General features: G+C 28.1%; 2 protein-coding genes across 4 annotated transcripts; both read right to left on the reverse strand.

The window, feature by feature from the left end:
• Positions 1-2,785: 2,785 nt before the first annotated feature.
• On the reverse strand, positions 2,786-20,174 carry Lamtor3 (Late endosomal/lysosomal adaptor, MAPK and MTOR activator 3). 3 transcript variants are annotated; one of them, XM_043044484.3, is made up of 8 exons: positions 19,611-20,174; positions 18,040-18,078; positions 16,188-16,222; positions 13,498-13,556; positions 11,360-11,493; positions 9,710-9,773; positions 4,546-4,625; positions 2,786-2,889 (listed from the first exon to the last, which is right to left on the reverse strand). In XM_043044484.3, exons 1-7 carry the CDS (start codon positions 19,722-19,724, stop codon positions 4,555-4,557), a joined length of 516 nt encoding a protein of 171 aa, XP_042900418.1. In that variant the 5' UTR covers positions 19,725-20,174; the 3' UTR covers positions 2,786-2,889; positions 4,546-4,554. The 3 variants fall into 3 exon arrangements, with proteins under 3 accessions (XP_042900418.1, XP_087022348.1, XP_087022349.1); XM_087166222.1 differs by having other exon boundaries at positions 20,005-20,165; XM_087166223.1 differs by lacking the exon at positions 19,611-20,174 and adding an exon at positions 18,832-18,875.
• Positions 20,175-23,913: 3,739 nt separating this feature from the next.
• On the reverse strand, positions 23,914-52,139 carry LOC107436464 (lysosome-associated membrane glycoprotein 5). Its single transcript, XM_016048200.4, has 10 exons — positions 51,880-52,139; positions 50,326-50,516; positions 48,262-48,450; positions 45,409-45,472; positions 41,607-41,719; positions 35,286-35,405; positions 32,574-32,655; positions 30,587-30,769; positions 27,775-27,980; positions 23,914-25,189 (listed from the first exon to the last, which is right to left on the reverse strand). The coding sequence occupies exons 1-9, from the start codon at positions 51,944-51,946 to the stop codon at positions 27,811-27,813; spliced, it is 1,179 nt and encodes a 392-aa protein (XP_015903686.3). The 5' UTR covers positions 51,947-52,139; the 3' UTR covers positions 23,914-25,189; positions 27,775-27,810.
• Positions 52,140-71,153: the final 19,014 nt, after the last annotated feature.

The raw sequence follows: 71,153 nt of genomic DNA on the forward strand, positions 1-71,153 counted from the left end.
AATCTTTTTTTTTATTGTTATAAATTTGTTACTACCTAATAAAATTTCAAGATTTAAATACTCAATGATTAAATTTTTAATAACAAAATTATTTCCACCTATTGTGTTAATGGTAGGCATCTTTATTTTAGCTGTAATTTGCATACAAAAAAAAATTTAAAAAACATGGTCAACCTATGCCATTGTAATGAAAACAATTGTCTCAACCAGTTCGATTTTATTTACCATATTTCACAAATATATTAAATCCGTATGTTATTGATACTCAATAGGTACTGGTAATCAAAAGCTGGCATATGACTGCAAAGGATTAAATAATTTGTTTACATTTCCCCCTTCCTACACACACCAATAAGTCTTACATAATTAGCCTTACACACCTTTGAGGACTGAAACAATGAGTTCCTCTGTAAGTAAAATGATTCCCCTATAACTAAAGAAACAATTCTGATTTTGTTTTGGAATTTTATTTAAATATCAAATCAATTTACATTCCCCCTCTTCCCACATACTAATAAGCCTTACATAGTTAGCTTAGCACACTTTTTAGGACTTGAAACAATTAATTTTGCTGTAAGTAAATTGATTCCTTTGTAACTAAAGAAAAATTTCTGATTTTTTTTTTTTTTTTTAATTTTATTATTATATTAAATAAGACAAAATGAAATGGCTCAGCAAGAAAAACTTTTAAACTTTATGTGTGATTAGTCATTCTTAAATGCCCAATTTACATCTGGAGTAAAAAATAATAATAAAAAACTAAGACAATGATTTTAGTGTTCACATGAAATTCATGTTTCCTATTTAGTTGCATAGTTAACATCCATTTTTTATTCATCGATTTTGCTTCTTTTGTGAAACGGAGTATTAAATATCATTTTTATTTATTTTTTAGATTGTTCTTAGAATCATTACTTTCCCACTTGAAAAGGGGTATCTAAACAAGAAAACTCCTTTTTAACAATAGAGTACAAGATGCTCATAATAAGTTTCCTCTGCACTTTTAAGTAATATTTTATCACTAACAATCTAATTTCTTGACCTATTTAAAATACGTACAGAACCCGTTATCCGGAATTCAGAAAACCGGAAAACCAAAAAACCGGAACGAAATTCGATACATTTTCCCGCAATTAAAAAAAAATTACATCTGGAGTAAAAAATAATAATAAAAAACTAAGACAATGATTTTAGTGTTCACATGAAATTCATGTTTCCTATTTAGTTGCATAGTTAACATCCATTTTTTATTCATCGATTTTGCTTCTTTTGTGAAACGGAGTATTAAATATCATTTTTATTTATTTTTTAGATTGTTCTTAGAATCATTACTTTCCCACTTGAAAAGGGGTATCTAAACAAGAAAACTCCTTTTTAACAATAGAGTACAAGATGCTCATAATAAGTTTCCTCTGCACTTTTAAGTAATATTTTATCACTAACAATCTAATTTCTTGACCTATTTAAAATACGTACAGAACCCGTTATCCGGAATTCAGAAAACCGGAAAACCAAAAAACCAGAACGAAATTCGATACATTTTCTCGCCATTTTAAAAACAAAAATTTTTTTTTCCTCATAAGATTTTACGATTTTTCTTTCTTTTTTGAAAGATGTTTACTTTACCATCATTTCAGAAATAATCATTCAGGTATTACCTCATCGCTTTTTCTTATTTTTAAGATTATTTCCAAATATTTTTTTTTTAGTTGGGTTTAACACTAAAAAAACGGCTTTTGTAGCGATTCAGAAAACCGGAAAAATCAGTTATCCGGAATAGCGATAGTCCCGATCGTTCCGGATAATCGGTTGTCTACTGTAATATTTTTTTTTTAAAAAAAATAATTAAAATTAAGCAGTAATGAGTTTCAAGCACTAAAAGAATATTTTGAAGCACTAGATACATTAACAAAATGCAAAATAGTTTTCAAAGACTTTACATGATCATGATAAAATAACAAGTTTAGAGAGATTAACAAAGATAGAGAGATTTTTCAGTTCGATTTCAGAGGGTGGAAAATGAAACCTGAAATTGAATATATCTTGTAAAATGCAGCAGATTTGCACATGAGAGTGCTGGGTTCGGTGAGATCACCAAACCCAGCTTAGTATACGCGCACGCTGACCCGCAAGTATTTCATCAAACATGTAAAATGATTGGCGCTTTCATACACTACGACATTGACGGCTTTCATACGATACGCCAACGGTAATCCGAAATGCATTGTGTTTGAATGAATTGTGAAAACGTTTTATAGAACAATGAGAAAACCACACTTTTGCATAGTATGAGCCTAAAATTGAAATGCTAAAGAAAAAATCTCAATTTCGAAAAGGGAAAATTAAGCTCTTTTTAAAAACACCCAATAAAAAAAAGCACATTTAAGGGCTTTTAAAAAAAGAAAATCAAAAATAAGCACCTTTAAGCACTTTTAAAAAACGCTACGCACCATGTACTAATATACTTAATAATATAATTTATTTAACAAAATTCTGATTTAGTGCTACTCTTTTTGTTGTTGTTTACTTTCAATTATTTACAATAATTTATACTTAGTTCACTAAACCTAAGCCTGCAAAAAGAAATAATGATATTTCCTTCTCAACTAAAGAAAATTTATTCAATCTAAAACTAAACACATAAGCAAATGATCTTAAATTTGTGAACTAAATGAAGCTAGAGAGTATGAAAAAAATAAAAGCGTGTGTAATAAGAAAATATAGTTTAAAATATTCAGTGCAGTTTAAAGATAATTGTATTTATTAAGAAACATGAGAAACAAAACACGAAAAGAATTAACGTTTATTGTTAGAAATTTACATAAATTAACATAAAGTATTTACACATATCTTTCCTCTTTTTTCTTGATACAGCAATTGATTCTAAATCTATCAAAGATGAAAAATAAATTTGTAACATAAAATTCACAAAATATATCCAATGTAACATAACTTTTAATATAACGTATAATTACAAATTTAAAAAACTAAATTCCACTGAGAAAGTTTTCAATTAAAACTATGAAAAATTTTAACTCACACTCTTACAAATATTTTAAATTAAAAATATCAAATAAAAAATTTAATGACTAATTCAAGACAAGGATAAACTAAATCGCGGACTTGATAATGGAATAACTTCATGAGCTTTAAAAATTATTAAGGTGGAAAAAGTCAACATTTTTCAAGTAAACAAAAATTAACCCACTTAAAACTAAACAAACAAATTTTTTAATAGAAAACTCGAAGTTGCCAACAAAAGTATGGAAAATAAAATAAAGGTGATAAATATAACAAGAAAAACAGTGATAGTCGAAGAAAATAATAGTGGTTGAGAAAAGAAAATGAGGACAGGATACATTTATAAGTGATACGGAGAATCCAGAAGGATCTTGTCGTTTAGAGAATGAATGGAAATGCTATCTGCCCTGATTTGCCTCTCTCAACCACCATCATTTTCCACATGCATCATTGTTTTTCTCTTTTTGCTTTTCACCTTCAATTTTTGTTCGCAGCATTACATTATCTTTTTTTAAAATTTCTTTTGGTTTCTTCATTTTCATCTGTTGAGTCATGAGAATAAGCGCCTTGTTATATAGAACATTTTTTAAACAACTAGTACATTTTGACAAAAAATAGACTGAAAATGTCATTTAAAAAAACTGTAGCTTGGAGAGAGAAACCAAACCAACTGCCAACCAATTGGAGAGAAACCAATTGTCAATTTATAATGAGCAGCATGACAATATTTAAAATCTGTTAAACTCGTGCAACAACAAAAAAAAAATTGTTCCCCAGTATATGTGTTACTATTAACATTCAAGCAAATAATTTATAAAATGGGCTCATTGTTATGAATTACACTGTATATATCATGGAAATTTTTATTCTCATCATCAAAAGTTTGGCTATTTAAAAAAAGGATGAAAAAATTTAATTAAAATATATTTAAACTTAAAAACAGTAAAATATTTAAGAAAAATCAACAAAATAAAGGCAACAAAAACTGAAGAGTGATTTCGAAATAATAAGAATAGAATCTTACCAGCAAAAAAAAAAATACACTGATTATCGATTTTACACTGGCAACCTTTTGAATGAAAAATATATGTTATTTCCTACTTCATTTCTTGAAAATTACAAAATTACAGTAGCTGTCATTTTCTTTTTTTGTTATACACAGTATAAAAATTTTTCTTTTCAAAAGAATAACTCAGTGGAAGAAGGTACTAAGCAACATTTTAGTAATAGAAAATATAGAAATATGTATATAGAAAAAGAAAAAAGCTATAGAAAAAAAAAACAGCAGAAAATAAAAAAATAGCAAAAGCTGTTTATGATACATCATTTTACATAAAAAGAGTTTCGTTTTAAAAAAAATTGGAAAATAAAAAATAATGCAGTACAGATACAGCTAATCACGACATGTTGCAGAAACAAAAGTTTTAAGCATTTTTAGAATAACCTTTGACACCTTCTTTCACTAACATCTTAAATTTTCTATAATATTTTTAAACATAAAGTAAGAAGGAAAAAATATCTTACAATGCATAATTATTGTTCTACTACAACATTTACTTCCTCTCCAAGGACACTAAGTTCAGATTCCAAATTCAATAAAAATCCTAAAAATATTTTTAAAAGAACAATATCAGACATCACCAAAGTTATGAATTACAGATAATTAAATATTTGTATCATAAAACTTAAGATTTCAAAAATAATTATAAATATATCTAAACTAATCCTAACAATGTATTTCTGATTCAATAGTTCTGAAGATATTTCAGCATAGAATTGTTGACAAATTTCCCTACAACTTTCCATAACAATATTAAAATAAGTAAGGATGTAAGTTTTCTGGAGAAAAGAGAAACTAAAAGTATTAGAGTAATAGTTGTAGTACTTAACATCTAGATTGTTTCCCAGATGAGTAAAACTGTGACATACGAAACTTATTAACAGGTATATATATATATTTATATATATAACTGTTTCTTATCTGAAAAAATTTAAATAGGAAAGATAACAAGCTAGGAATAAAATTAGGTTTGCTAGAAATTTTTTTTAATACAAAAATCCTCTTTTTTTCATTTATAACATTAAACAGACTACAGTATGTTTTATAGCATAAAGAATAATTATGAGATATTATTAAAGTTTTATGAAAAATTGCTTCAAATTTAACTATCAAACAAGGAAATAAACTCATCTCTACATGAAAATATTTAGAGAAACAGTAAAAAAAGCAAAACGTCAGAGCAGTAGTAAAAAAAGGTCATAACTTCATAAAACTATAAACTTATATATAAACTTAGAAAATTAAGTGCCATTAGAAAAAATCATTCATCAACTCAATAGTTTTTAAAAGCAGTGGTGCAAACAATGTAATGGTAAGAACTAAAGTTCATAGAAATTACAGAAAATTTTTAGTAGATACAGGGCTGCCATTGGATGAAAACAAGAATAATAGTAGCTTTAGTTGCATCATATATGAAAAAAAGTCTCCTAAATAGTCTCCAAGATATATAAAATAGGTGCCAACATCATATCCTCCTCTAACATAATTTTAATTATTTGTGCTATAAAAGTATAAAATTCAAATATTATGCAGTTAGATACTCATATTTTATTTAAAAAATGTACGTTTATTTGTGGATTTACCAACAATATATAGAATGCTGAAGGAACTGCTGTAGAAAACTTCCAAAATTTTTGAACATTTTAAAAATATCTATTTTTAGTTTTATTCTTTATGAGGCATAAGGCTCTCAGATATCATATAAGAAACAATAGTTGTAATTTAAAAAAATATTGAAAAAAAAGCTAGAGACTAAAAATTTTAGGCGTTATAAAAAATGAAGTAGAAATGACCTTTACTTTCACATATGAATTTTTTTAACCTTACTATAAAATAAAAATTTAGTATAAAATAAACAAAATCTGCATTCTAAAAGTACTTAAATAATTTTCAACAATAATATGAAAGGAAAATTATTATATAGGTACAAATAAATTAAAATTAAGAATTTTATGATTGAAAGTGGGGAAAAACACACAATGTTGTATAAAATGTAAAATTTATTTTTTTTTTTAACATTTTCTTGGGGTTTTTAGTATAGATATCAATTAAATTTGTTTTCCTTTTATGAACAAGTTTATCAATTCTAACCGATTCAATTTCATGTTCTCTCTCTGTTACTCATAATTTTTCAGCAGCTTCATGAGTTAAACATGAATTGGCAAGCAGACACAGAAGCTGACGTACTAATAAGAATTAATATTCTATCGTGTTCTGCTCCTCACACCCCCATTCAAAATGAATGAAATGAAAAACAAGTGCAGTTGCAATACTTGACCTTGAGTCATTATTTCGCTTTGTTGGCTGTCACTATGTATTTTAAAAGAGGAATAGCAGAAATGAGAGGATTTAAAAAAAAAAAAAAAAATATATATATATATATATATATATATATATATATATATATATATATATATATATATATATATATATATATATATATATATATATATTGTGTAATTAAAGAAAAAAAAATTTTTTTTGCTACTTCGTTCAAATTAAAAGAGGGGGGGAAACGTAATCCTCAGAGATATTACATGAGCAGGAGGACCATTCACGCAGTGTGAATTCCATTAGTCTGATTGGTTAAACATGTCTGTCTTGCTTTTGACATCAGTGAGGAAGAATAAAGTTTGGATAAAACGAAAACGCACGGGGAAAAAAAAGAAGGGGAAAGAGGGAAACTCAAGTTATTCTTAATTTTAGTCGCTAATTGGCTTAAAAAAGTCGCCAATTTTACGTAACTCATTGCAAATTAGTTGTTTTTACTCATATTTCTACTATAATAGACGCCCTAGTTGCTATTGCTTGAAAATAGTCGCTTTAGTAGCCTTTTTAGTCGCCAATGGCAGCCCTGTAGATAGTATCCTTAATAATTTAACTTTGATAAGGTCAAAGAAAATATCTAATATGAAATATTAAAATATGCATTTAAAGATGTCAAAAAAAAATATGACAATTTTTCTGCTAACAAATTGACCCATAAACTATGGGCTTAATTAAAATTCTGCAAAAGACAAAACTTTGAGTTAAAACTTTAAATCCAAATTGAAATAATTGTACAAAAGAGAGACACTTCAATAGTTTAAATATATAAATAAATTTATGAACTATAGTTAAATAGCTGTAAACATAACACCGGATAACTAAAAAGTGTGATGTAACAAAAGTAAAAAAAGCGACAAAATAATGAAAACTATAATTTTTTAAACATTTACAGCACAAATATTAAATCAGAAATTAGCTTACATAAACTGTGTTATTAACTTGATTTCAAATATTGTGATTCAAATACTGTTTGTCCAAGATATGTACTCTGACCGCCACTAAGTCTATGGCAGTCTGGTGCTAAGGAAACAAGAAGAGGGTACTTTAGGGAGGGTACCTTTGATGAAAGAGGTCTCTTCTCCCGCCGAAACCAGTCCTAAAGAGTGATCCCGCACCCCTACTTGAAATTATCATACCCCGTTACCATAGTCACCGCCACAGCTCCAGACGAATGTCTGTCAGAGTACCTATCTTAGACAAACAGCATACTAATATTGTATACAAACATTGGGATTCATATGCACGAAATACGTGAATTACACATGATCAATAACATTGTCAAAGAGAATTCACTCTATCTTGCAATAATAATCACCAAGAAAGGTGGAAATTCATGATATAAGTTAAATGAATCAGTGCATTGCAGAAATATATTATTAATATAAGACACTACATTTTTACAGTGTTTAAAAATTTGTATATTTGAGTATAAAAATACAACAAATTTCTACTATTGATTATAATAAAGAAACACACTTTTTGAAGTTTTTGAATTAAACATCAATATTTCTCTAGATATTTTAATGAGCAATAGTTGTGTTGAGCAGCATTTTATTACAATCAAATCAACTGAGAGAGATAAATGGGAGTCTCAAAGTAACAGGGGTGCCACTCTAAAAAAATTTCAAGACTGAACTCATTTTTTGACCAAATAATACTGTCTAGCGTTGTTTACCAAACTTTTAGAAATTTATAGCAAACTGACACCAAAATTTACCTTTCCTTGATATTAGCCTACATATTAAATCAATCATTTGATTATTTTTTCTAATTTTTTATTTTATGTTTTTTTAACCAAACAAAACGAAAATAACAGCCAACCTTGTATATTTTTTTAACAACTATTACTGAACAACCTGAAACCATTCGTTTCCCTGTTTTTCACTTCACCATTTCTTATTTTTTGCTCTAGCACTATAATTTCTTTCTTTTTTAAAAAAAATAATCTTGATTTAACTTTGACCAGCATGACGATAGGTTATGGTGGAGGAAGTAAACTAGAGCAGACTTAGATTCATTAATAGTACAAAATTTAATTATACAAGTAGATAAAGTTCAGACAATCCCATTTGTCAAGACTTTAAAGAATGAGATTTAGTGAAGCAGACAAAAAGAAGATAAATTAAAGTCCTGACATCAATACCATATCATATGTTTTCATTAAGATACAATATTTTTTTATTTCGACAAAAAAAAATTACAAAATTTCTAATGAAAAAAAAAAAGAAAAATTTTTTTAATTGATAGAATTTATTAGTCTATTGATTTTTCTCAAGACTGATTTGACTGAAGAGTGGCACCCATGAAGTAATAAATTGTATCATTGTTAAAATATTATAAGTACTATCTAAACTGAATCTTAGAGCTTATTAGTGAAATTTTCTGTTTATTTTTTTAGTAAGTTTAGTTTATTTCTCGAATTAATGTTGTTCTTTAATAATTGAGACTTGATGAACAGAGATACTGTTAAGCTCTTATTCATATTTTGGATTCTTTAAAAAAAACTTATAAAATGCTTTTTACCAAAAAAAAATAACAAATCCCAAAAGTACAACCTTCCTACTATTTCTTGGTAATCTAAACAGTTATTTTCTAGAAAAAAAATTTGGTTAACAAGATACGAGTTTACATTAAATATTAAAATGCACTTATTGTAATGGGTTATGCTTATAACCTTATGTATCAAGTAATTTAATATTCTTAAACACTATTTTTAAAAAAAAAAATTTCATAAAATAACACATTTACATGATATTAATATTCTATTTATAAACAAAGATTAAAAAAAGAGGCAAACAAAAAAAATTCTTAAAATAGACTCAACAAAATAATAAAGATTTAAAACACATTATTATAATAATGGGTATAAACAATAAATAATTTGATGAAAAAAATTAAACATGAATTGCATTAATTTCATGCAGATAAACACAGCTAAACCTTTTTTTTTTAAAAAAAAAACTTTGACAAGCGGTTTGTTTATCCAAAAACACTTTTACCATAATTAAAAACACTTGCAAAGCAAGATAAACTCCTTTTAGCAGAAAGCAATTATTCAATTAAAATTGACTTATTTAGAAACCAATTAACACTAAAAAAAAATCTGTTTAAAACAATGCAAAGAATGTCTGCATCCTTAAGCAAAGACTTGAACTTCACTTTCTTTTTGCAACACTTTAAACTTAACATCTACATTAAAATGATATTTATATCATTTTAATTATAAATTTTTTAAAATTATCTAAATTTTCATTTTCAATGGAACTCAAAATAAATTATTTACATATTTCATATTTTTACCTGTATTTGCTTTGGAGCTTGCAATCAGACTAATCAACAAGGGAGGTTTGTTAAAATGAATTACCTGTAAATAAAATTTTACACATTTAAGATATTTACCAACATGTATTTTTCATTTATATCTATAAAAAATAGTAATTAAATAAGTCTTTTCTTAATTAATTAAAAGCCTTATAATTAAGAAATTTATATTTATTATATCTTTAAAAAACAAATGCTGATATTTAGAACTATATTAATAGAAAGAACAATTAACATAAAGCTATACTGATAACTTTAGATCATTATCAATGATTTTTGTTTTCTTATTTTTAATTTTCTTTGGAGATTGGCATGATTTCTAAGAGTTGCAATAAACGCAGAAAATAATTTTCGTGCTAATGTTGTTGTTTCTAATGCCATGTCCCAATACCAGCAAGCCTGCTTGGTAAAACCAAACGAATTTAAGGCAAAGTGTGCTTTTCTTGTTTTTCAGTGGTGCCATCAGTTCAGTGGTTCAGTCAGCCATACATGTCATAGCCCGGTTTAGAGGGTAGACGCATTCATTCATCCATAGATTGCGATTTTGACCTGAATCAGAAATTAATCAATATGGCAATTTTGGCCTGAACCAGAGATTAATCAATCTCCAATTCAGCACCCCAGAGGTATTAATTTGTTATGGGAACTTGGAGACTTTTGCGACCCGACAGATTTAACATGCACCACTGTCACCATTTACTACACAGGGAGTCTTCACCTCTCACAACCTCTTGGACATGGCCCGTTGCCATACCAACCAAGCTGTCCTGACCATGTGTACTGTAATATAAATATTATTTTCACACATTTCATGCTACATTATTGCATAGTACAGTCAAACATCTTTTGAAAAACTACTTTAAAACAACAGCAACCTCCAAATAATAGCCATATGTTTATGAAATGAAATGCCCTCTATAGGATTTGGAACAACAGCCACCTGTTGCTCGCCTGAAATTTAGTCAGCGATATCATAGTCAAGTTTTTACATCCTAAACAAATAAAAATTTCAGCTGACTTAACTGAACATAATTTAAAATGTTGCTGATTTAGTAAATGCTTTCGAAAATGTAGAGTTTTTCATTACAAAATTGTAATTAGATATTTGCTCTTAATAATAATAATGAAGAACTACAACACCAAGTTACTGATACCAGAAAATTTGCTTAAAAAATAAAAAAGCAATAGGAAAAACTTATATCCTTAAATGTCAATTGTAAGATAATAAATTGTGGGTAAGTTAACTGTATTTATTTCTTTTTGCTTGAAGAATAGATTTTTTGGTTTGATAGTAATTTATTCATTTGAATTTTTTTTTAACTATCAGTTTGTTTATGGTTCAAAAAACTTAAAATGAATAAATCAACTACCTCTTAACAATGGTTTCAATATCACAGACCCTGCAAAGGTCAGCTGTGTGGAGCAATAAAATTATTCCCCACCTCTAAACAAAAGGCTTAAGTAAAAACAAAATGTTTTTATACATTTTTTCTTCTTTAATCATTTTCACACTTTCTTCTTTTTAAAACAGAAATTTCACAGAGATATTTTAAGAAAAAAAAGCATTAAAAAAAGAAATCAAATTTGAATTATTAATAAAACATATTCATGTGCAAGAGATGTCATTACCTGATAACTATTGAACATACACATTATACGTTTATTTTTTCCATTACCCAGCTTTCCGGCTTGTTCGACAGCTAAACTTACAGATGCTAAGAAGCTGGGTTTAGATACAGCTTCAGGAGTGTCAGGATTGCTAACTAAATGACAAACGAAAAATATACATTTTAAATATTAATAAATTTTCAAAATTATGAAAAATAATGTTTCTTAAAATAAAACTAACAAAACTGAACCATTTCTTTCATCATGAAAGAAATTGATCTTTAAATTGTTCATTTTTTGTTCTTTAATAAACTATTACCAGAATGTAACTTCGCTTATAAAAGATGTATAAAACTATGAAATGCTATGAATACTATGAAAATTATTTAATTACAATATAATAGTCATTGGTTTCATGAAGTTTTCATATCTTAAGCACTTAAACACTTCATACAAATGAACCAAAAAAAAACACAACTTGCTTTAATTTTAATAACAAAATTTTTAACAATAATTATAATCACTTTTTAGACTAAGAGCTGAAATGCTTGGATATGAGAATCACAATCAATTGTACTTCTATAGAGAAACAAGATAAAATTTCAACATTGTATTATGCAATATGTCTAACGCTTAGCGAAGAAAAAATTCTCTCAGTGGATCTGTTAATTATTTCCACAATTTTAAATTTTTAGAAAAAATTTACCTTAATTTTATGACAGGAATAAATGGTCACAAAAAATTTTGAGAGTAGAGTATATTATATTATATTATGAGAGAAAATATATTATATTATATTATTGAGAGCAGAGTTATATTTTATATAATGTTATACTAGATTAAAAAAAAAAAGATTTCAAAAGTAAAATTAATGGCCTATTAAAATACATGCTGTAAATTAAAATATTGATGAAAATTTTAATAATTTTTTAAACTTTATCAAGAGATTATGTATAGTTAATTTAAATAAGAAAATAATTTCTACATAAAAGGATGTTATCAAATTTATATGAGAAATATATTAGTCAAATGTACTTCTACAAATAAGGAGAACTTAAATTATGTCATTTTTGACAAACAAAAAATTACCATGCAGTACAAGATATTAGATGTAGTACAACATACAAGATGCTTTATCAAGAAGCTATATTATATATTCTTAGTTAAGAAAAAATAAATCAACAAAAATAAAAGTATAATTTATATATTGAAGAAAAACAAAGGCCCCAATTTAATATTGCAAACTATTAATATTTTTAATAAACAGTGTAATATTAATAGGTTCTAAATTTTTTTTTATTTTTTTAGATTAAGTTATGTGAATATGGACATATTTATAGAGGTGCAGTAGAATATGATTTTGAAAGCAAGAATACTCGGAAATTTTTTGAAAGAGTTTTAGGGTGTAAAACTAACTTTAAAAAAAGGACATGTCAATAAAAATGATTTTGTTAATTCACAAACTGGCTTTTTCATTTTACAAATCTCAATTCTCTTGAATTATTTTTTTGACATCACATTTTGCTTTACTGTGCAAAGAATAGAGGACTTCGAAACTTGAAATTACTAAGGTGGTTAGAAAAGTGTACAGGAATCATGATGGAATAAAAAAATAATATTTGACCAATATTTATTAACTATTAAACTTGTTGGAAAAAATACCATGAGCCATTCCACAGTTCACACAAATGCAAATAAAAAGTTGGAATTTGGTATATTAATTGTAAATTTTAAAGGCCTTGATTTCACGTGAATTTTAGGAATACAGCTGTTATATATATTTAATTTACAAATAAATTTTGGACAATAATATTTAGTAAAAACATTTTGTATTTTTGATTTTTTCCTGTCAGTTTTTAAATTTTTCTGAAAAGTGGCTACCCTGGTGAGGTTCTTCAACTCAAGGGGATAGGGGTGAGGGGGTAGTTCGGATATTTCATGTTATTAATTTGCCAAAATTTATAAGATAAAGAAGGTTAACTAATAAAAAAAAACATGATGAGAAACTAGTTAACCATAATGTCAATGTAATTCATCCAGCAAAATAAAAGCTTGTGCTGAATATCTAATTGAAAACTTTAAAGGACAGTTTTTAAAAGCATTTACAAAGATTAAAATATTTTCCTTATTTACAATTACAATTATTATTAAAGCTATACCTTTAATGACAGGAATTCCATCTCGATCTGTAATCACAACAGCATACAAACCTTCAACTCTAAAAAAAAAATTTAAAAACATTACACTATGGAAAAATATACATATGAATTTTTATTTACATAGATGCATGTTAAATTAGTATTTAAAATAAGAGGGAAATATTTAATATTATTTAGCTTGAAAGATTTAGAAAAGTACACTAAAATATGCATTTTTCATACATAAAGCAAAATACGATAGTCATTTTTATTCAAATAGTTGGTGGAAATAACTTCAATTTAAAAAATAGGCTTTAGAGCATAATATTTTAGAATTATTAAGCTGTGTTTCAAGATTTATATTTAAGGTTTATTACTATTCTGTTTTTCTCTCATTATTATAAAATTACAAATTAATCTAGAAGTTAGCCTATATACATCTGCCCACTGTTTTGCCAAAATAATTTAAAAAGTAGTGAAGCAATAATTGAGTTAAACAAAAAAAAATTCATATGATTGGTATTTATAAGCATCTAAATATAATTATAAGGACTTTTATAATTTAAAATTTTTTAATAAGGTGGTCAAATACTGTGGTAGTAAAAATCTCTTTACACCAAATTTAATTAACTAAGAATAAAATAAATTTAAGCACAAACTTTGTCAGAATTCAAAATATTCAAAATTAATCTTTTCATAAACCAGGCAAATAAATTGTTATTCTTATATTAGTTAAGTTAAAAAAAACACAAAAAAGAATAAATAATTCAATATAGAAAAAGAAAACAGCTTTTTTATTTAGTTAAACCAGGGATGGGCAAACTTTTTTTGGTCGACGGCCAAACATTGAGACAAAAGTTTGGTGGGCCAAGTAAAAACTTCTAAAATAAAAATTCTAACTTCTAAAATAAAGTCCATTCATCATTGACTCTGCACCATGCAAAGTTGCAAAACGCAAAGTTGATTCATGGCACTCTAAATCAACTTTGCTTTTTTTAGTTACCATTTTGGGGTTTAAAAATTTTACATACTAGTGGGCTGTGCCCCCTGCTCGCTAACGCTCGCCAACCCCCGAAAATTGCTACGCAATGTTATATGGTTTGATTCGCAAACCAAGCTCGCTTCGCTCGCTACTAGCTTAGGTGCATTGCAAATGCACAAAATTCTAAGAATTCAAAACAATCATTCAAATCCATATAACAACTTTTTTTTAAAAAAAAAATTACATCTTTTTAGTAAATACTAAGTCATTAAAATAAATTTGAATTCAAATAAATGACACGTAATTCGTTAAACCTATTAGAAATGTGCTATAGTATAAAATCTTAAGATAAAATTTCTAAAACTGATATCTCTCTAAAAAGGTTAAAATTTTGGCTATAATTAAGTATATTAAAAATTTAAATAAGAGAAATTGGAATGGGAAAACCCTGCATAAACAAAACATTGAATTTCGGAAGAAATCTCGCTTGGTGAGAATGCTCTCTCTTGTCAAAAAATACAAAATAAACTGACCTGAAATAAAACTCCAAGGACTTCGAATCAAATAATTAAGGAAACTACTGTCACGTTTAATATAAAAGGAAGGTTTATTAACTAAAATTACAGCATCGCAGTTCCAAAAAACAAATCTCACACTCACTAAAAAAAAAAACAATTTACCTTCTAATTAGTCACCATAGCAACCACAAAACTCTTCTCGTTACCATCTATAAACTGATATATAATAAATAAATTATTTAACAAAAAATACGATGCGCATAAGCACATAATATTTTACACTCTGGTTATTTTAGTTTCCGTTTTTAGAAGCGCTATATGTTGAGCCACCCAATCTAGATTTGGCATGTGACATTTTTAGCGGCAATTATTGGTTGATATTCTAGCGTTGCCATTCGGAGAGTTGTAATGAGGCTTTTTTTAATCGCCGTGTAAGAGAAATATATATATAGATAACTCAAAATAGCGGTAGCCATTTTATACATTTAATAATTTCATCATTATTTACAATGATGTAAAATGTGTACAATCTTTCCTTACACAGTAAATAATGTTAGAACTCGCGCCGGCAGAAAAATCCGCTCGTTGGAGCTAAAAAATGTGCAGTCTGCCACATGTGAAGTACAATTCACCTATATTAGATTCCATATGTCTGCTCCTCGAGAAAGACCAACACTCGTTGGAGCCAATCTACGGATGCTCTATAAAGAACTTCTGCTTTCAACATTTTACCAATTGAAGCTGCCTGTGCAAACTATTTCGATCAATTTATGTTTTGTAGAGCAAAAATAGAGAAAGTAAAAAGGTCATCAGTACTTAGTTAAAAAAAGGAACAAAAATAGTTTTAAACAAAGTAGACAAGAAAATGTATGTATAATGCATATTGTTTATATTTGGGTCGGTAAGTTAAAATTCTATCCGTGTGTTGGATAAAACCTTCCGGCGGGCCACAGTTGTCCTGCGGGTCGTAGTTTGCCCATCCCTGAGTTAAACTTTAAAGAAAACAGCAATTAAAAAAATTTTAAATAGTGATTTTTTAATAGCTTACTAAATAAGGAAAAAAAATTTCCTTTTTGTTTTATTTATTGAAGAAAATATAAAAGGTGGATAAGGAAATCTGTAATAATTAGTATAATAAATTTATAATTACACAAATATTTAAAATGCACACACACATTTTTCAAATTTGGGTATTTAATAAAAGTAAATACCTTCTAATAATGTCTTCGAGAAAAGCCTTAGCAGTCTAGAAAAATAAAAGATACACAATTCATTAAAAGAATATAATCAATGTAAAGTGCAGAAGGAAAAAAAACAGACCACCCTAAATAACTTTTGATTTAATGAAAGAATCTTCATGTTTTAAGACTCATTCTTAATGGTTCAAGAGGGTGATCTCAAATATTTTAAGAAAATAAGTGTAATTTAAGCTATGAAATCAGACACAAAAATGTACTTTCTCTGAATAAACAACCTTTTTTTTTCAATAGTTTTGGATTTCCGACTCCCAAAAAATAGGGGGTAGTTGCAATCTGGGAAAAATGGTCCCAATAGTTTGGTTAGGAGAGCATTCCAAAGTCTGGACACCTTAATGTTAATTTTACTTTTTGTGTATTTCACTACATCTCAAGAACTTTTTAAGTGAATTAAAAAATTTTTACACACAATTATAAAATTCGTTTATGCAAAGATAATCCCTTGCAAAAAATAACTTTTAGTAAATATTTATTATTATTTTATCGAAAAAATTTTGAATTGCCAAAGATAAAATTTTTTGCATCATTTTAAAGAATGTAATTTTATTTAGCAAAATACAAAATTCGAGCAAAATCAGTTGAATAGTTCCTGAAAGGTCTAGTTTTAAGTATCTGATTTTTTGATTGATTAATCAATGTACAGCACAGAACCCGTTATCCGGAAATCAGTAAACCGGAAAACCAAAAAACCGGAACAAAATTCGATAAATTTTTCTGGCATTTTTTAAAAAAAAAATTTTTTTTTTCCTCATAAGATTTTAGGATTTTTCTTTCTTTATTGCAAGATGTTTACCTTACCATCATTTTGGAAATAATCATTAGTGTATTACTTTGTTTTTTCAAGATTATTTCCAAATATTTCTTTTTTTAGTTGGGTTTAACAATAAAAAAACGGCTTTTTGTAGCAATTCAGAAAACCGGAAAAATCAGTTATCCGGAATAGCGATGGTCCGCTACGGATAATCGGTTCGCTACTGTACATTGATTCATACCACAGGGGAGAGTTTGGTAAAAACCCAGAGAAGCCGAAAATAGAAACACAAAAATGTTTTGTGCATTTTAAGAAAACGTGAGTACGAATTCCAATGTGTAACTTTTTAAGTCATATGAACACGAATCATTATAGTAGTTTTTAAATGATTTGAATTTGAAACGCAATACCTGATATAAAATCGTGAAAATACCAAACACGATACCCGATCCAAAATCAGGAATCACGATGTGTGATTTTTAATCAGGTGAATGTAATTTTAAATCACATTTGCATTAGTAGAAAAGCATAAAAAGGATTTTTTTCTTCATGAATTCGAAAAAGACAAATTAATTTTGAAGAGGCAGATTTTTATTTTAGTAATAGTAAAACATTTTCCGCAATAGTAAACAAATTTTCCATGAACAATGTTCTTGTATATTACACAGGTCTGCATATCAGTATACCTGTTTGCACCAATTGAAATTACCAATGCACAAAAAAAAAACTGCCAGTTCTTGTACTGGGAATATTTTTAAAAAGTATAGAGAAAAGCTTGCTAGGGGAGTCTACAAGTTTTATCCTTCAAATTTGCCAGATTCTGCGATTTTTTTTTTTTTTTTTTTTCCCTTTCAAAGTTCTGACGTGTTTCTGTGTAACTGAGATCACTAACTAAAACTTGGAGATTATTTTGATGCAGGTAACCAAAACAGCAATCCCTCCCCCTTCCATAAATAAAAAATCAGCTTACAAATATGTAAAAAAACAGTGAAAAAATACTAAAAACTATGTATTATTAAAAATGTTTTTAACAAAACTATAGAAAATTAAACTTACATTGGCACCATCTCCACTTCCTATATCTGCATTAGTCATCTAATAAAAATGAAAGAAAAAAGGAGAAAAATACTCATAATTCAAAATTTTATAATTTTTAACGTTGTATTTACATTGTTAGTATGTACATTATATAAGAAAATAAAACCCAATTTCTAAAGCACTTCTTTAAATTGCAATATCACCTTACAAGCAATAACAATTTATTTTCATTTTAGTAACAGTTAACAAATAAAATAAAAAATATTTTATTACTTTACAAGAGCTGCTATCCGAATTTGACTTGATAAGATTCAAAATCAGATCTGTTCTATGAATTATTACGTGAACACAGAAACTTTAGATGGCCACATTAGGAATAATAATTAAAAAGATTAATAGTATATGAAGAAGTTTAAAGAACACAGATAAATTATTAATCTTCAAAAAGAAAATATAATCAGTAGCTTAGTAAGTCCCTAAAATTAATTGTATAGAAGAAAAAAAATACATACAATTTTAAAGGTGATAATCAATTGTAGAAAATAAAATCTCTGATCGCAAGTCATTAAAGAATAAAAACATTTTCAGGTTACTAAATTTAATAAAATAATAATTTTAGTAAACAAAAAAAATTCTAGTAAGATAAGTTTAAATGCTTTTTGTCAAAGCCCCGTAAAAAAATTTTTAATTTCAAAACTCGATATATTGTAACTACTGTAACACAAAACAGTAAAGATTGAAAAATTTCTTCAACTTGTAATACAATATAATCACAATAAAATTTGAATTTTTTCAATTAAATACACTTACCATAAAAATACTTTGCAAGAGATGGTATTGTTAAATGTATAAAAAGGAACTAGGAGAAGAAAGGGAAGAAAAAAATATCTTTTGATACAATAAATAAGATAATAAATAAAGATAATAAATAAAGATAATAAATAAACTTAGAGGTTTATTTATTATTAATAAGATAATAAATAAACTTAGAGGGTTACAAAAAAAAAAACAATTTCTTATTTTTTGTTAGAAAACAATATTGACTAAATAAAGGAGATTAACAAGAAAATATATTTAAATAACTTATTAACACCAACACTACGACAAAATTAAACACTACTTAAATTTACAAGAACAGCATGAGCTTTTTCTAAAAAAGAAACTGTAAATTTTAAAAAAAAATAGTATTTATAAACAGAAATACATAATGTTTAATATTATATTCCGCATTCAAAAGACAGATGTGTATTAAGAAAAATATATATTTCAAATTTGCAGCTAATTTTTAGATTTATTTTAGCGCTGACTGCAACCTATTGAATCACTTCCTGGCCGTTTAACATTTTATAATACATAAAATAATAAAATTCGAATATTAAAGAATTTTCAACAAATAAGATAAATAATATTTAAACTGAATAAAATTTAATGCTCTACCTTTAACCTGTAAAAAAGCATGCAAAAGGAGTGTAATCAAGCAAACATGCAAGTTATCAAAAGATAAGAATAAAATTCTAATTCACGAAATTGCACCACCAACTTTTTAAAAATAAGCAAGCATGCATAGGAGGTATGAACTTATTTGCTACCTTATTTACATTTGATCTGGAATTTTTTGAGACATAATCTGATGACAAATGATTATCAGAATGTGCTGCGTTCCAATGTGAAACTGCAGCAGCTCTAGCAGCGTTCCGAGCCATTAGTTTTATGAATTCTTTTGACAGTAACAATACTTAAGTGTCATTACAAACATTTAATCATCGCAGTACAATAACTCTTATAAACGCTGGTGAAGAAGAATAAATTTTTCTAAAAATAAAAGAGTTATCAACAAAACCAGAACTTGCTATTCGTTTCTTTACTGATTATGACTAAGGGTTGCGACAGAGAAAGTTTTTGCCTTAAAAATTACATCAACTAAAAAAAGTTAAAGCAGCAAAGACGATATAACAAACACTAAAAATTTTTAAATGAATTTACCGCTATGTAAACTGGAACTACTGTACTTTTTTAAATAAAATCAAACAGTATAAAAATTAAAAACCTCTGCAAGTTCTGATATTATTAACTGTCAAATTGAAATTTTAAGTTGGTCTGAAAATAAACAAATTTGGGAAGTCAAGTGATTTTTTATATGTTATAATGTCTTTGTATTTTTCGCATGTAACCTCTATGTCCACGATTATAACTGCCTATGTTTGCACTATTCAAAGCCGCTGAACTTACTCTTAAGGACCATTCTCCTTTAATGTGGTTCACGCACTTCCAATAGACGTCAAGAAAAAAAATAGTGCGTCGAGTCCCTCCGCACGGAAGAAGTGAAACTTCGTAATGTGGAAATGGAAATAGGAAGGGGTAGAAATTGATTTTTAGTGAAATCATATTGTTTCTTTAAGACAAACTTTGTTGACGTTGCTTGCAATTCACAATTGATCGCATCTTTTAATTATCATTTTCGAGTGGAGAAATATCCAAATCTATAACATTTACAATGGGATTATGATAACTAAAGTAAGATACGAATTGCTTGAGTTCTATTTTTTCAATATTTCTTGCAAAAACTGCATCAATGGTAGTTCCCCCTGTTGGATCATTCCTACAATTTATCATTTCCAGCTTCAGGTAACGAGAAATTCACATTAAAATCTCCTGCAACGATCACAGGCGCTCGTTGCCATGGTAGCGTTAAACGCTTAACGCAACCTTGTTGGAAGTCGCATTAGAAGTTTCACTTCAAAAGGAAAAATTTATTTTTTCAGTGCGACATTCGGTAGTGCGTAACTACGTTCAGTGAAAATGACCCTTTTTCTAAGATAATATATTCCTGATTCGCACATTCAATTATTTTGCAATCATGTTTCTGTCTGTCACACGAATGAGCCGCTGTAGCCTAATGATTAGAGAATCGGACTCCGGACAGGAGGGGCTGGGGTTCGTTCTATGACCCCACTAAGACCCACCGAGTATATGCGATATAAATGCTCGCAAAATTTGTGGGTCCGGCAGGGGACTAATCTTTAAGACGTGGCTTCCCGTAGAACACCGAAATCAGGCATCACTGGCTAGTGTGTGGGTGGCTGACCCCTTTGCAGCCTGAAAAGTGACCGAGGATGTGCGGTATCAGTCATCGTTAAACTGTTCTACAGACCCTCTGAATTATCCCAAGTGCTCGACTCTAATGCTTCTAGTGCTGGTGCTGGACTTCACGTGCAGGTCGTCGGGCTACTGAAGCAGGGGAATAATCTCCTCTGCAGTGGAACAAAATTGTGATAGCATGTCCTCGGATCATCTTCAGGAATGTTTCCCAGACCGTCGTTAATAGCCCATTGGGTAGCTCTAGTGTGACGTAAAACAACAGCAACAAATCTGGGGAATCGAGTCCTGTGGTCAATCGTTGAGCAGTACCATGGGTACATGGATCTGGAGAAAATTACCTTCTCCTTCAGATCAATGTTGAAATCCTGGAAGTGGCCTCACAAAATTGTGATGGCATGTCTTCGGTTCATCCTTAGGATTGTTTCCCAGACCGTCTCCAGTAGCCATTCAGCAGCTCTAGTGTGACGTAAATAAAGTACCTACTTACGTACCTGTCTGCCCACCTCCTCGGACCACCGTTTGGGAACTCTAGAGTGACGCAGAATACTTATACTACAGTTACTTTCCTACTCATGTGCAACATACAGAATAAACTTTAAACGCTAAAGGCTCAAAGGAAAAAAACACGATTATAAAAAAAAATCTTTTTTTTTTAGATATAATAATTTAAAATATTATTTCAGGGAAGAAAATGAAAATTGGAAAGGTTTTAAAACGAAATTTAAAACTTTTCATAGTTTTAAAAAAAATTTACTTTTATCAAGAAAAGAGCATTTAAACATTTTTCTACCACTGAAAGAAACTATAACTAAAAAAATATAATAATAATTTGAAAATTTGCTATTGAAATTTCAGTATTTTTGTTTTAAATCCAAGTGCTAAATTCTTGATGGTTTAAAAACGAGAGAAAAAAATTGCTATCAATAAATTAAATGTTCTTCTTATCATTCTAGAGTAATTGAGAATTGAAAAATAATTGTAGGATGGGAGTTTTTACATCCTAACACAAGATACTCACAAACAAAATATAAATGCTCATCTCTCATCTTAATGTATTTTTAACAGTTGTATAATTTTCTCAATATAATTTTATTGTGAAAGATGAAAATTCATGATGAAATTAAAACTTATTAAGACACTTCTCTTCCATAATCAGAAAAACACCCTGCATGTTAAGTAACTTTTGAAACTTTATGATTTTTAAACTAGATATTTTCACAAGTCTGCAAAAACAAACGATTGTATTGTGGATTCCTATTTATCTACATGAATAAATACATCAGATTCATAGAAGAAAAAAGTACCTTATAAATTAAGACACATGAAAAAGTTAGTTGATTAAAACTTTTAAGGCTTAATCTTTAAAAACGTTCTTCCAGTTTGTAAATTTTTGATTGGTAAATATATAGCAGTTAGAAATAGTTATAGTCCCTTGCAAATAATTTGAACATTTCTGAGTAATGAATGAAACATAATAAAGTTAAAGAACTATCTAAAAACTGAGAGTATACAGAAACTTGTAAAAATAAAAAAGAACATATAAATTAAATTTTTTAATTTTTATTTCGTTATTTACTGCTTATTTTTCAAAATAAACTTTACCAAAATACAAATAGTTCCTTAATTTTATTAAGTTTTTTTGTGCTACCACAAATAGGTGATAAATGTCATTTTTGACTTTATACAAATGTTAATAAAAGCAGTCTTTGTACTATAACATAATTTTTTTTTTTCTTTAACTTTTCTGTTTACAAAACTTTTTTTAAAAATTACTTGAGAAATATGTCTGAGAAATGCATGAATTTAAATCTAAAACTGTTATTTCTAAAACAAGAAGTAGATTATAATTTGACATTATCTTGATTCAAGTTCTTTAACTCCTTCAAAATTATTAAAATATGAATAAATATTTTTTTCAAAAAATAATTTTAACAAAAGTACAAGAAGAATTAAGTAAAGCAAAACTTTCAAATTTAAATTACATGAGTATGCTTGTAAGGATATATTTGACAAATTTATGATACTGTTTAACTTGAATATAGTTATTACCCCCTATTCAACAAATAATTTAACAATAACTGCAAAAGAATTTTTGTTTAAGAAAACTCTATTTAATAGAATAAAAATTCATTATTAATCCAATAATTTATAAGAAAAAATATATATATATTATACATTTAAAGTCTGTATATATATATATATATATATATATATATATATATATATATATATATATATATATATATATATATATATATATATATATATATATATATATATAGTAATATTTAACCAGTAATTATTTATTTCGATAGTGGGCTGATTTAATTTATAAGAATTATTTTCATCCGAATCTAATATATTGCATATTTAAAGAGATTCATTGTGAATATATTATTAAATGTTTCTTGTCTGCCCATGTTTCTAAACTTTGTTACAGACACAATAGTTAAAAAGTATTCAATTTTGACGATAAATAAAACAAAATTTGACAACTTGCATTAAATCTTTCGATACATTAGTCTTAAAGAAATTAAACAATTTCAAAAAATGGTTAAAACTTTAATTGTTTAAATAATTCAAGTTCAATTTTAAAAGGTGTTATTATAACTTTTTATTCTTTTTCACCATTGAATTAAAAAAATATTTATATTAAGAGCATTTTACAACTTTCATTTGGAAATTCATTTTTTTAAGATGCATAATTGTTTTATTCAAGAAAAAAGTTAATAACATTATTCATGTAATAAAAAAAGTATTTTGCGAACATTTCAGTAATGAGAACAGTAAATATGCAATAAAAGTATTTTTATTAAAAATACATCATAATCCAATTTTTCAGTGCTAATTCTAATACAAAGAAAAATAGGACACACAACTATGTTAAAGCTATTTCAATGAATAGAAAGAATTTTCAAAACATGCATCATATTGCATAGTGTTTTCCAAAGGCATAAACAAGGCAGATTTGCAACTACTTTAAGTTTCGATGACAATTGTCTTGATAAGTACACATATATTATGAATAGTTCATAACATCTATAAATATGTTATAGCTAACTCCGGTCTCTCTTTCACTTCTTATGTAACTATGCGTAACTCGCAAGAACAAAACGCATGTTTAATAAAAAAAAAATTCAATGGATATGTATACATCTAAAAAATTAACAACTTTTACAACTGCTGGAAATTATTCTTAAAATAAATAAATAAATAAATATAAGTATAAATAATATAACTATCATAAAAAAACAAGTTTTTATTTAGTTTCTTAACATAATGTAAAGGAAAAAATTAGATATAGTTGAATTTTAAAAAAAAATTGAACAAAATTTAAATTTTAACACGAATCAGACATGAAATTTTTTTACAATTAACACAGATACATCAATATTTTTTATGTCAAGAAGACTTCTAACTTATTAGAACAAGTATCACAAAAGTTTTTAATTTTTATGTATCAGTTAATAACTTGTCTTATGACTAACACTCATTTGTAAAATCCTACATAGTTAACAGATATGAAAAAATGTTTCCTCGAATCTACAAAAGAATCCACAGTGGTTATGAAAATTTAATGAGATACCAGAATTTTAGATTACATGTAACCAGGATATTTAATCTTTAGAACAATTAGACTATATATATATAATTTAGTCCAATAAAATTTAACAAAACAATCATTATGATAAGAATGTGCAATACAATAATAACAATTAGACCTGTTAACATCTGGAAAAATCTACTCTACGAAAGAATTAAGTATACTTTTCCTTTTGAGAGGCTTTCTCAAAAACTTTTTATCTCGCCTGCTTACATATGAAATTTAAATGCTGCAAATAACAAAAGCTAAGTATCTTGATTCCAATCACGCAGGCTTTAATTAATCCCTTCTTGTTTTGGTAAACCTATAATATTCACATAATCTTGAAATCAAAATTATCAAATCACGTAAAATCGTGTAGTCCTCAAATTCTGAACCTAAAAAGTTTACTAATAAGATGCTTAACATCGCTGCATACTTGCATACATTTGCAATACTGCTGGATAAATATACACAACAGTTAATCTGAAAATAAAATATTATTCTTATTTAAAGTAAAAGTAATTAATTCAAAACATCTAAACACATGCATATCATATAAGAATAAAAACCTTATGCTAAGTTAAAATAGAAGAAAACTTTAAATATTTTAAGTGCTTAAAACATGATGCTCTTTGTTGAGATTAATGATGAAAATTTATCATTGATTTTTATAAATTGTTTCAGTTCTGTTCAAAGATAAATCACATTATATTGAAATACATACATACTTACATACAATTTCTTACTGCATTTGCTAAATGTTAAAATAGTGAATTTCATACTTTTTTTAAAAAATCCAGAATCTAAAACTTATTGAGATTTTTCTTTCACAAAATAATTCAAGAGTGTTGAAAATTTTAATAACACATCCAGTACAAAATAAGACTACAATTTAAAGTCAAAAATATTTTATACACTTAGTGGCCAATCCCTCAGACACAAACTCTAACAACTAAAAAATCTCAATTAATTCCTGTCTTTATTAAATTAAACGAATAAAAGGGAAACGAAAATTTTGAAGTGATGAAGCTCTGTAAATGTTGACTACTCTGGACCCACTTGAAAATAATTATTTAATGAATGTATAATATTTGTATCAAGTATAATATTTGTGGTACTGATGCATGTGTAGCAAAAACATCATCTGCTTGCCTATGATGAAAACGATGACACTTCCACTAGCGAAGCAATTAATAAGAAATAATTTTTTTTTTGTTTTTGAGTAAAAATTTGGGCAATGTTCAGTTGGTCTTAATAATCAGCAAGAATTCAAGAGATTTTTGGTTCAAGTTCAGAGGGTGGGAAATGGAGCATGAAATCGCATATCTTTTGCAAAATGTGGTAGAGTTTCACACATGAGTATAGGATCTTTCCTACCAAACCCAGCTCAGTGTCAGAGCTAAAGAGAGAATAGAAGGGCTAGGTCACTCCTTTGAAGAAACTTTCGCCACTCCGAGCATTCAATTTCAGTAAGTGACCTCATGGCGGTACTGCATCAACTTCACTTTAAAAACAAAGTGCTTCGCATATAACTAGCATTCTTTATTGTAACTTTTTTCAAGACATTCATTGTTTTCCATAATATATATTTATACATTAGTTTACTTTGGGGGGATTTTCTTCTCCTCTGAATTGCAAAATTTTACCATAATAGTCAAATATCAGCTTGCGCGATTACGATCGGAAAGAATTATAATAAAACAGAAAATGAGAAAATGCAAATTTCCATTTGTTACCTCAGAGAATATAAAAGGGACATCAAAGGAATTATAAAATGTATTAGAAGAATTATACTGCTGTGAATAAAAAAGTATTATGTTTAATCAGTCATTTAAGAACTTTCATTAGAATTTAGCCATTTAAATCAATACTGTCTCGTAACTTCAAACAGAAAAGAAAACAAAATGTATAAAGTCAAAGAAAATAAAATTCTGAACTTCAAAAATAAAAGATATTAATGCTTAAAAATGCTTCCAATTTAAAAATCTATTTTTTAATTATGATGCTTTAATTTTAAATATTTAAAAGCAATTGAAATATTTCCATTAATAAATGTCCAGAGATTATTTTTTTCAGTAATTAACAATTATATTTGTTGATTCTTAGTGATAATGTCTAAGAAATTTTTTTTATTATATATAAGAAAATATTTCAAAATTAGGCATCCCAATTTATAAGCTATTGTTGACAAACAATATGTAACTATAAAAGTGTATTTATATGCTTTCTTTTATTTAACAGTAAAAGTTAAAAAGTAAGATTAGAAAACAATATTAAAAAGATAGCGACAACCATTAAGATGTTCTTCTAACTTTAAAATGTTATTTCTTAATACTGTTAGGAATACCAAGAAAATGCCTGGGTACTATATTTCTGAACAGAAATAATTTGTTATCAGTGTAGAGTTTGTCAGTTATTATCAAAAAAATGTGAAAAATTCAACTCATTTTTTACAGAAAGTATAACAGTTAGGTTTTCATATCCTTTAGTGATTTTTGAGATTTGTCTACGGGGTGACGTCATGAGGTTGGGTTGAGCTTAGAGTAAGGAACAAACCAACCCTTCTCTTTTGCCCTGGCTCAGTGTATGAGCACACAGATCCACCTGTAATTCATCCAAACTACAAAATGATTATCACTTTCATACAATGTGGGTTATGGTATACCGACATGGAAAGATTCACTGAATTGTGAAATGTTTGAACGGAAAATTATGCTAACGACGCTTTTTCCATAAATCTGGAGAGCAATCGGCATGGCAAAGAAATAATCTCAATTTCGAAAAGATAAAATTAAGCACTTTTAAGAAACACTCAATAAAAAAACCACCTTTAAGGGCTTTCAAAAGAACAAAAATCAAAAATAAGCATCTTTAAAAAACACAAAAAACACTCTGAAAGGAGTTTGCATGCTCAAGTAGTAAATTTCTGTGTGCAAGTAGTAAATTTTAAACTTCACTATTTCAGGAATTATTCATTTCATGATTATTAAAAGTAATTTAAGGGTAATTTTAGAAAAAACAACAAAATCTTCCCTCTTATGAGTTCTCATAAGAGAAGAGATTCTTACCTCCTAGGAGATTTTAGGGATAAAGGATGAGTTTCTTTATTCCATTGTGTTATAATCCACTTTTGCAGCGTTGTAAGCTCGATGAAATGAGAAACCCAGGAGGACTAGTAAAGTAATGAGAGCAAGAGTGCAACCTACTGCAAGGGGTACTGTTTCATCTTGCACGTAAGGTGTTTCATCAATAACAACTTTATTGCATCTTTGAGCTAAGAATATCAGAATAGCATTTATTAAGAAGCAACAAAATAAGCTTTAAAATATATACAAAATAAGCTTTAAAATATATAAAGCAATAAAATAAGTATAAAGCAATAAAATAAGTATAAAGAGATAAGTTCAATCAAAAATACATTCAGTGTCAAGCTAACTCTTATGTTGGTTGATATTAGAATATTAATATTTCACAGCATAAAACAATTTTTAACCAATTTTATTAATTTACATCGTTTTTAAATTAATAAATAATTTTGTTACAAGATACTAACAATATGATAAAAATTAACATTTATTGTAGTTAATATAATCAAGATAATTATCTAAGATTTGTTATAAAACTTAATATTCACGATATTTGGTGAATTAATTTTTTAAATATCATTAGCGCAATATCTCAATAATATGAATAATTCATGATACAATTATACTAATAACACCCAGCTCAGCAATTTTAAATACATATATTCACACTTAAGCACTAAGTTAACCAACTAATTTAGATATCAGAGTCAGAAAAACTAAATTGTACAAAACAACACACTTTAATAAATAAGAATGTAACAAATTTAAATTGTTTTAAAAACTAATATAAAAAAACAGAAGGGCATTAAGATCCAGTGAACCCTAGTGCAAAAGAATAATTAAGACAAAAAAATAATTATCTAGCAGACAAAATTAATTACAAAGACATAGTTGTTTTGCTAGATAATTAAAAATTTTCCAATAAAGTTATTTTAATTTTCAAAGATTGCTACTCAAACAGCGTTAACTTTTTTATTAAACTAAATGAAAATTTATTAAGTAATGAAATATATGAGTTTATAAATGTAATATAAATTACAGGAACAAAAAATTACATAACTTTGTTTCGTAAAAGTAATTGAGTCTAAAAGGGGTTAAAATTATATCTAAATAATATTCAAAAGCCACTGCTGTTGAAATTGTATTTATTCTTTAACAATGTACAAAAAAGAAATTTTCTTAGTTATGCTTTTTATTATTTACTAGCTGAATACCCCTTCCTATGAAATGGGGGGGGGGAATAATAATCTATAGATCTGCACTGAACAATAGTAAGAAATCTTTCACAAAACTGAAAGACACATACCAATACAATTAAAATGCTAAAATAATTCCAAATTTCTTATTCAATATAACATCTTACTGTGTCCTTTCTGATTGCTTTTCATTATCAATTGTGCAACAACACATATTTAGTAGTTCATCTCATCAAAACAATAATTAACTTTATTCAGTATCTTCTGGCAATTCATGATAGTCAAAATTAACTACAATCAAGCAATTTTCTTAGCAACTCATTTTATTCAAGAAACAATAAAAAAAATCTCCACAATATCTATATTAAAACTGCACAGCATTGACACAATTTTAACTGGTACTAACAATGCTAAGATAATATATTGTGTCTATATTAGTATATTTGGTGCCTATTCAAACTGCACCAATTATCATAATAGTGGCTATTACCAAAATTAATTACAGCATCATTGGCACCAATATTAGTATAGTGATTTTTTATATTTCTCCTAAGAGAATTAGTACAATTTCTCCATTAATTTTACTTTTTATAGGGTGCATAGCCAAATTTGTGAACAAAAAATACACACTTTTTAAGCACACAAAATAATTCTTCAATCACTTTGAAAAAATAATATAATTAGGATATGCGCACGAATGAAAATTTTCTCTCGAAAGTTCTTCATATATACATTAACAAAAGGCAAAATAATTTTCAAAGACTACATATTCATGATAAAATAATTAGTTTCTGGCAAACAACACTTTTCTTAAATATATAAAACACCATAAAAACAATTTATACACAATTTTAAATTCATTCAATATTGAGTGGCTCATTCTATTTTTTAAATCAAAAATTACTTTATTTAATTATGCATAAACAAATTCAATTTAAAAATTCAATTCAATTAAAATTACAATTAATTTAGTTATTATTTAGAAAGGTTATGGAGAGTATTTTTTAAATTTGAATAAGTTATTAATAAAAGCATATTCAACAAAACATTAACAAGATTAATATTATTGATCAAACCGAATTTATAAAGATATATAAAGAATTAAGCACACTAAGACAACTTGAATAAATTCATATTACAAACATAAATTAGTGAATGGCCCCTAATAAATTTTTTTAAAGTTTATTACTTGTTAAGGTTATTACTTGTTTAAGTTTTCTACTTTTGTGTTTGTCTCAGTAGCTCATTAATTCGAACCAAAGTTTGAAACAGTTTTTTTCAATCTCCTATTCTTCTCCAAATTTGCATTAAAAAAAGCTGGTATCGCACATAAATGAGAGCTTAGATGGAAAAAAAGAGGGTGCTGGTAAGGGCGGAACAAATGTCCCCTTAACGATATTTTGTGTAAGTAACGATATTTAATTATAGATTAGTGGAACTTTGAGAAAATTTTGTCGAACATAAATTATTGATTCGCGGAAATCCGCTAAACAATGGTCTTGAAATTCACTGAATTCCCAAAATTCACAGAAGAATCATGAGCCGGATTATATTATTTTAAAAAGAGGGGTTTCCAGCAACTAAAATTAGATAAATACCAGGAGAGAACTGTCCATCTTCAACTCCATATGGTTGAAGATAAATATCCTTCAACCTAGCGGTAACTACATGCTTTTCATGGACATACATTTTCACCACCTCTTCACCAGGGCAATAGAATGATTTTGATAGAGGAGTTTCGAACAAACTGAGAGGTTGGCTCCTAGCAGTCTTTTTACCAGCTAAAATTCAATACATGTTTTAATAAATACAAGATTAACAATAACTTTCAAAGCATAAAAATTACGAACACAAATCTTAAAGATTAGGTAATGCTAAATTAACTTACCACCACTAACGTAACGAATTATATGCAATTAAAACTAAAAATACCTACACATAAATATACAAAAAAAAATACATATTTGGAAAAGTTGTATTTGCTGCTCAAGCTGAAGTATCAGAGGGATAGACATAAGTGTTTTTAAACATTTATTTAATTTCACAAGAATTTACTAATGATCACTATTTACTCCGTTCAGTGGTATCAACTGAAACATAAAATACAAGAGTAAATAAGAAGTAAAAACAGTACCTAAGCAATTTTAAGGAATTTTTCTGTCTTTTTTTTCTTCACAAAAATTATAACAATGCAGTTCTGGTATGTAGTTTGATATCCCTGTTTTTAGCTTTTTTTTTAAACTAGCTTTTTTAAAAACTAGCTTTATTTTCATAATACGCTAAAAAGAATTCAACATTCAAATCTGTTTTTGTTAATTTAAATAAAAATAAAATATATGATTTTTTTTTCTTCTTTTTGCCAGCTTAAATAAAAGTATGATTAAAGACAAATGCATAAAGGATTTCACATTTTTCATGCTATGAAATTATGGTTATACTTTAAAGGAAAATTGGAAGAAAATAATTAGAAAATAAAACATGTAATTTACAATAAAGTGCAGTTTTTACTTTAAAAATATTATTCATTTGTGTCAAGACTTAAAAATGTATATTAGGGTTCATAAATTCTTATTGAAATAAATAAATGATAGTAAAAAAATCATTTGTTTTTAATGGAAACAAAGAAAACAACCCAAACAATATTTTATATTATAAATTTTTTTATACTGTTTAATTTTTTTCATAAATAGAAAGTTGTTTTAAATAAATAAATAAACAATAAAATAAATTATATACCTTTTCAAATTCAAGTAACAACTTATTCCACAAGTTTCAAGCTAGATGAACAAATAAATAAATAATAATAATAAAATCAAAAATCTTAATAAAATCATAAAATAATAAAAATCAAATAATAATAATCAGAATTTCAAAAGTATTTTTATAATGGAGTAAAAGAAAAATCCCCAACCCAGCAATCTATGACATCTAAGGCTTAATTTAAAAATAAGGCTGTAATCCTACACTACAATCTTATTAATAATACTATTACATTTTAATACAAAAAATAGAAAGCAACACTAAACAATTAAAATCACAAATCAAATTTAAGATTATAAGTATTGAGCGATTTTAAATAAATTAAAACATTATTAATCAAATGAGATATGACTATAAAAAATTTACTATTTTATGCTCAGATAAAGTTGCCCTTTTTCTGTATTTATAAAACAAGTAGTTTTAATAAAATCTTCATGACATTAATTTATTTAAAAAATTACATTATTTATTAACTGACAGAAAGCTTTTTAATGGGTTATCTATAACAATTTTCAGTAACATCCAGGTTTGTTTTGTTACCTTTTTTAAGTTTGGAAAAGAATAAATATGCTCCAGAAATATTGTTCATATAGAAAGAATTAACCTTTATATTTAAAGAAAAAATATTGTTCATAAGATCTCTGACATCTGATGTTATTCCAATGATATTGTCTTAAGAATAACTTTTTAGTATGTAACTGATATAGAATAATTTTTTTTAAATAAATGCAGCAAATTTTCAATGCTTGTACTAACTAAAAATTTTAAAAATTTATTCAGAAAAGTGAATGCTTCTAAAATCTTTACTTATAGGCAAAAACTTACCATTGGTAGCTCTATCAAACAAATGATCTGATGTATCATACGTTAATTCCATGGAAGTTACAATCCAAGTGTCCTCACCAGTCTAAAAATATTCTTTTTTTGTTTATATATTCAAAGAAAAAAGATCAAAACATAAAACAAGTGTATAACCTTAAGCGTATTCATGTTATGAAAAAAAATATTCATGCTATTAAGAATAACACTGATGTAATTTTTAAAAAAAATTAAGTCTATTTGGATTGTAGTCCTCAATACCTTTTCTATGATTGATATTAATTTAATATTTAAGCTAAAAGGACAGAATTCACAAAAGCTTAATAAAACTATTTTAACTAGAAAAAAAATAACAGCCTTGCACATATTTATTTATCAAAACAAACAGAAATGCAATACAAGAATGAGTAGCCTTTTCACCAAAGCATTTAAACAGTTTCTTATACACACTTTAAATAAATATAAATATTTAAATATTAATTTACTAACATATAACTAAACATTATTTAGATTTACAGGATAGACTAAATATAATAAATATGCAATTTAAATTACAACAGTAATTTTACACCTTACAATACTTAAAAAATTTGGCGATTTGTAAAATTAAAATTGGATATAAATCGTATCTTATTTATCCCAGTAATTTTTCTCACTAATCAACACCTTGAGGTAATAAGATACTAAGCTTACATAAAAAGGAAAAGAAATCACCACTCATGATTTCAATAAAGAAAAAAGTTACTTAATCAAAGTTTTAAATTAAATTACGGTACATGAATTATCCTTTGTACTTGAAGATTGTTTTATACAATTATAAGCTCAAAGTTTATAGTTAGCAATCAGCTCTCGTGTTTGAAGCTAATACATTGAGTGGCTCCACTCTGTAATTTGCACTTGAGTGCAAACAATGAAATAATAAACTGAACTAGGGGTCTACCACCCCTGCTTTCTACATTACTTGAGCAGCAAACTTATAAGTAAGTTATTGAAAGCAGTAATACGCACAATGGTCACAGTAAACATTAATATTTTTCTCAGGTAAAAAAGTACTTGAAAATATAAAAAACTTCACTTCCATTTACTATAAGATCATTTTATTAAATTTCTTTCAAAAAATGAATTAAGATTAAGAAAGCATCACTTACAAATAAATTATGCAAATACTTGCCCTTTAAAACTTACATATGGTAGGCATCAGAAATTAAACACAATTAGTAAAATAAATACCTTTATTATGTTGATTAATAAATAAAAATGTAATAGTTTTGTATTAGCCATTAATTTTTATTTATTTTTAAAAAAAATTCTGTGCTGATTTATGAATGACTGGTTGTTAAGAAAAATTAATGTTGTACAAAATAAATTTAAAATGACATCTAAATATAATTTGAAGAAATTTTTTTTTAATATCTCACATAAGATTGTTTATAGTAAACCATAAATTTTTCATATTTAACATAATTTTTCAAACTAACATTTATAATAAAATTACAAACCAATGAAAAATATCACACCTTTATAATAACTAATTCAAGAAAAAACTTACTTCTTACAAAAATAGCTATACTGTAATTTTAAAATCACGTGAATATAAATCGCGACATTGGATTTCAAAAAGGCGAAAATATAAATTTCGATATTGGGTTTTAAAAATATGCAAATACAAATTACAACATTGGACTTCTTACTCCCATGAATACGAATCCAGATATTGGGTTTTAAAAACGTGCAAATACAAATCGCAATATTAGATTTTTAAATAGTGTGAATAGGAATCTTGATTTTTTTTTAATTGTTATATAAATAGATACTAAAAGGGGTTTCTCTAGGCTTGATCGTATTTTTGATTGATTGTAATAAAGTTTAGATCTTATGTTTTCAGAAAGCCATCTTTGGTGATGTAACATTCTCATGCATTCAACTTACTTCAGTGACGTCATGAGTTTGACCAGTCTTTTTTCGCTTGCTGTTGGTTGATCAAGCACGGCTCATGATATCATCCCTTATCTTTAGTATGAGAATACCTAAGCTTCTGTTGAAGATGGTTATGTTATATTCTTACTTTTCGTTGTTTTGTTACTCGGTCCGTAAGAAAGCAATATGTCTGTTTATTTAAAGTTTAATGTTTTTAAAATTGTTTTTTCTCATAGAAACTTTGTTTCTGTTATAATGAAAGTTAAAAATTAGTTACACTAACATTCTTGTGAGTATTTCGGTAGTCATAAATCAAATAAATATTAAATTTGATGTGAGTTATTAAAATCGTATGAATAAGAGGCGTGATATTAACAGATTCTGGTGCAGTTCCAAAGATATAAAATGACGAAAATGTACCAAACCATAAGAATCAAATTGGAGGAAGAAACACATGTATGTATACATCTTCTTAACAGGATTTAACTAAAGTTTAAAAAGTTAGTTGAATTATAAGTTTTAAATTCACAGAAGTCCGTGAACTAATGGTCTTGAGATTCACGGTAAAATTACTTGTCCTGCATCTAGTTTTTGGACCCAGGAGAATTGTAGAGAAACCCGGAATACAATTACCCTTGATATAATTACGCATTGAAATAATAAATGGCCTTGCTTAATTTTTAAAAAAATGAATTGAAAATGTATTTTAAAAGTGACAGGGGAGCTTTCTCAAAAAGTTGAACAAAATTACAAAACTCATTTAAATTTACAAATTAAACAATCTTTACAAGTGTAACTTACCTTATTAAACATAATTGTAAAGAGATATTTTTTCCATGAAATTTGCAACAATGGTGTCTTTGATGTATGTTCACATGTCCCTTTAGCTATTCCTGTTTTATTCACCTTAACATCTGCTTTCTAAAAAAATAAGTAATATTAATGATTATGTTTTTTTTAATTATTTACACAAGAAGAAAAGTTTTGTTACAAATACAAATCCTTATTACTTAGGACTGCTGAATTTATTTTCGTAAAATGAAAACACACTCTTTTCTACATCTTGTTTGTTTCTACATCTTGGTTGTTTTTTATATTTATTTTCAGTGACTATACTTTTTAGGTTATCTAACTTAACCAAAGAAAAAACAAAAGCAGTAATAACTATTTGAGATGGTACCTACTATGTTCTTGCACAAATAAAGCATTTTAACATTTTATAATAATAAAACATCAGTTAAACCATTATAACATTTTGCTGCTGTCATGGATTCATGTTGTAATTTTTGAACTTTTTTTCACTTCTTTACTTTATGTAATAGTTGAATGTAAATTTTAATGGCATGTGAGCTAGAATGGACTATATTGCAACAAATACAAATAAAATTACTTTATCTATATTCCATATGATCAAATAGTGCTTAAAATAAATATGATGCAAGAAAAAAAGATTTAAAAAAAATAAGAAAGAAAATAAGATCTAATTATTACTTACTATTTTTAATTAATTTCAACTAAAGAGAGTTAACTCTATGAGGAGTAGAATGATACATAATATTTTATATCACATTAAATTTAAACAAATTGTTGCTTTACATGCACAAAAAAAAGAAGAAAAAAATTCTGAAAATTTGTTTTAAAAAATGAAGAGGGAAATAGTAACAAAAAAAAATAGTATTTTTATTAAAATAGAAAAATAAGTCTGATATAAAAAAAAATTGCTAAAATTTTATTCAGTTAATTAAAAGAAGTTAAATATTTTTAACCTCACTACAGTTTAAAAACTACAAGATTGTTTTATTAACGGTTCAGTACAGTTAATAAAACAATCTTGCCGACTTAAACACAATTGAACTAGTTCTTGATTAGAATTAAATTCATATTTTCAACGAAAATACAAATAACAGCAACAGTGCATTAGTGTTTTTTTCAAATACTAATAATTTGGCAAAAATTCATACATTTAACTGGATTTTAAAATATCTTAACTACCTTCTAAAATAGGGGTGCACAACCTTTTTGAGTGAAGGGCCACTTGCACAGCAGGTTGGCTAACAAAGGGTCGCACTTGTATTAAGACATGATAATGACAAATGTAGTAATGTTTATTTAAACATTAGCGTTCTATTTTTTTATCAATAAACTTAGTAATATATTTGTAAAAAAATTCAAGGTGTTCCATTTTTAGAATTCATTCAAAAATAAAAAGACTTATACTTTTTTTTTACAAAAAAAATTGCTATTTTTATTATATGAACAATAGATTTATCAAAATAAATAAACATTGAAGAAAAGAAATGTTTTTTTTTATCATATCATGCAATACGAAAATTTATTTTAGAATTACGAGGCGCATACAGAAAGTAAGTTTCACTATTTTTTTTAAAAAAAAAAAAAAGAACTCACACTTTCAGGAACATATTTATTGGCTACAAGTATAGCAATGTTTCAGTTATTTTTCGACATAGCCACCACCAGAATTGAGACACTTGTCGTATCGTGGGATCAACCTTTGTATCCCTCTGCGGTAGAACTCTGCCGTCTGTGAATGGAACCAGCGTGTGATATAGACGTCTTCAGCTCTTCGTCGTTGCCAAAACGCTCACCGGAGGACTGGAATTTCTTGAGGTGCAAGAAAACATGAAAATCGCTGGGAGCAAGATCAGGGCTGTAGGGTGGATGATCAAACAACTCCAAGCCAAATTTCGTCAAAACAGCTGCTGTGCGTCGAGCTGTATGTGAAAGAGCATTGTCATGGAGGAGCACAACACCTGCAGTAAGCATTCCACGCCCTTTTGTTTTCAATGGTCAGCGCTTACTGTTTCACAACATGGTTCCATTCACAGACGGCAGAGTTCTGCGACAGAGGGATACTAAAGTTGAACCCGTGATACGACAAGTGTCTCAATGCTATGTTGAAAAATAGCTGAAACATTGCTATACTTGTTGCTAAAAAATATGTTCCTAAAAGTATGAGTTCTTTTTTTAAAAAATAGAGGGAAACTTACTTTCTGGATACGCCTCGTAAATTCTAATAAATAAAAAAAACTGCAATGCCCACAGAATGAAAGTAGGAAAAAATTTAGTCATAATTAAGTAACATAAATTCAAATTAAATATTTTAATTGAAGAAAACATATAGGTTTTAAACAAAAGCCTAAAATAAAAACAAAACTGTGATAGTATAGGAAAATAAAATTCAATGCTTATTTTGTAATGTACTTTATTATTTCATTTTATTAATTGTTAGATTTTTTTATATCGTAAAAATGTTCCTTTCTTTTATCGAAAAAGATCACTAGTTTTATGAATTTCTCAAGTTGCAATAACATTGCATTTAAATTAGGGATGTAACGAGTATTTGGCCCTTCTGTGAAAAATTCCGTTGGATGAATGATCAGTCGGTAGAATATTTTTCAGAAATGTTATTTTTTTTTCTTTTTCTTTTTTTGAATTTTCGAAGTTCTTTTTATTTTTGAATTTTTATAGATATTACATTTTTAAAATTATAATCGGACAAGTCAATTTTATCAGTTTTTCGATACTTTGAGAATTCAGAAGGATTTTTTCCCATTTTTTGCTGTTTTTATTATAACCCAGCATTTTAACAGAACGTCTCATACTATTAATTTATTATCATTCTTTCCCTATACTGTAATATAAATAGCCAGTAACATAGAAAAGTGTGATTATCAGTATTAAAGTTTTGTTTCTGGAACTAAGAAAAATTTGTTTTTTCTTTTTTAGGCATTTTTATTATGACTCAGCATTTTTTTTAGAAATAAAGTTACGAATAAAATTTATTTTATAGCAATTTTTTTTTCTTTCTAAAATTATGGCAATGAGAAAAATTTAAATTACGATTTTCAGCATAAGATTTTCATTTAAAAAATTAAGAACGTTTTTTCTAACTTTTTACTTTCTTTAAATCAAAAAAACTTTTTTCAGACGTTTTTATTATAACGCAGTAATTTTTAATAGCATTTCTGTTGACATAATTCTTTTTTCTTGGCTTTTTCTGGTAATTGGAAAACTGAGATATTCAGCTTTAAAATTTTCCTTCAAAAATTGAGATTGATTTTTATGTTCTCTGTTTCGCTTTTCGACATTTTCAAAATCGTTCTTCATTGGCCTTACTTTTTAGAGTTAATTAATGAATACGTTTTTCCAGGAAATATTATTCTGGGCATTGAAATTTTAGTTTCAGTGTTGCTATGCTGCTAAAAGATCTTGCTATTTGGCCCCAAGTGTACGACGTTCAGTCGATTTTTCTTTTTTTTTGCCGAATATTTGGTTTTTGACCAAATTACAATTCATTACCACATTCGACCAAATCATATTCGTTGCGGAAAAAATAACTAGGATTTACGATAAAATTGCACCGAAATACTGTATCAAAAAGTGATTATTTAATTGCGCGATTAACAATCACGTGTCGTAATAACATCATAGTTAAGTAACAGGATCGTCAAAATCATGTGGATGGAAAAGTATAGAGATAATTGGGGAAAAAAATTACTTATATTTATACTGAACTCAGCACGAAAAAAGCGTGTCAAATGCACGATTTAAAATCTGCATGTCGTAATAGAATTGGGTAAAAAAAATTTATTATACTAGGGAACGCATAGCAATAACTGTCGAAAAAATTGTTGAAAAAAAGAAAGAATTGCAAAAAAAAAAAAGATAAAAAATCACTTAGATTTAAGATGAAATCGTCTCAAATAAAGTGCAACAAAAAGTGATTATTTAAATGGGCGATATGAAACTCGCATCGTAATAAAAATTCGGGATTTTCGAAATCACGTAGAAAAGCGGAAATAACTGTTTTAAAAAAATCATTTATATTTACGATAAAATCGGCTTAAAGAAAGCGCGTTAAACGTACATTTGCTAAAGAATCTGTTAAAATTGATTGTGTCAAAACGTGATGACTTGACAGTGCGATTAGAAATTACCATTCCTTAAAAAAAATGTATTGTGTTTAGAAGCTCTCGCGGGCCGCACTTCAGTAGTCGAAGGGCCGCATTTGCCCGCGGGCCGCAGGTTGTGCACCCCTATTCTAAAAAAATTAATGTATAGCAATTTGACAATGAAAAATAACAATAAATTTATAGCATAGCCTTTTAATAATAAAATAGTATGTATTGCAATAATTTAAGTCAAAATTTATTAATGGAACAAAGATTCATATATTTAAACTGTAAAATATCGTAGATAAAAAATAAAAGCCATGTAGAGTTTGACATGTTAATAAACTTGACCCAAAAAAAATAAATAAATAAAAACTATTAAAAGTTAGTAAATCACATTTTGTGCCTTATGTGATTTTAACCAAAGAATAAAATTTGTTCAAAAATAAAAGACTGTTAAAACTAAGAATTAAACACATCATAAGCAGAAAATTGCATAGATGATAAAAATCAAGAACTTCATGGAAATTGGCAAAGCTGCATCACAGCACAAGTATAATTTAAATAATAGCCTATCACTTAAAAGATTCTTTCAGGTGAAACTTTTTCTGCACAATATAAATACATTACACATTTTGAAACATATAATTTGTTAAAAATAGTATGACACATTCAATAACTAAATTTCATAATTCTCCTATTTATATTTCTTATTTTGCACCACTTTCATTATTTTTTTTTTATACTTAATAACTAAGTAGTTTGATGCAATAATGAATTAAATACAGCTTTCTCTAATTAAACAAAAACGTGCTTTCTAGAAAATTTTATTCGTTTTTTGAGCAATTTTTTTATAAATTAAACAGATTAGTGAATAAAGTAAATATGCCCCATTAAAAAAAAAATATTTTCAATAAAGAAAAATTTGGTTTTAGTTGAACCCATTCAATAAGAAAAACATTAAATTATAAATACAGTCAAACTATAAATACAAATTATAAATACAGTTAAATTATAAATACAGTTAAATTATAAATATAGTGAACCTTCAAGGGACCGAAATTTCTGTTCACTATAACCGGGAGTCCACTATATCCGTTACGCAGGCAATTTAACTAATGGTTCCCAAACTCCTCCCTTTTATTACACATTACATTATTCAAATAAATGACTGAAAAATATTATGTAGTAGCAGAAAATGTGCTATTTTTCATTACTCTTTGTCTTGCGTACAGAGAAAAATTAGTAATCTTTAGCTGATGAGCAATCCTCAACATCAGATATGAAAAAACTATGACCCGACTCTCAGATAATTTTTCCTGAATTTCTGTTATTCCGCTTTCTAAACCTGTAAACCTGCCATTCGAGCACATAACAGTAGTCTCATAAAATCGCTTAGCAAATTCATCGACATTTGTACAGATACTTCGATTGGTGAACCACTTCAGTAATGCTTCTTCAACATCCTTGTGATCTGCTTTTCTCAACTTTTTTCTGCCATCTAAATTTTTTTCAAGAGCAGAAATTATTAATTGCCAATTTTTCCACATGTTACAAACTGCAGTTTTGGATAGTTTATATTCCCTGCAAATATCAGCTTGATTGCACCCATTTTCAAATTTTCTGATTATGCCCATTTTATCATCAATGGAGAACGTTTTACGTTTACTGCTCGCCATAGTTAAATTTGAGACACATGTTTGCAGGATTTTTTAAACTGAATTGAATGCAAAAAGGCCTTATCAACACATATTAGTGTCCAACCCTCTGACCAATAATGAATAATTGCTCATTCCCTCTGACAGAAAATGCATATTGATCTGTCTGTCTGGGTTGGAAACATCTGCTTTGTTTGTTTAGGGCTGGGAAAGTCAGATAAAAGAAGCTAACAAGTAAAAATGCTTATAGCTACATTACCCTCTATAGATGGTTTCGAAAATCGGTATATGTGTTTGTTTGTTTTCTTTTAAGTAGAAATTTCAAAATTATTACAAAAAAAATAAGTTGAAGACTGAAAAAAGTTCATTATATCCAACTTCCTCACTTTTTTGGTTCACTATATCCACAAAAAATAATATTATCCGTGTATAGCAAGGCACGGGACCGAACATTTCGTTCACTATATCCGGGAGTTCACTATAAACGATGTTCACTATAGCGGGGTTTGACTGCATAATACCAGAATCACATAATACATAAAAATGTTTACCTCTTCTCCTCCTTTACTGGGGTAAGTAATTACGAAATCAGCTTCAAACCTGGCCAAAAGACATATCTTTCCCTTAGTATTCCAGACTGCATAAGCCCCTTCTGGACTAGAATCTAAAACAATTTTTTTAAAAATGAGACATTGCTAACAAAAGTATAGAACATACATTGGGTTGTTCAAAAAGTAATTTTGTTTCTCTTAACAGAGGACTTAATTGTATTTCTTCACAGCCAACTTAACACTGAAGACGCACAATTATTAAATATTTTGACAGAATTGCACAGAATATTTTGACATTATTGAAGCTTGCTTGTGCAAAAATTCATTTGATTCCATGCAGTGGTTTTTGGTTGGTGCCCTTTTAAATATGGAAAGTGAAAAGGAGAATTATTTTACTTTTTCTTTACTAATCAAAAAGGTAAAAAAAAAATTATCTGATGCATTTGAAAAATGTCGATCTGACAATTTTGATATTGAAGATGCACCAGATTCTGAAAAGCCAGTTGAAGTTGATGAAGTCATAGAAAGGCATCAATTGATGCAAACCGGTGAATAACAATCAAGAGAGTATTGAGAGATTTATTGAATTTGGCGGTTTGCGATGATTTGAAACGCATAAGTTTAATCTCAACATATAGGCTTCTTATGTTCTTACGGAAAAAAAAATTTGTGCACTCGCTCTGGCGGTTGTGATTTGCTTCTTAAATGTCAAGAAAATTATTCATTTCTGAAGTGCATCATTGCTGAGGACAAAAAAATACATATGTGCTTTACTTATTCTTGCCAGACTTTATATTTTAGTTCTTCATTTTAGTATTATTTTCTCCTTTTATAATGTTTTCAGTCTAAATTCAGAATTAATGAATCAAGATTATTATTCGGTAAAAATAAGTAGATATAGCAATTAGATAAATTTGCATTAAAAAATCATTATTTCATAAGTATTCAAGTAATCATTTTTAAAATTATATTTTATAAATTTTATGCAAATTAATTTTTAATTTATGACTCCATTTAGTTTATGCTTCCATTTAACGCATACAAAATTTTAATAATGCACAACGTATTCCAGATTAAAATAATCCTAAGATGATTCAATATGTTAGTGATCATAGCGAGTCGTATTATAATAATTTTCAGAAAAATTATCACAATACAAATTTTTCATATTTAATTACAAAATAGTTTTTATCTTACAAAGTCACAACCTATCTTGTGTTGAGAAAAAATTTTTTTAAATCTTGCATGAAATTTTGATAGCTATTTAAAAATGAAGCAAAAATATTTACTTTAAAAAAATTAAATGCTTTCTTCAACTTCTAACTACAACAAAATGCCCATAATTATCATTGTATTATTTACTATGCCTATTTAACCTTTAATTCCTTAATAATCTGTGATAAAATAAGTGTTTTGCGCTTGTTTTTAGTCCCTATTTTGTCATGATATGAAAATATAATAAATATGTTGCAATTGCACATTTGTTGTGAATTAAGTTGTACTCTTTACAACACATATACAACATATACAAGTAAACATACACATATACAAGTAAATAATTTATTCTTGCTCAACTTTGTATTTTTGTTATTTATTTTATTTTTATTTCCTCCTTTTTACGTCTTTTGTCTTGATTCTCCAGAAGTCAAAGATCAGGATCATTATAAATGCAGGTTTTGTGCTTGTAATTAGAGCATTTTTTTGATTGCATGCTTTGCCTACAAAAATGACATTTTTCATGATATTACAAAACTATTTTTTTCTATTATTGATTTATTATTTACTTTGTGTGAGTGTGAAAGTTCTGACATATGCCTGCAAACTTAACTGTATTGTAAATAAGTTTACATTCCATTACGTAAATAAGAAATATCTCAAAAAAGTAGTTTGAGAACATTTTTTGTTATTAAATTTAGACTCCCAAAATTACACATTTTTTGTTTAAAATATGTTATCTCTTCAGTCTTATATGTTTGTGTATATACGGTGTTCGTAGATACACAATCAAAATAAAAGTAGAAAATTCAAGATGCGATCAAAAAAATGTTTTAAAAATGTAGATAGGGTAGAATAACAAGATAAAAATAAATAAATAAACAATAAAAGAAATTAATCTGCTGATCATCAAACACGCAAGATGTTTTATCAGAATTCCATCTTAAGCTAAAATTCCATATAAAGCTAAAATAGCATGGAACATGTGGGGAGAATTTACCCTGTATTCACCCGGAATAAATAAATGAATATAAATAATATAAAATAAAAAATAAATAATACTCAAACATAAATTTTAATAATTCAAACAGTGATTGAAATGTAGGAAGCAGAAAAGAATGTAAAATTATTTTTGTGTTAAAATGTTTTTGGTTTGTTTATTTTTTTTCTACTTTGTTTGAACAAAAACTATTACGTTAAATTATTAAAAACGAAAAGAGAAAAATCAAAACGAAAAGACAAAACATAAACTTAAGCAAAATTACAAAGCAATAGAAATAAATTATAAAATTTTCGCGAAATTATTATTTTTTTCAGAAAATAAAAACTGTCAGAATGGTGAATGTAAGATTGAAAACAATCAGGGGTCTGTTTAGAAGAAATTTGGGTCCGTTAACGGACCCTTCACAAAATATTTTAACTTAAAAACGGACCCTTCACAAAATATTTTAATTTAAAAACGGACCCTTCACAAAATGATTTTTCTTTTAATCGGACCCTTCACAAATTTGCTTATCTTCATTATTATCTTGTTAATCGAATAAACCCTTACCAGGGCAGAAAACAAGAAAGATGGATGTAAACGAATTAAGTTTTGTTTTCGGCAGACGATTCTTCCATTATTCGTCCGAAATGAATATTCTGCGTTCAGCAGTATAGGCTAAATACCAAATATTTGTATGTTGCATCTGTAATTTTAAAGCAGCAATTGTTGTTTATTTTTTAAAATTTAATTTTTTTAATTATAACTTTACAGTGTTGAGCATAATCTTGTATGTCTTTACAATTTAAAAACTCCTTGAAAAAGTTTTTTTTTGCAAATAACGGACCCTATTTGCACAAATTCATAAAAGGACCCTGGTTGAAAGATATATGAGTAATTTTTTCACAATTTTACGAAAAACGGACCTTTCACAAAATGTCTGGATAGACCCCTGACAATGTATCAAAACAAACTTTTTCTCTGATGTGCCAAAACAAATGTTTGATTTTTCTTTCATCATTTTTTATTTTTACAACTTTTAATTATATTAGTATCAGTTTTTATCACTTTTTACTATTTTATATTATGACTTTATAAGTTGCTTAAGTTTTTAAAAATTATAATTTTCTGAGAATTTATTTCGTCATATATTTCAGGTTCAATAAAATAGTTTCACTGTTCCATATATAATAATTAATATAATAGTTTCTTTAATTAATTATTTTCAAATAATGATTCTACACACATAAATAAAAATGTATAGATTTCTCAGTGTCCTAATTTGAAAGAAATTAATTGTAACATATAAGTTGATCCCTATTATTGTAAACACCTATTAATTATTTACATTTTTAGTTAGTGTAAATAAATAATTAGAATGCTTATTCTCGATATTTCACAATCAAACTAAAAAGAGGGTTAAAAAATAAAGATCGCAAACCTCGAAGCAGAATCACTTTACGAAACTTACGCTTACACTGCTCAGTTTTCCTTGCACCATATGACAATGATGGAACAGTGTAGTTGACCCAGTATTATATATCCCTGTCACTGTACCAATTATCCCCTCCCTAAAGGTGATGCCTCCCTTAGTGCAAGACTTACCACTGGTTTTGCCATTTTTAATTTTTTCTTCAGGAATGGCCTCTTCTTCATTTTCCTCAGGAATCTAGAATAAATGAAAAAAAGAGCTCAATTAGGTACGTTTGTTGACCACCTCAATTTTTTTTCTCTTATTTAATTGTATATAATGCTAAGAAATGCAATTAATGTACAATAATTGTATAGTCAAAAGCACATAAAATACATGCAAGGTTAGATGTAATACATTTAATTATTATTTGAAAAACAACAAAAACACGCTTTTCACGTGTTACAAAAAGACCTTGGCTAAGCTAATATTCAAGAATTTCTCCCTTGTTAATTCGAATTGCAAAAATTCAACGAGGCATTTCAGCAACAAGCATCAGCAACATCGGAGAGTCAATGGCTTCCCATGCTGAAATAATGGCTGCTTTCAAATCCCATGTGAGCTGTTACATTGTTCGCTGTTTGCATAAACAACCCTGGCGAAAATATCCCATAAGTTCTCCATGGAGTTGAGGTTCGTAGAAACAGCAAGCCAGTTCATAGTGTTCACCCCATTAGCGAGAAACCATTCCCAAGTTGATTTAGTGGCATGAATTGAGGCATTATCTTATTGGTAAATCCAAAATGGTCCCCCAATTGCTTCTCCAAAGGGTAACAGATACGCTTCTAGTATGTCTTGGCTTTCGATAGAATTAACACGCCCGGAGGGAAAGGCAAGGTTTACTTTACCAACCCTCAAGTCCCTTAGAGTCACAATCTCGCTATAGCTGCTTTTCTTTCAAATAGATTAAAAATGAACTTTAGAGATGATTTAATTAAGAACATTCGAGATTAAGACATTTCGCCGAAATCTTTTAACAATCAATGATGTAACATTCCTTAAAAAAATTTTCTTCATTGAATGAGGAGAAAGTATGCACAGATTATATTCTGTCTCAAAAAGTGTAGTCACTTGAAGACGATGGGGTAGAACTGTCTTCTTCTTTTCCCCTATTTGTAAGGGGTGTTGAATAATTTCCCATATGGATACAAACAAAAGACTTCTCAGAGTTTTCTGAGGAAAAAATGCTTCAACAGGAAGTTGGTGGTAAAGTAGGAACGCATCCTCGCCATTATGTTTTTAATTTATTCTCATTTAAGAAAAAACTAGATTTTTTAAGAATATAATTATATTTCTTTGAAAGACAAAGGCTTTCTTCTCAACAATTTTTAAGTTCCACCTAATAAGGAGAGGGGTAAAGTGATATCTGACAGGGGGGGCAATCATACCAAAAAGTTTCAAGATGAGTATAAAAATAACAACGTAAGTTTAAATTTTTATTTAAACACTATGGGTATTAAATCAATGACTAATTCATACAAACTTTTCATCTAAATCGAAATACACAATATTCCTATAGAAACACATGGTTTAAAACCTGTTTATTCAGCAAACACACAACATTCCAAGACAAACCGTTTGAGATTTAGTAAGTACAAATAAAGATAAATAATTAAAAAGCGTGATATCACTTTAACGCAATCTGTAATTTAAAATTTATAAAATGTTAGAAATTGAAAAATTAATAAGAAAAAAATTACATGTATCTTGTTTTTTTCCTAATTTCCCATAAATTCAATAATTTAACACTTCTAAATTACTGTAATGGTACTAAAAGAATCAATTACAGTGTTAAGAAGGGTGGTGTGCCTTGCCTGCTCTTTGAAACCTATGAATAAACCCTTCTTACATTTTTTGTAAAAATAAGCAATCATTACTTAAAAACACTGCATTTTTATTCCATTTTCTTAAGGAGAAGGTTAGCAGCTTACCCAACTATTTTAAGGAAAAGCCTGCTCTTTAAAAACTATCAATACTTCTTGCTTCTTTTGTAAAAATAAGCCATCATTTCTTAAAAACACTGCATTTTTATTTCATTTTTTTAAGGAGAAGGTTAGCAGCTTACCCAACTATTTTAAGGAAAAGTCCACTTCTGATTTATTTAATTATTGATAATTATTTAACTTTAATTTTTAATTTTATTTCAGCAAGTATTTTCTTATGCACATAGTTAAAATTCACAACATATTCGGATTCAGATATTCACACCTTTTATTTGGGAAAGGGTGTATATTAATGAGTTTTTTACTAATTTTAACTTTTACCATCATTTTTAAGTAAATACCTTTCATTTAAAAATGCACCTTTAAAAGTTTATTTTCCTGAAATTTTCAGCTTAAAATTTAAAAAAAAGCTTTTAAGTAGTTTATAAATTAATCCTACTTTAGTTTAATTTTTTTTTTTTTTTTTGAAGAAAATTTATGCACAGAGCTTGCCTTTAATTAATTTTCAAAAGTTTCGAATTTTTCTGTTATGTTGATAATCAGTGAGATTTAGTTTGTGAAATATACACATAAAATAGTGTAAGAGAGTAATTTAAAAATGGAGGGTCAAATTCAGTTACTAATTAATATTACACATTTTGATAAGTTTTTATGGTGGTAAGTAAGGGCCCTTAACAAAACTTAAAGTGCCCTTTTCTGAGAGGAAGCACCATGCCTTTTCTTAGTTCCAGAGAGAACTCTGCAATTACATAACACAAATAAGTTTTGAGAAAAAAGACCTAACATTTTTACATAACACCAATTTATATGAAAATATAAACCCTAGATACCAAGTATATATACATATATATGCTCATATATGAATGATCTTTATATATGAATATATCTTCAAATAAAACTCTAAATTTTAAAAAGTCTAAGGGACTTGATTCGTGCATTTAATGTTTCAATTTAAAAAATAAATAAAAATTCAAGGAAGTTCATAATAATTTAATTTAAATGTCATGACAAAGCAAAATTAAATCATAAGAAATAAAAACATACCATTGTTGATGTAGTTGAATTGTCCTCTTTTGGGATTTCTACAGATCTAAACTTTTCTAAATCTTTTTGAAGTTGTTCCTTATCTCTTGTAGCTTTAAACTTTTCTAAATCTTCCACAAATTCTTCTCCATTTTCTTTGAATTGTTCTTGAGATTCTTTTACTTTTTCTTTGAGTTCATCTTCTACTACCTTAAAAGTTTATTATGAATGAAAAAAAAAGTTTAGAAATCAGAATTTTTATATCTTAATAACTTTTAATATCTTAAATCGCTTTCTTCTAAGAAACGTAAGTAGGAACAGATTGTCGAAATTCTACTCAGAAATGAATATTAGTTGTAAAATACAAGTGAAAAACCAAAAAAAAAAACTTAGAATTTAAAAATTAATTTCTTTTCAGATTTAGTGAAATTCTATTAAGTTAAAAATGATTCCAGTTGCCAAAGTTTTAGGCCCTAATAAGAGTAGCATTGTAAGTAAAATTTAAAAAACAAATTTATTTAGATGTTATAAGAGATCGTATCTCTTTTTAAGCAGAGCAGGTGGATTTAAAAAATTCTGAGAGAAATTACAAACATTTATCATCTAAGGTGATTCAAATCAAACAAAACAATAACCTAAAGGAAAACTGAGTTGACTGAATTGATCATCTTTCAATTCTATTGAATTTAATTCCATAAATCAGGGCCCGCGCTAAGCATTTGCCACATTGCCAAGGTAAATTAAGCAAAACAAACTGTGTTTTGGCGAAAGTATTGGCAAATGATTTCTTCTACCGAAAATAAAAATACATACTCTCCCTGATCTTGAAAATTACATCAATATGAATTTTTGTGAACAAATCTTGTATTTTTTTTATTTGATTACAGTAATTTCCCAAAGATATGTCGTTTAATTTATTAGAGTTATACTAAGTCCAGATAATGTAACCAACAAGAGAGATTATGAGAGCATAAAAAAAAATTTAAATATAAATTAATACTTTTTCGCCAGACAATGCGATACGGTGTGAGGATAAGTTTGTGCTTATAAACCAGATTAAGTGGTAGCTAGATGCATAACTATTTTTTCAGAAAATAAATATTTTTTCCCATTACTTTAAACACTATTTTTTCTGAATGATTATAATTGAGACAGTAAAAAATAAGCAAGACAATGAAAATTCTTTTTTTAAAAAATAAAAGACAAAATTTAAAATAGAAATACATTCATTTAAAAGACAGTCAGAATATACAAAAGCAACAAATATTGCTGGAGGTTTTATCTTTATATTACTGCTCTAGTCTAAGAAGGTATAAAAAATTAACCCCAAACTATTCTTATTTAATTTCCTCAAAGTCTACATTTTTGATTCTCTCCCCCATTTAATGCTCATTTACTTTTTCCCGAGTGTAAAATGACTCTTGATCTGAATTTGCGTTTTTAAAATAGTTAAATTAATAGTAAATTTGTATTTTGACCTAAAGTTTTCTATGGGAAAAAAATTAATTATAAGAATTTGATACAATTTACCTTTGGCTAAGATTTTTGAAATTCGACTTAAACTTTCGATATTTGGCTAATTTACTAGCCAGTAATTTGAAGTTCTTAGCGCAGGCCATGCATAATAAAATACTAAAATGTTTCAATCCTATAATGTCGCATTGCATGCTTTATATGTTACATATTAACAAATAATGCTTTTTATTTTCTGAGAAATTTTAGCTTTTATGATCTCAAATTTATAAAATATGATTTATGACTACAAATTTATAAAATAACTTTAAAATTGTTTATTTTTCATAATTTCATAGTCATAAATTATTTCATAGAATAACTAGTTATTTCATTAAATAACTAGGCAAAGTATGAAAATTTTCATCTATTATATATCTATTATATATCATGAAATATCTAGTTATTCTATGAAATAACTGCATCACTTTAACATTAACAAATACATCAAAAAAAATTTTAAATTTTTTTTAAAATTTTATAAGTTTAAAAAAGAATTGAATGAAATTAAATTTTCATTCAATGAATATGAATGAATATGACATAACATTGAAAAAAGAAAACTATAAAAACCTTTTCAACTGCATCTTCATTAATAGATTTTCCTTTCTCTGCCTCTTCATTTTTAACTGCTTTAGCTGTTTCTTCAGCAAATTGTTTTATTTCCTCATTTTGAACCTTTTCTGCCACATCTTTAATTGCAGTCAAAATACTCTCAGTTGTAGTAATAATTTCTTCTTCACTTTGTCTTTTACGTAAACCATCTGGTGAAATAAAAATAGGTTATTTGTTAAAATAACTTACACATTGTCATTTTGTTCATCAATCAAATTGGATATTGGACTCTTTAAGAATTTGTCTTTTAATTAATCAAATTTAGTTAGATAATCGCAAATATTTTAATAAAAATGGTTTTGTGGAATGAAAAAAGAAAGTGATGCCAAACACTCAACTACTGAAATCTCACCTTCTGATCAAACTGTTATACAAAATATAAAATCGGTACTTTTCCGTTAGTCGGTCGCACATGTCGCCAATTGTGAATATTTACATAGTATTTTTTTATTGACATAAGTTTACTTTTCCTATAAATAAAAGAAAATTTCATAACAGGATATCAAAAAGTTTGACAACATTTTTTAATAAAAAACATTTGTTTTACTTTATTGAAGCCAGATTTTTTTTACGTAGAACTTTTGAATAAGCACCAACCTTTAAAAGATTAGGCTTCTTTAAAAAGAGGCAATCTTAAATGGATTAGGATTCGTAATGAAAATAAATAAATCTTTAAATAGTTTAATTTTCAAAAGCATAAAATAGATATAAAAGAGTACATTTATAACATTACGTAATTAATAATAGACTGGCAATAAAAAATTATTTAGTATTTCTAAGCCCATTCTGCAATATGTGATTCAGTGAAAGATAAATTATGATAGTTAGAATTATACTCTTATATTGAGTTTTAATATAGAAGCAAAAATTGTCTTCTTAAATTAAATAACTGATTGTATCCATCACTATAAAATTCAAAATTATAACATTTTAAGGTGCACTGACAATAAAAGTAAAGAAAAAAAAACTCACTAATATGCTTTGCTCATTAAAGACTTAAAAGTAAACATTATATAAATATAAAACATAAAAGGAACCTCCCATACAGTTGACAGATCTGTCAACTGCACAAGAGCTCTGCAGTTATATGAAACCAACTAATAGAGTCATGTATTTCAAAAGTTAATATTAATGAGTGAAAATAATTTGAAAACATGGTAACTTTAAACGTACAACGAGATCTATTTTAAAAGTTTTAGTTATAAATTTTGTCACAGGTAGGTAAACTCTTAGCAACTACACTAAAAATTTCGTCATTTAACTATAATAATTTGAATCATTCATTAAATGGAAATTTAGAAAGTTATCATTTATCCTGTCACTTTTAAAATATATTCCTTTATTTATACGTTCAATAATATACAAAATACAAAAGAATACAAATAAATTCGAGTGAATATTTCTCAAGTATAAATTCAAATAACTTATGAAGATAACTATTAGTAGGTTTTTCAATGTAAGCAAACAATTTTTAAATATCATAAATTAATAAACATTATCTGTAACACTTACGAATCAATGGTATGCATGAGGAAAGTAATATTAAAAACTTAAAAGATTTAAAGAATACATGAAGCATTTTTAAAAAAATTAGCGGCTATTTTTCATTAATAAATCTTCGGGATAGCAAACTGATTGGATTTCAATTCTAATAATTAAATTTGAAAACTTTAAAATACAAGAACAGGCTTCACTCCATCCGTTAGTTTCGGATTGATGTTGGGTGAAGAAGAGGATCTTTGCTCTTCGCTTTTATCCTTTGTGCCGCAAGTAGTGTCATAGATATGGTAGATATAAGGAACCCATAAGAAGAAGTAAAAATCCTACGCTTTTGGTGGCAACAAAAGGCTGGCTCTTAGGTTTACCTTACTTTTGTGATTTATCTTACTATTGGCGTGCAAAAATATTTTTATTACCATTTTTAATCATAAATGTTCAGTTCTAAAAGTTCTGAAATAGAACATAACAATTAATGGTTGACTGAGTGTAGACAATAACAAGTTTCCTGAAACTGGAAAAAATTTAGAAAACTTCCGATATGGTTGTAAGGCGATATGTGAAGAGGCTTAATATTCAAGGAAGATTTATTACAGTAATGCGTAATGCGTATTTTAATTTATTAAATTGTGTTTTAATTTATTGTGTTTCAATTTATTAATAATTGAGATTTTAAATAAAGAGATGGCCAGTCATATTCTAATCCGTCAGGGAGAAAATTGGTTTTACCCTGTCGAGTTAGCGCGAGAATTGGACATTTACATTACGTCTAAAAATATGTCACACAGAGGAGCTTCCACTCCCCATAATTATGCGGAAAACCTTTTCCGAAGATCGAAACAAGATGAGAGATGAAGCAGGGGGAACATACAAAAAATTCAGGAGGAGAATAATAAAAGTTTCAGAAAATGTCGTGAAGCAGCCCGTGTGTACAAGCCAGGTGAATTTGGGGCCATAAGGAGAACTCAGTTCGAAACTGGACTGAAACTGTGACCAAAATTCTTTAGACCTTCTTTTCCGTCCACGCGGATAGTGCGCTAAGCATTCGAAGAAGCAGATTCATTTGCATTTCTATGACTTATAACTGTAATGTAATAATGTAACTTATTAGTCATATATTCATGTGATGGTTTTTGAATTCAGATATTTGAATTTAAACAAAACGGGGGGGGGGGGGAACGCATTATTCTTATTCGTAATCTATAGCTTTAAGAAATATCTTGTGTACGTTGACATTTTCTGAAAAAGAAATGTTCTGCAAAAATTCGGTGTTTTGACGCTTGAGCTCTTTAACTTTTGTTGAAAGGAGAAGAAAAAAAAAATCTGCATTGAAAATATTAGGATCACTATAATTCCATTTAATTGAGAAGAAAAAAGTTTTAAAAGATACTCTAATTTCATGTTGAATTTTAAAATTTCAGATAACGGCCAAATAAGTTGGCAAATATGTCCTATTATTATTTTTTAAAGTATTTAGCAGATTGCACACAATGCTCAAGTATGACGTATTCTAATATAATGTATTCCAAAATACTTTAACTACCTATCAAATAATTTGGAGAAGAAACGGATTTGGGCAGAATGCACAATGCTTATGTATGACGTATTCTAACAGAAAGTATTCCAAAATACTTTAACTAACTATCAATTAATTTGGAGAAGCAGCGGATTTGGACAGAAGCAGATTGCACAATGATTACGTATAACGTATTCTAATAGAATGTATTCCAAAATACTTTAAAAGGCTGTCAAATAATTTGGAGAAGCAGCAGATTTGGACAGAAACAGATTGCACAATGCTTGCGTATGACGTATTCTAACAGAATGTATTCCAAAATACTTTATCAGACAAGCAAATAATCAAACAGTCAATAATTAGATAAATAATGAAGAAAGTTAAGTGTTCTATCTTAGTTATAAAAATTTTTATCCGTAAATTTTCATTGTTTGCACTTGTTAAAATTAATTTGGTTTATGGATCATTGCAGTTTATATAATTTCATCGTATAGATATTTTACTATATCAAATTTCTATGGGACATATGGGAGTTATAATGAAATATTGAAATGCTTAAATAAGAACTTTTGAGGTAAAACGGTAATTCTCATAACTTTAATCATAATTTTTTCCTTATACAGCTGTATAAAAAAAAGCAATCTTTATATAAATTTTTAGAATCCTAATTATAAATTATAATGGCAAACAACACAAAAGACAAGCATTTATTTCTTTATTTGTCCACTATTCTGCATAAATGACTGATTATATGTAATTTTCTAAAAATTATGCAAGCTCATTTTCGCTATATTACCGCTTATTTTATTGATACATTCTTATTGATCAAACATTTACGTTTGAATAAATATTCCGATATGAAAACATTTTTAACTTACCAAAACTTTTTCAACTGTGGAATTATTTAACAATTTTTTTGAACAATTGCTTAAAAAGTGAGACTTAGGTATTTTCGCTCAATTAATTGTTATTACGTCTATAATAAATATTTTTTTGGAGTTAAAAATGTATTAGAAAATCCATTCTTATTCATTCCCTCCAACCTCTATGGAACGGAAAATGTTAACATTTATGCAATATTTTTGAAATTAATTAGCCAGAAATAAATAGAATAAATATGTAAGATTAATATCGAAATTTTCTTTTTAACCAAAAAATTATAAAAAATCGCTAATCTGTCCGAGAGATGACTCTCTCACACGCAGCTATTAGTAATATTATAATTATAACCGTTGTTGAACAGCCGGCACAATTCTGGGTTTACGACTACCAATGTTCAACTCCGTATCCTAGTAATTTTGATCCCAATCCAGAAGACAAGGGAACTCCTGGATCAGTACTCCCAGAGGTATTGGTTTGTTATGGGAACATGGAGAACTTTGTGACCCGACAAATTGAACGTGTATCAGTCACCATTTACTACACGGGGAGTTTCCGGCCAGCGGGGATCGAACCCATGACTTCTTCGACATGAGCCCTGTGCCCTACCAACCTAGCTATCCCGGTCCCAGCTATTAATAATAAATCAAAAACAAAGCAGAGCAATGCTTATTAAAGAAATAGGCAATAGTATACATTAAATGTAGACTACACAGAATTTTTAGCAAGCCTCATGTCATATTTGCATCATCATCGATTTAAGCGACACCTGTGATTTGCCTCTCATAACTGTCACCGTGTGACTAAGTTGAGACGTGAATATGTCACATTCTTATCACACGGTGACGTCACTGCGACAATTACATGTCTCATTGTGGTCTCATGTTGACATCTGGGTGACGTCAAAATATGACGCGTCACCAAAAGTGGGTATAGTAATTTCTTAAGGTTCAGGAATCGACGTCGCACAAGTCACATGTGACTTGTGCGACTTGAAGTTGACACGCACAAGTCACATGTGACTTGTGCGTGTCAACTTCACCATAAAGTCTCCTTGACTGTCACATTTTTGTTGCAATCTGGTAACTGTGCTATTTAAGTGTTTGTTTCCTTTTTCATACCCCCAGGAGACATATAGTTTGTCTAATGTAAGAACTCCCCTAGCCATTCATCTGGACCCCTTGCGGGGACTATGGTAACGAGGTATAATTATTTCAAGTAGGTGTGTGGGGTCATTGTTTGGGATAGGTTTTGGCTCGGGTCGACGAGAGAAAATAAATCTTTTTCTTCAGTCTATTGTGTTAGCCCTAGAATGAAGAGAAGCTGCCCTCCCTGAAATCGCTATTCTTGTTTCCATATCAGCGGACGGTTTCAGACTTTGTGGCGGGGGGAGTTCTTGCCGCAGACAAACTATAAAACGAATGGTTACGTCGTTATGCTCAAAAACGAAAATTATGAAAAAATATGAAAAACCGAAGGAAATAAAATGAAAAAGCTTTTTAAAACTAACAATTAACTAACTATTATTAAAAAGGAATTTTAAAAACCGAAGGGCATATTTTGCACGTTTCAACACATTTTTTCCCATCTGTTTGCTTAAGATAGTAACATTAAAATTTGTATAGTACGGTAAAACGAATGAGTAGTTTTTCCTTTTTTTTAAATTTTAATATGTAATGCAGTCAAACCCCGCTATAGTGAACTTTCAAGGGGCCGAAATTTCGGTTCACTATAACCGGGAGTTCAATATATCCGTTCCCCAAAAAATTTTAACTAAAGGTTAAGAACTCCTTTCTTTTATTGCACATTACTTAAATAAATGTCAATTAAAATGAAATACAAAAATGACTGAAAAATAATGCGTAGTAACAAAAAATGTGTTAACGTATTTTTATTTTTAATTACTCTTCGTCTTGTGTACGAAAAAAAAAAAATCAGTAATCTTTAGCTGATTGAGGAAAAATTTTGTCCATACATCTGCCTGGGATGGCTTTTATTTAGGGATGGGAAAGTGAGATAAAAGTAGCAAACAAGAAAAGATGCTTATAGCTACATTCCACTGCATAGATGGTTTTAAAAATCAGTATAAGTATTTATTTTGAAGTTGACATCTCAAAATTATTACAAATTAATGAAGAAAAAAAATCAGTCGAAGTCAGAAAGAAGTTCATTATATCCATCTTCCTCACTTTTTTGGTTCACTATATCCACAAAAAATAACATTATACGTGTATAGCTTAGGCACTGGGCCGAACATTTCGTTCACTATATCCGGGAGTTCACTATAAACCGTGTTCATTATAGCGGGGTTTGACTGCAATAACAAAAATAAAATAATTTTAATAACAAATAAAAAACAATGCTAAATTTAAAAATTCCAAGAAATTTCAATTTTGAATTTGAAAATTCTGAAAAAAATTTAAATCACATAGCTTTTCTGATACAAATTTTTATTCACCGTGCATTTGAGAGTACTCATGGATTAGATTAAGGCTTTGAGTAAATTTTTAAAAAATTCTCCCCAATTTAAATTCAATAAAGTATCAAAAATCTAAAAAAAAAAAAGGAAAAAAAAATGCAATTATAGTTACAAATATGTAATCTAATCACTTTATGCAAAATAATAAAATTTAATCGAAGATATTTATCGCACCTTAAGATTCTTTTCTTTATTTTAAAGACTCGGGTTAAAACTTAAGGCAAACTAAAAATATGTGAAATTCTCATTTTTTAACTTATATTTTCATCGTTTCCCCTCCCCCCTCTGTTTTTCATTTCACCCTCACCTTATTATTATTTTTTTTTAACTTGATGGCCTAAGGGTAAGTGAAACTGGTTTTCGTTTTCTTTAATATTTTTTTACTTCTGTCAAAATGTGGTCCCTTTTTCCTCCCTTTACCCCCGGAGACGAAAAACGGAGTGTTATGTCGTTATGCTGAAATAATTTCCCTGGGGAAATTACAGCCACTGACTCCTTGTGTTTGTTTTCAAACTCTTGTTTAATTTCTGGCTTTCACCCCCTCCCTTAAAAGATCGGATATTTTCTTTTTCTCCTCTAAAAACGCTTGAACCTAAACTTTGTGAAATGCAGACACGTATTTTATAGACCTGGGGCATCAAACACAAAATTCACTTATTGAAATGCGAAGCACAGGATCCCGTCAATAACGTAACTGCATTTTTTTTTTTTTAAAGATCAAATGGAAAATAAAATTGAAATAAGTAAAAGGGACACGACAAGTAGGGCTAACTCCCCACCCCCTTTAAAATAAAGTCTTGAAGAAAAAAAACTTAGAATAAAAAAAGTGTATGGGCTTTAATTTTAGAGTTTTACCTTACATTGTGTATAAACAAGCACTCTCATGACCTTTATTCGATTGCATTTTCAACAAAACTTTATACGAAGTTAAATTTTGTATTTTATAATTCGAAATTCCATTATTTAAAATAGCAGACTAAGCAGTTCTTTGAAAAATATGTTTAAAAAAATTAATTCTAAAATTAAAAAAAAAAAAAAAAAAAAATCAGATTGGTTTTTTAAAATTAAAAAATCTAAAAAAGTTTTTAAGAAATAGAGTGGATGAAGTTTAAAAAAACATATAATTCAAATTAATTATGATTTTTAATTCTTTAATTATAATTATAATCTAATATTGAAATAATATTACAGCCACAAATGAAAAAATGGTGTTGAATTTGAGCAATATTCCCGGGGTCTCACAAAATTTTCGCAAATATAAAGGGGTCCCTACACCAAAAAATTTAAGAAACTCCGATCTAGATCAGCGGTTCCCAAGTGGTGTTCCTCGGAACCCTAAGGTTCCGTAGAAGAATTAAAGAGTTTCTACGAGTTAGCACTTTTTATAACCCCTAATGAGTTTTGAAACTTCTGATTGAATATAGATCCAACCTATAATTCATATTTTTTTTCAATCTTACTGCTACCTTTATGAAATTATTTCAGTTGTTGTTAATTTACGTCGCACTAGAGCTGCACAATGGGCTATTGGCGACGGTCTGGGAAACATCCCGGAGGATGATCCGAAGACATGCCATCACAATTTTGATCCTCTGCGGAGGGGGTGGCACCCCCGCTTCGGTAGCTCGACGACCTGTGCGAAGTCGAACACTTTACGGTAGCACAGTTTAACGAGGACCAACACCGCACACCTTCGGTCCCTACGCAGACTGATCAAAGTGGTCACCCACCCGCACACTGACCGCAGCCAGTGATGCTTGACTTCGGTGATCTGCTGGGAACCGTGTCTTAACGATCAGTCCACTGCGGGACATGAAATTATTTCAGGTAAATTAAATAAAAATAGAGCCGACCTGCTGGCCGAGTGGTTAGCGTGCCTGACTGCGGAGCCGCTGGTCGCGGGTTCGAATCCTGCTCAGGGCATGGATGCTTCTTTCTCTCTGTGTTCTACGTCTTTTCTCCTTGGCGTGTGATTGTGTGAATGTGACCCGCCCTATAAACAGGTTTGTGATTGTGTGACGTGGGTGACGCTGCTCCACCGCCGTGGCTTTGCCACATGTGCCCACTGGGTAACGAGAAGAGAGTAGCAGTTCTGGCATTTCTGTGGCCAATGGGACAACCCCCAAGTGCCCACCATTAAAAAGAATAATAAAATAAAAATAGCCAATGAAATGAAAATAACATTTCTTAAAGGAAAACATAAAATTTCTAACAATATATCAAACGAATTATGAAAAAATACAAGCATTTATAAAATATTCAATTAGTAATTCTTAACAAGCTTTTTTAAGAAAGTGTAACTAAATTTTTTAATAAAGAATTGTGTTTCCATAATAACCATTTTTAACGTTTATATCAGTTCTTTTGAGTTTTCTTTTCGAAGTAAACCATAATTTCGCTTCTTTAATCACTTTCATCTTATGTATATAACACCTGAAGCAAATTTTTAACTAGACTAAATCTAGCTCAAGGACTGCAAATTTAACTGTCGAACACAAAACCTTATTTAAGATAATAAATGATAAGACAATGAAAAATCTTCACTCCTCAAATCTAGACCAACGGTTCCCAATTTTTTTAAGGCTAATCTATAAAAGGCTAGTTGTAAATATTTAATTATAGGTAGGAAAATTTTTCATCGTTTTAATAAAGTATCTTACTAACTTAATTTAACATATAATATCATTTATTAACTTGTGAAACGCCTTAACTCTTCAGCGGAACCCTAGGGCTCCGTGGAAGAGTTTAGGTACCATTTGGGAACCGCTGATCTAGACTATCGTGAGTTGTCACCGATTAATAGCACCATATTAAATATTAGCTCATCTTTATTTTGATAAGTCAAACTTTTAAATACGTATTTTGTAAAGTTACGGGGGAAAACACTAAATAATGAAAAATAATGAAACTATTTTAAATTTTTTAATTGTCTTGATGCAGCATTTCAGTATTGAAAGTTATTTCGTATTGTTAATTAATAGAGACTCAATGATTTTTAGGATTTTTTTTTCTTCTTTTATCCCTAACCAAGAACGGGTGTTCGGTTAGTATAATAATCTGTGTTAAAATGTTCATACAATTGAAAACTAGAAAACAAAAGTAAACTAATGAAGTTCTTAAAGAATCCCGGCCGAATAATTATGCAAAAGAAATAAAATCATTACGACTAATGACTTTATAAAGTTAAACCATTGAGACATAAAGAAAAAATATATTTATTTTTGATCATGCTCTTATTTTTATTACTGCTTTTGATGAGAATACAAAATAAATAAATAAATAATCAGTCATGAATTACCCCGACTTTTTATCTGTACTCCATATTTGATTAAAGTATTCTATGCAAGTATGCTGCATTACTTCTACATGAGTTATAAAATAGGAGCTGCAAAAAAAAAAAAAAAATTAATAAAGAAAAAAAAAGTGCAATTCCATTGCAATAGACTGAATATTATAGATAAAAGGCATTAATTTGTAAAAAATTTGCTTAGAATTAATTCTTGCATTAAGATTATAATCAAGCATTAAGATTAAGATAAGGCTTTATTTAGATTATAATCATTGAAAAATCTATGAATGTATTTATAATTAATAAAAGAAATTCTGTAAAAGAATTATTATATAAAATTTCTATTGTAATAAACTTTGTTACTTAGATATTTCTATAGTTAAACGTATTACTTATAAATTAATTGATATTTTACTGTAAAAATAGCTTTTTTTTCACAAGAGATAAATATTACTTTCACAAGCGAAAAAGGAAAAATAATTATTTCTAGTAGTAGAATTATATCTGGGGAAATAGAAACAAAAATTACCTTTCAATAGTGGCCTTTTGTTTTCGCCTAATGAAATCTGATGTTCCAGGTTAATGTATGTTTACGTAGAAATCTTAAAACCGCACCAGCAGCACCTGAGAGACATTTTCTTAAAAATTAAAATTCAAACGATTGAAAATTGGTGTTAAAACAATGCCAAAATTCAAATACGTTTTTCTTTTTTTAAATCTGAAAGAATTTTTTTTTTATTTTCTTTATTTAAAAGCGCTAAATATTTGCTAATTATTAGTCAGGAATGAAAAATTAAGAAATTTTAGTCTCAGGCCTAAAAGACCTGTTATTAAAAGATACTACTAGTCCGTACGCATTTTTGCTGGTCCATTTACATGAATGTATAAGACTCTTATTTTATTTTTTTTTTTTAAGTAAAATTTAGGGAATTTCATGAAAAATTACAATACAAAGAATGTGCAATGTTTAGAATTACGATGAAATATGTTATATTGAGCAAAGCACAAATTACAAATAAATAAATAAAATAAAATAAATAAAACAGCACTTTATTCTTTTACAATACAAAGATTGCTGGCTCGGAAGACTACTCATTTATTTTATGGTGGTCTCAGTCAAATTTTAGCGATTCCGGAACAACGGACCACCATTAATTTCAAACTCTTAAGATTTTAATGATAATTCAAGAGGCGTATTGTGTAAATCGATCCATCATATATAGTGAGCAAAACACAAATTACAAATAAATAAAATAAAATAAAACAGCACTTTATTCTTTTACAATACAACGATTGCTGGCTGGGAAGACTACTCATTTATTTTATGGTGGTCTCAGTTGAATTTTAGCGATTCCGGAACAACGGACCACCATTAATTTCAAACTCTGGATTTTAATGATAATTCAAAAGACGTATTGTGTAAATCAATCAATCGTATATATAGTGAGCAAAGCCCTAATTACAAATAAATAAATATATAAATAAAATAAAATAAAATAAAATAAAATAAAATAAAATAAAATAAAATAAAATAAAATAAAATAAAATAAAATAAAATAAAATAAAATAAAATAAAATAAAATAAAATAAAATAAAATAAAACAGCACTTTATTCCTTTACAATACAACGATTGCTGGCTCCGAAGGCTACTCATTTATTTTATGGTGGTCTCAGTTAAATTTTAGCGATTCCGGAACAACGACCACCATTAATTTCAAACTCTAAGATTTTAATGATAATTCAAGAGGCGTATTGTGTAAATCAATCAATCATATATAGTGAGCAAAGCACAAATTACAAATAAATAAATAAATAAAATAAAATAAACAGCACTTTATTTCATTACAATACAAGAATTGCTGTCTTGGAGGACTACTCATAATTTATTTTATGGTGGTCTCAGTTAAATTTTAGCGATTCTGGAACAACGGACCACCAGTAATTTCAAACTTTAGATTTTAATGATAATTCAAGAGACGTATTGTGTAAATCAATCAATAAAAATCCCATGAATCTTTTTTTTTCTTCGCATTTATTTATCCCCAAGCACACCCCTCGTGTATTTTTTTTTCTTATTTTCTTTTTGAATGAACAGCTAAAAGCTCTGAAGTATGAACTACAGAGCAGATGAAAATACGGATAAGGAACGGAGGATAAAAATGACCTTTGGTCATATATTTCGAACTAGGATTTTGCAGATTTAATGGATTCGGCAATCAATCCTGAAAAGTTTTCGCAAGGCCGTGAGGAGAGCTCCCCAGGATTATAATGTATTGGAAATTCCAATATACGTCTCGTGGTTGTTGTATTTTTCAAATTAAAAGAAAGGGACTGAAACGAAATCCTGTAAATGCGCCAAACAACGAGTTTTAAAATTGGCAACAAAAGATTTATACTTCGTCACATTAAAATTATATTTATCTTGTTCATCGAATGATCTATATTAAATACATGAAATTCCGATGTCGGTTTCGTAATTGATTTATTAAAAAGAACAATCGGAATTAATTTAAGAACTTTTTTAAGATTTTACGATGAAACTATACTCGCCAAACAGCACGAGTTAAGAGAACAGCAACAAAACATTTATATTTGGCCACAATAAACAAAAAGATAAGATGTATTTACTTCGTCCAAAGATCTAAATAATATTTAGAAACACAAAATTTTATTTCGTGTTGAAATTTTCTTTAAAAAATTTTTTTTTAAAGTTTTTTAACTAAAGTGAAAATTAAAACTAATAATATATTTTTTATCATAAAGTCGATGTTTTTGTTCCTAGGATATAACGTGCAGAAAAGTGCATAGGATGAAACTCTAATTAATAGGAGAATAAAAATTGAAGTGAAAATACTACGTATCATAGATATCTTTTTTTTTTTTTACCAAAAGTGCCAATACTTTTTATTGCTGTTGTAGCGAAACTATATATATATATATATATATATAGCATAATAAATAAATACAAAAAACACAAAGAAAATTAAGAAAAACAATAAGTTTTATTTATTGTGCATAAGCTGCAAGTAAATAGAACACTCATAAAACAAGAAAAAAATTACAGAACAATCAGCCCACAATAATAGTTTTGGTTGATAAAAAGATCATATCTTTTATTTTCCGGATTTTTTAAAAAAAATTTGTCCTTTTTTTCGGATTTTTTTCCGGTTTTTTGTTATTTTTATGTCTATTTTCCTATTATATATATATATATATATATATATATATATATATATATATATATATATATATATATATATATATATATATATATATATATATATATATATATATATATATATATATTATCTTCATGAAAAACTTCAATTATTCTATTTATGTTATTTCCTTTCGTTAAATCCTTTTCTTAATTTATGACCACTTCCATTTAGTATTTGTTAGGACACCTGCTGAGTAGCCTTGATTTGCCTAGGTATTGATAGAACATGCCCTGATGAGATAATATGAAAAAAATCACGAAAAATGCATGATGACGATATGAGAAATAATAGCTTTTTTATTGGTTTTTTCATTCGCTTTTCTAATGAGTTAAAGTAAATTTGTACAGTTTCTATTTACAAACAGGAGAAACATGGAGATTTTTAATCTGGTTTTTACGAAAACAATATTCTATTATCTTGTTAACAAAGTAAAATTCCTAAATTTGCATAATCTACTGTCTATTTACTTTGTAGTAATTAAATTATAAACTATCATTTTTCTAATTTTTTTTTTTTTTTTTTTTTTTTTTTTGGAATTGGATCAAACTTCACTACTTTTAGGGGATTTGGTCCACTATGAGGTAGGGTAAACCTGCAGGAACTAAAAATGTTATTAAAACTTATACAGCACTAATTAAATCTCCAAAAAAAAAAGTGTTACATGCAACCATAGTGTCCTAAGAAATATCCTGAATTTATTAATGGAGAATGTGAAATCTGAATTGAAATAGTAAAATGACTTTAGTTTGAATAAGTAAACTGAACTATCCGAAGACTCTTTGAAGGCTCTCGCTGACACAGCTGGTTGGAGAGCTGGGAGTAATGAGTACGATCCTAGAGACCGAGAAAACAACAGGCGTGTATGGATGGTGTTTTCGACACTAAGGAGCGCTGCAAGCTGTATGCCACTTATACTTCCGGGTTACTGTTTCCGGTGTATTTCAAAGCCATTTGGCTCTCAACGTAATCATTGTGTTTTGAGATTCTTGCAAACGTTGTATTTGATTACTTATTACTAAACTTAATCTTGCTCCTCGAACAATATACTAACACTAACGTAAGATGGTGCACAGCTTGCAGAACAAACTAACAGTAATAAACAAATGGAAGGAGGCCAAATCAAGACTGCCAAAAAAGCGAGTTATTCAAAATCTAGCAACCATATCACCTTTTTTAACAATATATCTCTAAATAACTAAAGCAAATTTTCACTTCAAATTCACCAGAATTACATAAAAACATTGATATCTTATGAAATACTCCAGATTTGAGCTCAGAAATTATCTAATTTATTTCTTTTATTGAAAACAAAATTATCCGTTTGAAAATATCGCCTAGCACAGAGATGGGCAAACTACGGCCCGCGGGCCAACTGTGGCCCGTCGGAAGGTTTTATCCGGCCCGCGGATAGAATTTTAACTTGCCGATCCAGGGTAAATATAAAAATATGCATCCATTTTCTTGTCGACTTTTTTAAAGCTATTTATGTTCTTTCCTTTTTAACAAAGTACTGATAACCTTTTTACTTTCTCTATTTTTGTTCTACAAATAAATTGATGGAAATAGCACAGAGAGCTTCAATTGGTAAAATGTTGAAAGCAGAAGTTCTTTATAGAATAGCTGTAGATTGGCGTTTGTCTTTCTCGAGGAGCAAACTTATGGAATCTAATATAGGTGAATTATGCTTCACGTGTGGCAGACTGCGCATTTTAAGCTACAACGAGAGAACAATCTAGCAATCATCTGATAGAGTTGTTTCTAAATATGCCAATGTTTGAGTTTTACAAATCATTACCAAAAGCTAGTACAGTCGAACTCGTTTATAACGAGCACAAAGGGACCGTAACATGTACTCGTTAAATCCGAGTGCTCGTAATAAACGGGTACTTAAGACAGGCGTGCAACCAGAAGAGGGGGGGGGGCTTGGGAGGTCAAATGATTGAATTTACTTAAAATTTAATTAATACTTACTTACTTTAATTACATTAATTAATTTAATCGCGTTTTTTTTTTATTTCGCGCACATTTCTTATCATTTTGAAAAAAAGATAAGGCAGAAAGACTAGAAAGATGAGAAAAAAGATTACAAGACGGAAAAATATTGCTCGCTAAAACCGGGTCTTGCTCGTTAAAAGCGACTTAACATTGATCCAACCAAATATTCTCGTTTCCCTCGGTAAATCCGAGTTCTCGTTAAATCCGAGCTCGTTATAAACGAGTTCGACTGTACCTAAAATCTTAATAATTCATGCTCAGGAAATCAGCGCTATGTTTGCTTAATCTTAAATAATCTTAAGTATAAAAATAAAATATTAGAAATAAAATAAAATAATCTTAAATATAAACAATCATTTTAGAAGTAGACTAACAGACAAGCATTTAGCCTCGTTCCTTAAAGTAAGCACATCTCACTTCGAACCTCATATAAGGAACTACTCATTTTTAACTGAAATCGAAATTTCATTCATCTCACTAAATACTTAAATTAAAACTTAAATATTGGTTTTTTTAAAAATTTAAATTTTGAAGTTTTTATTTGGCCCGCCAAAAAATTTTTTTTTCAATTTTTGGCCCTCGACCAAAAAAGTTTGCCCATCCCTGGCCTAGCAGATAGCAGAATAACATGTAGTAAGCAGCTGCAAACTTTTTAACCGGAACTAGAGCAGGCATACAGCTCGCGATTGTTATTGTTTACATTTCTATTGAAAGCACCTTCCATACGCAGCAAGGAAATGTATAGTGGGATATTAAAAAAAATGCACGCCGGTTGTCTGGAAGCCGGTCTGTCATGGATAAAACTACTCTAGCTGGTTGTGTTGTTGGAGAGAGGGGTACCAACTCAGGTGCTGTCCACGTCATCTGACAAAATTACAGTGCATTCTCATAATAGCCGTTAAAAGATAGAACCCTGAAAACGGGACTAGGAGCTTGACCATGGTTAGGTGATGATGAAGAATCTTGAATTATTTGCTTTTTTATTTGTTTCTTAGTCATCTTCTTAATATCTTGGATTTTTTTTCTTTGTTTGCTCATGTTGAGGTTCTTTGAATTCTTTTTTGACAGGAGTGTCCGTCAGTATTCTTCATTTGAAGAATGGTTCAAACCTCTTTTAAAAAACATTTTGTTTTTTTTTTATTAAAAAAAGAAGTTTTTCCTACAGTTATCTACACCAATACTTATCTACATCACTTATCTACATCAAAATGTACTTATAATGTGTATCGCTTGTGATTTTCTTTGGACAGAAACAACGTGTGATTTTGCTTATTGCCATTCTCGAATCTGAAGCATATTCTCTTAAACAGATGATTTACTGTAAAAGGTATGATTGGTCCAACCTAACGTATAGTCGGACCACTGATATTTGCCCTACATAACAATGCACTATATCACTTATAATTCACTTATGATTATGATTCTTCGAATTTTATTTACAAATGGATTATGGACTGAAACAACATAGGATTTCGTTTGATCTAATTCCACAATTTCGTGATCATCAGCTAAATAAATTTTCAAAGAATAGCTAAATAAATTTCCAAATAAAACATAGCATAGACTAACTTTTAGAGAGTATAGACTTTTTGGAAACCTAATGATTCGTAATAAATTAACTTGCAAATGGCTGAAATAAAATGCTATTTTGATTAATATTATTCTACAATCTGGTGCTCATTAGCTAAAAAAAGGTTTAAACATAAAACTGGTCAAACCTTCTATGTTTCCCCTACATCAAAATGTACTAATAATGTAGGTAACATAATGTATGCATAGAATACATAATATACAATTGCATATAGTACTATTAAAAAATCCCTATTCATACTATTAAAAATCCCTATTCATAAAAGCTGTATGGAAATTGATCTGAAAGGGAAGCAAGGTATTATGAAAATTATCATACAAATATAAATTTTCTAGTAAGTCTGAAGAACTGATCTTTCGCCAAAGATGACACTCAAATATTTTTCCAGATTTTTCGACACTTTTCTTTTTTTCCACATTTTGTTCACAAGACAGATGGACATTTTAGGATCGGATTTAGGGCATGAGGAAGCTAAAATCGGATAGGTGTCCATCTACACTTCCGTATAGTACTGAGGGGGACAAGGGCGGGAAAATGAATAAAAATGAAACTGTATAAACCGGGGGGTGAGCATTGCGATTTGTGGACAACTTGCTCAGGAGGGGTGGGAAAATACATTTATCATTCTATTGTCACTTTTCGGTGGCGACATTCAGCAAAAGAATGGATGAAAGCCTAGTTCAATTTATTTTGAGTTTTTTAAGCTTCAAAATAAAGGAAAAAGAAATAATACTTCTACAGATTTGTAGTGAAACATGGTAAACTGTAAGAATAAATTTGAAAAATTATAATATACTATTAAATTTTAGGTGAGATTTACAAAAATACATTTTTCAAACTCTTATTTAAAGTGTTCCGTTATCACCACCTTTAATGCATAATTTTGAAATCCTTGTTTAAAATAAAGTTGAAAAAATTATGCACAGTACAGATCTGTAATTAATGCTTAAGCGAGGAAGATACAAAAATACTGCAAGAGTAAGTGTCAAATCACTAGTGAGGAAAGTGACATGAGAGCTTAAGAAAAATTAACTCAAGTTAACTCTATTTTGTTTCCTTCGGCAATCAAACAAATTTCCATGTTATAAGTCCTACTTTCCTCATATTTCAATAGTGTTCCTTTCTCTCATAAATATAATTTTATATAAAACCATAATGCATCTATGCATGTTTGCTTTTCTTTAAAATTGATCACTGATATGGTATCTAAAAATATCTCATCTGCGTTGTCTTATCCCGGAACAGCCTATATTCTGTCCTGTATAGTTTTTTAACCGAAGAATAGGGAACTTTAAAAATTTAAATTGGAGAAAAGATTAAAGCAATGTCTAAAATTCATTTACGAAAATATTGATAATTAAAAGGCACCTTACAGAATTGTGTTTAAATTACTTGACAATTTTCAGTACAATATGAATAAAACTGATTCGATAAATTGCTCCCATTACTTAGGATAGTTAGGAAGCCTACCGAATTCACGTTTTTCTATTAATTTATTTTAGTTGATCCCAAAGGAGGACTGAAAAAATAAAATAAAAGGAATTCTAAAAAAATTATTAAATAGCAACGGTCGCCATAGCAACGCATACAATAACGACGCATGCGCACTGTTTACGATTACTCTTGAACGCAGTTGAAAAGTGCGATGACATCCAAATAAGGTACGCACGCCATCAAACCCAAAACAACACCCATTTTGTCAATGAGTAAAAGATTCAGAATTTTTAGCTCAATTGAGAACTTCATTCAGAAAAACAATACATTATACAGACAATTTTTTTAATATTTACTTTTATTTATAAAAAATCTTAAAAAGTGAATGACAATTTTTCATTATTTCAAACTGATAAAATATAAAAATTAGAAATTTAAGATTGCATATATGTCTTATAGCACAGCACTCTTTCAAAATTGGTTTGATATTCGAAATGTGGATGTTAAATAGAAATAGTTTAGTATTATCCAAGAGACACTATTTTCAGTGTCTAGTTCTAGTATAATAAAATAGTCCAGTATGAGGGCGCTGTCAAAAGATAAGGTAAACGTACCCTAACAGTCATAACTGTAGCAAACTAATAACAAATTTGAAAAAAGCATATTATTCGGGAAAAAGAATTAATTCATGTGACGACAAAGTCTTCGAAAAATAGCTTTTTAGGCTTTAATTCAATTCCAGAATTGAATTAGTTTGGTCCTTATGTTTCTAAATCTTTAAATAAAAATTGGAAAATTTTAATTTTATGAAAGAATTAATAAATAAAAGGACCTAAATCAGTGTGCATAAATGAGATAAAAACTGCTGTATACAGGGCGTCCTCCAGTGTGGATATGAAGAGAGAGTTAATAAATTAATCACTGGCAGTCCAGACGTGTGTAATAACCACTTTGACCGTTAAATTAGGGTCATACTTAAATCCTACGCTCAGAATGTCCACTTTGACCTAAGTGTCTAGAGAAGGGGTTCCGCGCCCAATAGGAAAATAAAACTCTAGGTGGATATATATGTGATGGTCATGTGGGCGATCAGGAAAAAAAGAAAGGAACGCCTCTTCATGAGGGTGAGGAACGAATGATGGCAGGGGATGGGCAACAACACTTTTGTTTGATGACAAAGACAATGAGCAAGAATTTTCAATAAAGTCCGGTTTCTGTTTGACTTCGATTTCACTTCTTTGAAATTACACCATGTGTACTTTTTTTAACTGTTTCTTAGTAATATTTAGATTCTTATGCTTATAATATCTATATTTTTTTCTCTGCAACTCAAAAAACTTCATATGCGTAGACAAAAAATATCTCCTATTTTTCGTTAAAAAAAAAAAAAAAAAAAAAAAGCTCCAGTAATGTTATTAATAAGTTCCAATTCGTAGAGCCCTTGTAATATTTTTTTCAATTCAATCCTATGCATATTGATCTTCATTAATACCTTTAGTGGGTCTCAATTTTTTTTAAAAAATAAAATTAATGATTTTCACTACTAAGAAGGTTGGGCACGATTGATTTAGCGCAGCATTTGGTCTCAGTTTAGAAGCTAGTAAACAATTTTTTTAAAAAAAGAAAAAATCTAATATATATAATTCTCTTCTGTGGCTCCCAAATTTTGGCTGTATTTCTTTTACGCCGGTGGCAACGTTTGCTTACTATTTCTCTTACATGGCGAATCGACCAATGATTGCGGCTAAAAATGTCACATGCCAAATCTAGTTGAGGTGGCTCAACATATAGCGCTTTTAAAAACGGAAACTGAAATAACCAGAGAGCATCAGCTGCGGCAATTTCATACTATTAAGCTAGGCAGAAGTGAGTAGTCTTTGTCGATAGATCTCTATTTTAGTATTTTGTCGAAAGCGCTTATTTTTACGAATTTATCTATTACGAATTTATTTGACGATTTTTGATTTATATCAGCACATTTCTAATATTTTCTATAGCACATTTCTAATAGGTTTAACGAATTACATGTCATTTATTTGAATTCAAATTTATTTTAATGACTAAGTACTTACTAAAAAGATGGAATTTTTTTTAAAAAAAAAGTTTTAATATGGATTTGAATGATTGTTTTGAATTCTTAGAATTTTGTGCATCTGCAATAAATCTAAGTTAGTAGCGAGCGAAGCGAGCTTGGTTTGCGAAGCAAACTATATAAGACTGCGTAGCAATTTTCGGGGGTTGGCGAGCGTTAGCGAGCAGGGGCGCATCCCACTAGTTATAAATAAATCTATAAAATATTTTTTGATACACATGGGTATTTTCTAACAAATTGGCACTCACCTTTCTTTATAAAATATGCTACAAATAATTTCAGTGTTGCAAAAAAGTGTAAAAGATACGTTAAAGCCTCTTCCCTTATTTGTTAGCATATATGAGTATTATGATTTGAGCCTATCGTGTTCTAAGCTAAACAAGTTTTTTTCCTTATTTTTTTAAAAATTTTTATCAATATTTTTTGAAATATATTATATTGTTCATATTTCCATATTGTTCATGTGTATATTATATTGTTCATATTTGATGGTCATTTACGTTTGTATATTTTTTAACAAATTGAGGCTCAGTATTCTTTAATTTACAAGTATCATAAGCTGATTTCAGCTCAGCAAGAAATTATTAACAATTCGCTAAGTATCCTTTATGTCAGATATATGAATATTCTGACTTAGGCTTGATTTGGTCGCAACAGCCCTTTTTTTTTTTTTTTGTATAAATATTTCTTGACATATAAGTGAATTTTAACATATGATATTCACTTTTTACTGTAAAATAAGTTTTAAATGATTTCCGCATTGCAAAAAATTAAGAAAAGCCCACTAAATGT

This window comes from Parasteatoda tepidariorum, chromosome 6 (assembly GCF_982258835.1).
Source record: "Parasteatoda tepidariorum strain Cologne lab strain chromosome 6, Ptep-v5.0, whole genome shotgun sequence".
In the NCBI taxonomy this organism is placed as follows: Eukaryota; Metazoa; Arthropoda; class Arachnida; order Araneae; family Theridiidae; genus Parasteatoda; species Parasteatoda tepidariorum.

What these genes read in the sequence shown, in the direction of transcription:
- Lamtor3 (XM_043044484.3), bottom strand. Translation starts at nt 19,724, where the DNA reads ATGGCTCGGAACGCTGCTAGAGCTGCTGCAGTTTCACATTGGAACGCA. An exon ending in TGGAATTCCTGTCATTAAAG is followed by an intron (nt 11,494 to 13,497) that starts GTATAGCTTTAA and finishes TTTGTCATTTAG; the next exon opens with TTAGCAATCCTGACACTCCT. An exon ending in AAGCTCCAAAGCAAATACAG is followed by an intron (nt 4,626 to 9,709) that starts GTAAAAATATGA and finishes AAATATTTTTAG; the next exon opens with GATTTTTATTGAATTTGGAA.
- LOC107436464 (XM_016048200.4), bottom strand. Translation starts at nt 51,946, where the DNA reads ATGCTTCATGTATTCTTTAAATCTTTTAAGTTTTTAATATTACTTTCC. An exon ending in TTACAATTATGTTTAATAAG is followed by an intron (nt 32,656 to 35,285) that starts GTAAGTTACACT and finishes GAATATTTTTAG; the next exon opens with ACTGGTGAGGACACTTGGAT. An exon ending in GTTTGATAGAGCTACCAATG is followed by an intron (nt 30,770 to 32,573) that starts GTAAGTTTTTGC and finishes ATTGAATTTTAG; the next exon opens with CTGGTAAAAAGACTGCTAGG.